General features: G+C 36.8%; 1 protein-coding gene across 2 annotated transcripts; it reads right to left on the bottom strand.

The window, feature by feature from the left end:
* Nucleotides 1-29,658: 29,658 nt before the first annotated feature.
* On the bottom strand, nucleotides 29,659-56,334 carry LOC144450833 (uncharacterized). Of its 2 annotated transcripts, none has more exons than XM_078141571.1 (4): nucleotides 56,180-56,334; nucleotides 36,558-36,838; nucleotides 33,961-34,043; nucleotides 29,659-30,101 (listed from the first exon to the last, which is right to left on the bottom strand). In XM_078141571.1, exons 2-3 carry the CDS (start codon nucleotides 36,830-36,832, stop codon nucleotides 34,001-34,003), a joined length of 318 nt encoding a protein of 105 aa, XP_077997697.1. In that variant the 5' UTR covers nucleotides 36,833-36,838; nucleotides 56,180-56,334; the 3' UTR covers nucleotides 29,659-30,101; nucleotides 33,961-34,000. The 2 variants fall into 2 exon arrangements, with proteins under 2 accessions (XP_077997697.1, XP_077997698.1); XM_078141572.1 differs by lacking the exon at nucleotides 56,180-56,334 and adding an exon at nucleotides 37,283-37,356.
* Between the last annotated feature and the right edge of the window lie 6,166 nt (nucleotides 56,335-62,500).

The raw sequence follows: 62,500 nt of genomic DNA, 5'->3' as shown, positions 1-62,500 counted from the left end.
CTCCTATTGAGACTGAAGCTTGGTTTGAAGTAGTCAATGCCACATTAACATAGCTAACAGCCGATGGTACTGTAAAGAAATAAGGTAGAACCTAGGGTTAGATTTAGAAGTGAAGATAAACGTGTAACTACTGACTGCTAGACTACTTGTGACTGATATGATGAAAAAAAACTAAAGCTGTGCATAAGGTTTGTTATTGTACAGAAAGTTATCTGTATACAAACGGGCTAAACACAACTAGTCACTCTATGTTTAGATGCCAGGGGACAAAGCGACAATCTCTTCCAAAGAATGAACTAACGTTAATAATTACCTGTGCTTATCTTTGTTGTTTTCAAAGCGCTTTATAATTACCTACGATAACAAACACTTACACTTTCTATATCTTTACAATTCCTGAGTTACAAACAAGGACATAATCTATGATGTTTCCCATTGGATTCCCAAGTAGAAAAACATAAAATTAATTAAAAGGTAAAAAAATATATACCAATTTCTCATTCATATGACCATTTCAAGTGACACATCGGTTGCCTTACGTTTACTGTTGCGTCACAAATTGTGTTGTGCCGATTTATACTCACCGTTATTTAAAGTTGTGGCTACTGCTTGCCTCGATTCGCTGTACAAATCGTCTAACTTTGTCTGTACAAGAAATGTATACACTGTTGCTGAAAGCAGATTTGTAATATTTAAGCTTGTGTCATTGGTCTCGAATGGTGATGTCGGTATGGCACCCGCAGTTGTAGGCGAATAGCTGACTTTGTAACTGACATGAAGTCCTGCGAGTGCTGGGGTCCACGATATTGTGGCACTTGTCCTTGTTACCTCGTCGACTGTCACAGGTCCTGGACGAACAGGTACTATGAGAATGCAAATGAAAATATGGTATTCAATAAATGATTATATATCACTTCATTAATCTATATCTCAAAAATATAAAGTTAGTAAATATCCCCTCTCTTTATTCCTCTCTCGTCTCATTTTCCTTTTCTTTCATCATCATCATCATCATCATCATCATCATCATCATCATCATCATCATCATCATCATCATCATCATCATCATCATCATCATCATCTTTCCAAATGGAGCAGTTATTCGTATTTGCCCTAGCTATATACAATGAAGTGGTAAACTGTGTACAAAACTGAGGAAATATGGCTAAATACGAATGAGTTGACTTAGTAAAAGTAATTGTTCTTGATACAATTAAATAAGATGGACTTAGCAACGATGGAGTATATATCAGTATGAAGTACATCGGTATGATTGTGTACATTTTGGATCACCATCTTCACCACCACCACCACCACCACCACCACCACAATAACAACAACAACAACAACTACTACTACTACTACTACTACTACTACTACTACTACTACTACTACTACTACTACCACCACCACCACCACCACCACCACCACACACAGTAGGGCCCTACTGTATTCAACAACTATATGCCATGTGAAAAGGAGTGGTAGTTCGTTATTACTGATTACGTAGGTCGCACGCCATAGTTTGGTTCTATAATATTTTCAATAATAGAAAAGGATATTTACATACCACGCTTTCATCGAAATACTATACTAATACACAGTGAAAGGTTATTACATAACAGAAACTCTTACATGTATTGAAGATGGCTGACACAGCATCACTTATGATCCCAGCACTTTCTGTAGAAACACTAAAAGTGTAATCAGTAGCAGCGGTGAGACCACTGATAAGATACTCTCTTATTTGAACCACTGGACTACCATTGGGAATCTTAACTGGTAAGGTGATTCCTTGGGGTGCAGGTGAATAAGTCAGACGGTAGAAATCGTAATCTCCATCGGTATGTTCCCACTCTATGTTTATTGAATTCTCCGTGGCTGACAACAAACTGATCGCACCGGGAGGACTTGGATCTACAATGAAGAAGATTAGAATGTCATGAATGTCTCACCATGGTAACCGTGATGGGTATAATATATATTTTGTGAACATAACTGTACGACACACCCAGCTATCTTTACACTGTCGAGATCTATCTTAGACTCAAGTATGTATGATACGTCGTGTTGTCCAGCCCTATCGTGGCACTCATGTATGTACAACAAAAGTTTACACAGGACTCGTCGTTTGGTAAAAGGCAAATATGCAACTGAACAGAAACAGAAGCCTTACCGGTACGTTGATAAACTCTGGCAGTAGTACTTGTTACCCGTTGTCCTGCCACGTCAGCGACATTAATGGCCTCTATGCTATATCTTCTACCTGCCACCAGATCGGTTAATGTGTACTCCGTCGTAGTTATGTTCAGAATTATCGGAATGGATTCGGCATCAGTCGGAATATAGGACAGCTCCACATACCCGTGAACAATAAGGCTGTTCACGTTTATTGTAACTGTGATGTTTGTTGTAGAGTACGAGGCAACTTGTAAGAATGGCCGTATGGATTCTGGAAGAAGGTCGTGGTGATTAGTTTTATGTAATATTGACCAAAAGTAATCGAAATAATCCATGATTGTGCGAAATGTATACATATGATTATTCATAAACTTGGAGTTATTATAATAATTCAACCTGATATAGGGAATGTGACTGGTACAGAGAGAAGTACCAAATGACGTTCTTTACAGTTAGTTACAATATTCTAAAATATTGGTGGAAATTCAATAGGGATAACCTAAACATGACATAAATGGTGTATACGCAATATTTTGAACAGACGTAGCCATGTTTCTTTAAAACATACCTGTAATGGTTTGTGCCGACGTTGCTTCACTTCGTACAGCCCCCGATAGTGTTACTATAGTAACCGTGTATTGTGTCATTGGTACAAGTCCTGTGTACAGTAGCTCGTTTTCAGTTGATGATAGAATTGACAGCGGAGCAGTATTACCATCCTCGGGTTCCAATTTGACCTCATATTGGTCGAAATCATCGTCAGGTCGATTCCATCGGACAAGAAACTGTGTGGATGTAACACTTTCTATGTTCAGAACATCTACTGAATTTGGAACTACGGAGAAGATAGTTAAAACATGACAAAAGTTAATATGAAGTCATCGAAATATCGCTATATGGAACAAAATTATAAGAACAATGACACGTAGTTGGTTGTTATAGTGACGCATTGTCTACTTCGGTTAGTTCATATTCGGTGAGGCAGAGAGAGAGAGTGTTTATTTTAGTCGAGCACGAAATATCAGGATAAAATAGTTGTAAGATGCGACTGTTTATTTATACATTATGTAAAATTAAACCAGAAATAAATTAAGACGTGAAAAAAAACAAAGAAAAGAACCAACAAATACACTTATATAAATTGACTTTTTTATACTTACTTGTTCTGATAGTGACTGTGTCTGTGGCGGTATCTTTTCGACTCCCGTCTTCAGCCAGTCCTATTTCTACGGTATATTCTCTCCCCGGTGTTAATCCTTCAAACTCTAAAGATGTCTCGTTTCTTGCAAGAATTATCGGTGACTGTAAATCATTTTCCAAGGGTGAAATTAGGATGAAATAATTGTTGTAATCGCCGTTAGGCTCGTTCCAAGATAAAAGAAACGATGTAGTGTTGATGCTGCTAACTGTAGCACCAAGTACAACCGCTGTGGAGATACGTATGGATAAGTTAGGTTTTTTACTATTTACAATACTTACAAAACAACGTGTTGTTATATTGTCAAATTCTAAGTAGAACAGTCCAAGTGTATAGTGTTATTACAACGGTTGATAAAATGTAATGTATTTTTGTGCATAAAACTGACTTATCAGTCTTGAAAAGTTACAGAAAGTTGTAAACAAAACGAGGCATGATATTGGCATTAAATTGTTTTTTGTCAGTGACGGTTGCTATAGACCAGATACAAGGTTTCTTCCTTGTCTGTCTATAGACAGATTATTGCCACATGTATATACAGATTATTGTTATAGACCAAACTGTTATAATTATATATATATACCAGGGATATTATACTGAAGCTATGATATGAATATTCCTCCCATTACCTTCACAACTAATCTGTACACATCCAGTTAGTACGTCATAACTCGGACTTGCTTCCAGGGTAAAATCAGGAACAGGAGAACTCCCTTTACTCAAAGACACGCAAATGTAACTATAGTCTGAACACAGCAATGATGATGTGTCAAAATCAACTTGAATGCTTGTGATGCTTGCTGTTTCACCTGCAACCAACTGTGTGTTTGCTTGTGCCACGGTCAGACTTGGAGTAACTGGTAAAAGTTTTGGACTTGCGGTGGCGCTATTACTCAAGAATGTCTCGAGTTGCCAACTGCCACTACCAAGTATGCTTGTGCCTAAACTGGATGATGTAATATTTACATCAAGGGAAGTTGTATGTGCACTGTCTCCCTTAGCAACTATTTGTCCATATGTTAAAGTAGGGCTGACATCAGTAATAATTACACCTGTAAGAAAAAGATGGGATATAAAACATATCAACTTTTCATTGCGTTTTCCTAAGTAACTTAAATTTTACAGCAGCCATAATTAAAAAGCTTTGATTGTTTGGTATTTTGGTTGTATCTGCTTTCATTAAAATATGACTTTTTTCATCGAGTTTGATTTCAGGAAATACTTTGTAAAATTTCGAAAGATTAAGAAGTTTTTAAACTTCATAGCTAAAAACTATGTGTGTCCCTACCAGCACAGAAAACTTCAGTGCAGTTTATGAGCTGCGACCTGTCAGATTCCAAAGTGTAAACTGGAACAGTCTCTGGGTTTCTGGACACAATAACACAGACTTTGAAGTGTGGTTGGCAGATTTCCTCGACAGATATCATTGTCTCCACAGCTGCCAACGTCAAATTTCCACCTGCTGCTAGACTTGTATTGTCTTGGTCTCCAGGTATTAATACAGCTCTGCTGTCCAGCAAAGTGCCATCCAAACCAGACACCTCAATCTCAAGACTCCATAAATTTGACCCAGTGATACCTGCTCCGTCTGCTAAAGCTGACATGGTGACGTCAAAAGTTAAGGTCTGGTTCGATGTGTACTCACGAAAATAAAATCCAGGAGGTAGATTTAGTTCTGTCGATGTAACTATGAGTCCTTTGGTAACAAAAGAGAGAGAGAGAGGAGGTAAAGAAATAATATTATGTATTGTCTTTGCTCTTACTCACAAATACTTGGAATATTCGAAAGTTTTCCTTGCTCTTACTCGGAATTACTTGGAAATACAAAAGAAAATGTTTATGAAAGCTTTTTCTTTTATACATGTTACTTATTACCATTCTTTCGAAATACCAGTATCCAACTTCGTAGTGTTTCGCTTAGATATATATTATTCTAAATAAACTGAAACCATCTAACTTCAAGACAGCACTCACATAATCGACCAGTCTGCCGCAGCGATAATAATCATACATCTATGTAAAGCAATACTTTGTGATACTATTATAAAGCTTCGCAAAAACAGTCGAAACATGTTTCTCGTTTTGGGGGGTTTCTGTTCAAAACTACATGTAGATCACCAAATGTCATGGCAACGATAAAGAATTCGTAACCATTGGTAGGCACGCAAAACACTCGACAGTCATCTGACGAGGTACATGAATTTAAAACAGCACAGAATTATAACGCATCTGGCTAGTTTCTGTATTTTTGCAACATTTGTATGTTTGTCCATACCTGTGCAGACAATTTGTTGGCACACAGTGAGGATATTCTGATCAGGAACTCCATTCAATGTGAAATATGGAGTACTAATTGAGTTTCGTGTAACCGAAACACAAATGTAAACCATATCATCACAAGTCAACAATCCAAGGTCCAGGGATGCATCTATTCCGGCTAGAGCCAGAGGTGTACCAGCCGTCAGATCTGCATCTTCAACTGATGATAACAGCGCTGGGGTGGTGCGAAGTTGAGAGTTCTGATAATCGAACTCTATATCTGTAAGAAAAACTTCGACTTCCCACAGACGGGTGCCAGATATGCTAGCTGCTGTTGGATTGGATGAAAGGATGACGTCAAAGGTTATGGGATGGATTCCAGATCTTTCGATGATTGAGTCGCCAACTGTGATACTCAAGCCTGTATTGGTAATTTCGACCCCTGCGGATGAAAAATAGCGAAATATAATTAAGCCAAAGAATAAATAAAGTTGATGTGCTCCTGAATAGTGCCCTAGGAAAATTAGAAAAGATATGCAAATTGAGGTCACTGCGACATTTTATACAGTAACAGTGTTTATATTATGTAAAGAAAGAGAACTAACCTTGACATGTGATTTCGGAACAAGCCTGTAGATTCCCTGATAAAGTGAACTCTGGGTTGGAAGAGTTATCACGTGATACTTCTGCACAGACGTACTTTAACTGTCGACAATCCAAACTCCCAAGATCTAAGGTTACCAGCACATCCTGTATAATTGCATTGCTACCACCAAATAAACTTTGATCTCGCATACTTTGTGATACATCGGCTACTGTTTCTGCATATCTATCGCCTGTAATGTTACCATCTGAACTCACAAAAATTGTAACTTCCCATAAATTCGTTCCTTGAATACTACCAAAGTCATCACTTGAGATAAGAGTGACGTCAAAGCTGAAAGTATGTCCGGGTGAGTGTTCGTTTACTTCCTTACCAGTGCCGAGCGTAAGGATGGTATTAGCAATGTCAACACCTGAAGAAATATACAAATTAGAGATGTATAATACCTTTTCTCTTAGAAATTGATCGCATATCATAACAGTTTCTTAATGTTGAATCTCTGACTCTGATGAGAGACAATAAATGTAGTGAGGACAAAAATTAACACATGTAGGAGTCAAACTCCTGTTCCTTGAATTTTAGTCAGAGAACTTTGTCCTGTTTAACTAACTCATCATGACAACTGATAGATTCCGTGCATTCGTCCTGTGTAACTAAGTTATTCCCTCGTAGGTTAGAGGTCAACTGACTGCCCTTCATATATCGTTATTATCGAGTTTTTGGTACAATAGTCATCAAATGAGCACTCCTACAACGACTTTTAGGGTAGTTTGAAAATTCTCGTTTAAAAAGTGTAACAAAGGAAAGATGAATACCTTTACATTCGATATATGTACAATCCATAGCAGGTTCAATAAACGTAAAGTTTGGCGAAGCCAGATCGTTCTTGTCAACGATGACGCAAAAGTAGGCCGCCTCGTAGCATACCAACCCAGTCAAGTCTACCTCCTTCTCTAGGATGATGGATTCTTGAGTCCCAGCATATAACGAGAGGTCTGATTGGTCACTTGTCAGGGTGTGTGCAGTCTCCTCGATCCTGCTCCCGGACATGTCCTCGGATTGGCTAAAGAAGGTGTTGATAAGCCACAAGTTTTCACCCTCAATACTCCCAGCATTATGTTGTGGATCCAATGTCAATGTAAAATTAAAACTCTGATCGCTGGCACCTTCCAACAGAGTAGTCCCACTGTCAACTTCAAGGGTAGCTGTTAGCTCGACTCCTGTAGACAGAAATGATAGAACTGCTGGATAAACTTTCATTCAATCTGTTACTCATTGATATGTGATAGAAAGAAAGCGTCAAAACATTCTAACTATTTGTCTGTCATCAACAATATAATTATAATATGCAAATGGTGTACTACTAAATAAATCCAATGGCTTGTTATTGATATGGAGAGAACATCTTTACAAATTTACGAGGAAAACAGGAACTTTTGTGGCTCAAGTTTCACCAACAGAGCTTCGACATACATTCAACAGTTGCAACCATTGGGCTGTGCGGCTAGCTATGTATAATATATAGACGTTAGTGTATGACTTACCACGGCAAACCACAGGAACACAGGTTGTTAAATCACCATGAAGAATGAAATCCACATTCCGTCCATCTCCTTTCGTCAACTTCAAACAGAGGTATTTCATTTCTGGACATAACATTCCCGTCAAATTTAAGCTAACAAAACTGTTATTAAAATACAGATCTTCTCCTGGTATTACGTCCTGGTTTTCTTGCTCTTGTGAGATCTGGGCCATGATGGTGTCATTTGTCTCCACGTTTGCTTCATCTGAAACAAATACTAAAACATTCCACAGACCAATGCCATTTAAACTCGACGAGTTTTCATTGATTGAGGCGAACACGTCGAATGCTAGGACAACTGGGTCTGACCATTCGAGATACTCCGAACCAGGTTCCATGACAACAACTAACGAGATGACATCTACACCTGCGAAAAGAGTCACCAATAGTTAAAATTTTATCATGAATTTATCTTAAAAGAAAAGATGACATGATTTTTCTGGAGTTCAAGAATTTTGCTTGTTATATAGTCATGCTGGTTCAATAGTTAGACGGACTGGACTGACTTGTAGTCCGCATATGTCTAGTCTGATCATCACTGTCTCGCACAATTTATATTGACTATCTCTGTGCCCTTGTAAACACTGTACAAATGGGGACCTGGTAAGTTAGAGAATGTCCTGAATGATAGATGGTTATATTATCAGACGAGGGGTTATAAGGATAGTTCTATGTGGTATCAGTATAGGTCTATATCACATATAACACTTGCTCCATGCTTTAGACAATATTTGATTTGTGGCAAGTCATTGTACAAAATGTGTACTGTTATGTATCATAACTAACACTAGTTTATAAATGGCAGTAATTATAAAAGCACGCTTCAGGTTATCCCAATATTTAACAGGTTCATATCAATACATAACTCTCTCAGGGCATTGTATAACTTACTTGGTATTGGTTCTTCTGTTGTGGGGCTCATCGTAGTCAAGGCCTCTGTAGTCTGTCTTGTGCTACCAATCAAAGTACTCATTTCCTGTGTAGAATGAAATGTTATGTCAGTTGTACCAAGTAAAAGGGTACTCCTTTCCCACACAGTGCTTCCCGTTTCAGAGGTTACACTTTGTGTTGTTTCTGAAGTGTCGTGAGAATCTGTTGTCACACCTTGCATAGCTCTTATTGTGCTTCCTGGTTCGGTAGTCACATCTTGTGTAGTTTGCATTGTGCTAGCAGGTTCTGTAGTCCCACCTTGTGTAGTTTGCATTGTGCTAGCAGGTTCTGTAGTCCCACCTTGTGTAGTTTGCATTGTACTAGCAGGTTCTGTAGTCCCACCTTGTGTAGTTTGCATTGTGCTGGCAGGTTCTGTAGTCATAACGTATGTAGTTTGCATTGTGCTAGCAAGTTCTGTAGTCCCACCTTGTGTAGTTTGCATTGTGCTAGCAGGTTCTGTAGTCCCACCTTGTGTAGTTTGCATTGTACTAGCAGGTTCTGTAGTCCCACCTTGTGTAGTTTGCATTGTACTAGCAGGTTCTGTAGTCCCACCTTGTGTAGTTTGCATTGTGCTGGCAGGTTCTGTAGTCATAACGTATGTAGTTTGCATTGTGCTATCAGGTTCTGTACTTATAGAATATGTTGTGTGTGCTGAAAGATGTGTAGTGTGTTCTCTTGTAATTACCTCTGTTGTTGGTTCTTCAGTTGTAACCACTGTGGTAGCTGGCTCTGTTGTTGGTTCTTCAGTTGTAACAACAGTAGTAGCTGGCTTTGTTGTTGGTTCTTCAGTTGTAACAACAGTAGTAGCTGGCTCAGTTGTTGGTTCTTCAGTTGTAACAACTGTGGTAGCTGGCTGTGTTGTTGGTTCTTCAGTTGTGACAACAGTGGTAGCTGGCTGTGTTGTTGGTTCTTCAGTTGTGACAACAGTGGTAGCTGGCTCTGTTGTTGGTTCTTCAGTTGTAACAACAGTGGTAGCTGGCTGTGTTGTTGGTTCTTCAGTTGTGACAACAGTGGTAGCTGCCTCTGTTGTTGGTTCTTCAGTTGTAACAACAGTAGTAGCTGGCTCTGTTGTTGGTTCTTCAGTTGTGACAACAGTGGTAGCTGGCAGTGTTGTTGGTTCTTCAGTTTTAACCACTGTGGTAGCTGGCTCTGTTGTTGGTTCTTCAGTTGTAACAACAGTAGTAGCTGGCTCTGTTGTTGGTTCTTCAGTTGTGACAACAGTAGTAGCTGGCTCTGTTGTTGGTTCTTCAGTTGTAACAACTGTGGTAGCTGGCTGTGTTGTTGGTTCTTCAGTTGTAACAACAGTAGTAGCTGGCTCTGTTGTTGGTTCTTCAGTTGTAACAACTGTAGTAGCTGGTTTTGTTGTTGGTTCTTCAGTTGTAACAACTGTGGTAGCTGGCTCTGTTGTTGGTTCTTCAGTTGTAACAACTGTGGTAGCTGGCTCTGTTGTTGGTTCTTCTGTTGTAACAACAGTAGTAGCTGGCTGTGTTGTTGGTTCTTCTGTTGTAACAACAGTGGTAGCTGGCTCTGTTGTTGGTTCTTCAGTTGTAACAACAGTAGTAGCTGGCTCTGTTGTTGGTTCTTCAGTTGTAACAACAGTGGTAGCTGGCTCTGTTGTTGGTTCTTCAGTTGTAACAACTGTAGTAGCTGGCTCTGTTGTTGGTTCTTCAGTTGTAACAACTGTAGTAGCTGGCTCTGTTGTTGGTTCTTCAGTTGTGACAACAGTGGTAGCTGGCTCTGTTGTTGGTTCTTCAGTTGTGACAACAGTGGTAGCTGGCTCTGTTGTTGGTTCTTCAGTTGTAACAACTGTAGTAGCTGGCTCTGTTGTTGGTTCTTCAGTTGTAACCACTGTGGTAGCTGGCTCTGTTGTTGGTTCTTCAGTTGTAACAACAGTGGTAACTGGCTCTGTTGTTGGTTCTTCAGTTGTAACAACTGTGGTAGCTGGCTGTGTTGTTGGTTCTTCAGTTGTAACAACAGTAGTAGCTGGCTGTGTTGTTGGTTCTTCTGTTGTGACAACTGTGGTAGCTGGCTCTGTTGTTGGTTCTTCAGTTGTAACAACCGTGGTAGCTGACTCTGTTGTTGGTTCTTCTGTTGTGACAACTGTGGTAGCTGGCTCTGTTGTTGGTTCTTCAGTTGTAACAACAGTGGTAGCTGGCTCTGTTGTTGGTTCTTCAGTTGTAACAACTGTTGTAGCTGGCTCTGTTGTTGGTTCTTCTGTTGTAACAACAGTGGTAGCTGGCTCTGTTGTTGGTTCTTCAGTTGTGACAACTGTGGTAGCTGGCTCTGTTGTTGGTTCTTCTGTTGTAACAACAGTGGTAGCTGGCTCTGTTGTTGGTTCTTCTGTTGTGACAACTGTGGTAGCTGACTCTGTTGTTGGTTCTTCAGTTGTCACAACAGTGGTAGCTGGCTCTGTTGTTGGTTCTACTGTTGTAACAACTGTTGTAGCTGGCTCTGTTGTTGGTTCTTCAGTTGTAACAACTGTAGTAGCTGGCTCTGTTGTTGGTTCTTCAGTTGTAACAAAAGTGGTAGCTGGCTCTGTTGTTGGTTCTACTGTTGTGACAACTGTTGTAGCTGGCTCTGTTGTTGGTTCTTCTGTTGTGACAACAGTAGTAGCTGGCTCTGTTGTTGGTTCTTCAGTTGTAACAACAGTGGTAGCTGGCTCTGTTGTTGGTTCTTCAGTTGTAACAACTGTTGTAGCTGGCTCTGTTGTTGGTTCTTCTGTTGTAACAACAGTGGTAGCTGGCTCTGTTGTTGGTTCTTCAGTTGTGACAACTGTGGTAGCTGGCTCTGTTGTTGGTTCTTCTGTTGTAACAACAGTGGTAGCTGGCTCTGTTGTTGGTTCTTCTGTTGTGACAACTGTGGTAGCTGACTCTGTTGTTGGTTCTTCAGTTGTCACAACAGTGGTAGCTGGCTCTGTTGTTGGTTCTTCTGTTGTGACAACAGTGGTAGCTGGCTCTGTTGTTGGTTCTACTGTTGTAACAACTGTTGTAGCTGGCTCTGTTGTTGGTTCTACTGTTGTAACAACTGTTGTAGCAGGCTCTGTTGTTGGTTCTACTGTTGTAACAACTGTTGTAGCTGGCTCTGTTGTTGGTTCTACTGTTGTAACAACTGTTGTAGCAGGCTCTGTTGTTGGTTCTACTGTTGTAATAACTGTTGTAGCAGGCTCTGTTGTTGGTTCTACTGTTGTGACAACTGTTGTAGCTGGCTCTGTTGTTGGTTCTTCTGTTGTGACAACAGTAGTAGCTGGCTGTGTTGTTGGTTCTTCTGTTGTGACAACTGTAGTAGCTGGCTCTGTTGTTGGTTCTTCAGTTGTGACAACTGTGGTAGCTGGCTCTGTTGTTGGTTCTTCAGTTGTGACAACAGTGGTAGCTGGCTCTGTTGTTGGTTCTTCAGTTGTAACAACAGTGGTAGCTGGCTCTGTTGTTGGTTCTTCAGTTGTAACAACCGTGGTAGCTGGTTCTGTTGTTGGTTCTTCAGTTGTAACAACAGTGGTAGCAGGCTGTGTTGTTGGTTCTTCAGTTGTAACAACCGTGGTAGCTGGTTCTGTTGTTGGTTCTTCAGTTGTAACAACAGTAGTAGCTGGCTGTGTTGTTGGTTCTTCAGTTGTAACAACCGTGGTAGCTGGTTCTGTTGTTGGTTCTTCAGTTGTAACAACAGTGGTAGCTGGCTCTGTTGTTGGTTCTACTGTTGTAACAACTGTTGTAGCAGGCTCTGTTGTTGGTTCTACTGTTGTAACAACTGTTGTAGCTGGCTCTGTTGTTGGTTCTACTGTTGTAACAACTGTTGTAGCAGGCTCTGTTGTTGGTTCTACTGTTGTAATAACTGTTGTAGCAGGCTCTGTTGTTGGTTCTACTGTTGTGACAACTGTTGTAGCTGGCTCTGTTGTTGGTTCTTCTGTTGTGACAACAGTAGTAGCTGGCTGTGTTGTTGGTTCTTCTGTTGTGACAACTGTAGTAGCTGGCTCTGTTGTTGGTTCTTCAGTTGTGACAACTGTGGTAGCTGGCTCTGTTGTTGGTTCTTCAGTTGTGACAACAGTGGTAGCTGGCTCTGTTGTTGGTTCTTCAGTTGTAACAACAGTGGTAGCTGGCTCTGTTGTTGGTTCTTCAGTTGTAACAACCGTGGTAGCTGGTTCTGTTGTTGGTTCTTCAGTTGTAACAACAGTGGTAGCAGGCTGTGTTGTTGGTTCTTCAGTTGTAACAACCGTGGTAGCTGGTTCTGTTGTTGGTTCTTCAGTTGTAACAACAGTAGTAGCTGGCTGTGTTGTTGGTTCTTCAGTTGTAACAACCGTGGTAGCTGGTTCTGTTGTTGGTTCTTCAGTTGTAACAACAGTGGTAGCTGGCTCTGTTGTTGGTTCTTCAGTTGTCACAACAGTAGTAGCAGGCTCTGTTGTTGGTTCTTCAGTTGTGACAACAGTGGTAGCTGGCTCTGTTGTTGGTTCTTCAGTTGTAACAACTGTAGTAGCTGGCTCTGTTGTTGGTTCTTCAGTTGTGACAACAGTGGTAGCTGGCTCTGTTGTTGGTTCTTCTGTTGTAACAACAGTGGTAGCTGGTTCTGTTGTTGGTTCTTCAGTTGTAACAACAGTAGTAGCTGGCTCTGTTGTTGGTTCTTCAGTTGTAACAACTGTTGTAGCTGGCTCAGTTGTTGGTTCTTCAGTTGTAACAACAGTGGTAGCTGGCTCTGTTGTTGGTTCTTCAGTTGTAACAACAGTAGTAGCAGGCTCTGTTGTTGGTTCTTCAGTTGTAACAACTGTAGTAGCTGGCTCTGTTGTTGGTTCTTCAGTTGTAACAACTGTAGTAGCTGGCTCTGTTGTTGGTTCTTCAGTTGTAACAACAGTGGTAGCTGGCTCTGTTGTTGGTTCTTCAGTTGTGACAACAGTAGTAGCTGGCTGTGTTGTTGGTTCTTCAGTTGTAACAACAGTGGTAGCTGGCTGTGTTGTTGGTTCTTCAGTTGTAACAACTGTGGTAGCTGGCTCTGTTGTTGGTTCTTCAGTTGTAACAACAGTAGTAGCAGGCTCTGTTGTTGGTTCTTCAGTTGTGACAACAGTGGTAGCTGGCTCTGTTGTTGGTTCTTCAGTTGTAACAACAGTGGTAGCTGGCTCTGTTGTTGGTTCTTCAGTTGTACCAACAGTAGTAGCTGGCTGTGTTGTTGGTTCTTCAGTTGTAACAACAGTGGTAACTGGCTCTGTTGTTGGTTCTTCTGTTGTGACAACTGTGGTAGCTGACTCTGTTGTTGGTTCTTCAGTTGTAACAACAGTAGTAGCTGGCTGTGTTGTTGGTTCTTCAGTTGTAACAACAGTGGTAACTGGCTCTGTTGTTGGTTCTTCAGTTGTAACAACTGTAGTAGCTGGCTCTGTTGTTGGTTCTTCTGTTGTAACAACTGTGGTAGCTGGCTGTGTTGTTGGTTCTTCAGTTGTAACAACAGTGGTAACTGGCTCTGTTGTTGGTTCTTCTGTTGTGACAACTGTGGTAGCTGACTCTGTTGTTGGTTCTTCAGTTGTAACAACAGTAGTAGCTGGCTGTGTTGTTGGTTCTTCAGTTGTAACAACAGTGGTAGCTGGCTCTGTTGTTGGTTCTTCAGTTGTAACAACTGTAGTAGCTGGCTCTGTTGTTGGTTCTTCTGTTGTAACAACTGTGGTAGCTGGCTCTGTTGTTGGTTCTTCAGTTGTAACAACAGTAGTAGCCGGCTCTGTTGTTGGTTCTTCAGTTGTAACAACAGTGGTAGCTGGCTCTGTTGTTGGTTCTTCAGTTGTAACAACAGTGGTAGCTGACTGTGTTGTTGGTTCTTCAGTTGTAACAACTGTGGTAGCTGGCTGTGTTGTTGGTTCTTCAGTTGTAACAACTGTGGTAGCTGGCTGTGTTGTTGGTTCTTCAGTTGTGACAACAGTGGTAGCTGGCTCTGTTGTTGGTTCTTCAGTTGTCGTCTCGCTTGTGGTAACTTTCGGAGTATCTGTAAGTAATTATACAAAATAATTAATCTTAAACGTTTTGTGATTCAATCATCACTGAAGGTTTACAATATGTGGCTTCAACTGTATATCCATAAGTATTTGCAACAACATGGCTAACTTATTGATTGTGGTGACAGAGATACAATATTTTAGATTATAAGTTAGTATTATAAATTAGGCACAAGTCTTCGATTGTTTAACTGTGACTTGGAAATAAACAAAAATAAACAAAAGTAAACAAAGAAGTGTCCTAACATGAAGTATGTTTTGTTAAATTTCCTTACTTTTTGTTGTTAATTTCGTAGTTACTTTAGTAGTCGGCAAAGTTGTTGTAGGGAGGAGAGTTGTTACAGGTTGTGCGGTGACAGCTAAAGCTGAAAATGAAAAAAAAATGATAGTCAGTGTAATAAATAATCATATCAAATGTGAGAATTCTAAATATTACAAAAATATCTCGACACTTGTCTTCATTGTTTCAGAGGTTGTGATACACACTTAGTGGAAAATACTCATAACCTAAGGGTTTGTCACTACGAGTTTTAAGGCCCCCCTAGGTCACTCGTATTTTCTCAGCTTAATGAAGAAATATCCCGGAAATAATATCTAATTGTCAAACTTATTAATGCCCAATTCTCAACCATATGGCGACTTAAACAGTAGATGTAGACATATCATATTAACACTTACCTGGTCGAGAGCCACAGTCAGTACAATCAGTTCCATAATAACAGAATTTGTTGATAGAAAACTGTCCACCATCATCACAAGTACCATCCGAACTAAATAAACATGTGTCATCGCAAATTACTGAAACAAAGAATGAAGAGATATTTCCAATGACATTGAAGGTCGTTACAAAACACAATAGAGTAGATGAGATGGAAGGAGATGAGATGGGATGGGATGGGATAGGACGAGATGAGATGGGGTGGGGTGAGATGAGATGGGATAGGATGAGATGAGAAGGGATGAGTTAAGATGAGATGAGATGACAAAAGAGTGAGATGAGATGGATGAATGGAATGTTATCATCCCTGCAGAGAAAGATAGAAATATATCTGGTGACTGGATATATATGGTTGTTCAACATGAACAATGTCACAAACACGCATACATACATACATACATACATACATACATACATACACACACACACACACACACATACATACATACATACATACATACATACATACATACATTCACAAATAAATAAGTATAATAAAACAGACTAAAACATACAATTTCATCTCTGGAATGGTGAAAGATAACCAATGAAAGTAAAATTACAATAGTGGTATTCAAATTTTATGTCATCTTGTCTGTGGCAGCAGACAGTGTAATGGGTATTCTAAGTACACAATGTATTATATAGCTTAATTTTCCCCACACAATGGATACCTAATTGAGCTGTGTAATAAACTTTTACAACAACACCACCACCATGTACTATCATCACCCCTCACCCCCACACTGCCACACCACTGACAAAAAACACACACAACAATGGCTGTAATAGTTTGCTAAAAAAAAAGATTGATTCTTACCTCCAAGAGTTGTGAGAGCTGTTTGAATAGTTGTAGGAGCAACAGGTGTTGTTTTTAAAACAGTTGTTAATAAAGCTGATGTTTGAGTTATTGCAATTGTAGTTGGAGTTGTCGTGGTTGGTGCTAGAGTGGTAACTGAAATAAAAAACACACATGTATTAAATATAAATTAAAGTTGTTACAAAGAAACCGATCAGAAGACTACACATATTGTATTGTTTGTTTACCATTGCACATGGAACTTAAGGTATATTTTGCCATCGCAATGTAGTGAAATTTTAAACAATATTTCAGCAACACCAGATATTTAGTCGCATTTACAACCAAAATATATAGTACAGTCATGTCTATACTACAGTCAACTAAACAACATTATGAATGAACCAATTGTCTATTTTCCCTTCAAAAACACCGCGACTCGAGATGACATGTCTATTTGCAACAAAGTCTGCTGTGAACAGACAACTTAACTGTAGCAAACACCGTACGAATACGGTTTAATTTATTCATAGTTTCATAAGTTATTCCTTTTATAATGAAGATCTACTGGAACCATTTATATAATCGATATTGACTTTCAATTCTTGTCAAGCTTGGTAATGAGTACTAACCAACCATTCCTAAATCTCTAATGACACAGAAAGTTGAGATGTACATAAATATGTCACAGAAAATGTACTTGTCTATACACAAGTTGGTGAAACATTTCTGGTAATGAATTAGTTGATAGTTGCTGATATTCAAAAATGCACTTAAGATGTTACATGTAGTTTATTCTCAGAAATAACATGTTTCTCACACTTCAGAATATTTTGATGTCAAACACATGATAGTGTCATGAATTTGTAATTTGTAACAGTGTTTGGGTTCAGAGTATATACACAAGTTGGTGAAACATTTCTGGTAATGAATTAGTTGATAGTTGCTGATATTCAAAAATGCACTTAAGATGTTACATGTAGTTTATTCTCAGAAATAACATGTTTCTCACACTTCAGAATATTTTGATGTCAAAAACAAGATAGTGTCATGAATTTATAATTTGTAACAGTGTTTGGGTTCAGACATGATATGGTTTATATACCAATCATGTTGTAGAAATGACGTCACGAGATACCAGTTCATTAGATTGATAATGATTGATAATGAAAAACTCATTTGTACACGCCTTGCATATGGCTAGGAAACCAGACACGCCGATAGCTATAGGTACTTCACAAGTTTTGTATTGACAATGTGTGAAGTTACCAATATACATGAAACTTGTTGATAGTATGTAGTAAACACAGCTTGAGACAGGCTAAGAGATATAGTTGGTCGAACATTGTTGTACAAGTATTGGGAGATATATTATGTAGATAATACATGGTGAGTAACATGTAAACGCCATCTCTAGTGTTGTAACATCAAATAGTGAGTCGATAATATTGTGTGTATTAATCACAGCCTAGCTACTAGTAACTGGGGGACATTTGTAACAGTTGACTGCACACGTTGTCAGATATCACACTACTAGCAGGGCAATTACGTAACAAAGCTAGTGCGTCGACATGGAACAGTTCAAGCCAGGTTATAACCATATGACTTTACATATTGAATTGTGAACGTAACGTACCTTCAATTTCCCTTACGCCACAGTCCGTGCAGTCTGTTCCCAGGAAACAATATTTATTTTGTGAGTTAGGTCCACCGTCATCACAGTAGCCATCGCTTGGAAATACGCAGGTGTCCAGGCAGACAGACGCTATAACGTGGGAGAAATGTAAGTCACAAGTTAGTAGGAAATCTATGAAGATGATGTTTAAAAGTGCATATGCATGGTCTCTGTGCATTCAAGCACACCACCTGTATTGAAGCACATTCCGTGATAGAGGGACTGTGATTGAAGGGTGAGCCAAGATGCATCATAAAATCCAATGTGAACTAATAGGGTCTTGGTAGCTGTATCACGTCGCTAATGTTTGTCATTTTTGCCAGTAAAATATGCACCAAAGCTTTACGAGCAATGATTCAAGTCAATACAATGTACATGTTGCAGAAAACACAACTGACATTGGGTAAATCACGATAAATGATCAATTCAATACAGCTAGTAGGGCTTTATGCAAATTAAGTTGAACAAATAATTCTTAATAAGAAACTCACAGACTGCCATTCTCAAATTACAGTTGAAACTATATTCAAACGGACTTTTGATCACTACAACTTACGATCAAAAACAGTAAATACATATTCCAGATTATGCGTTCAAATTGCTAAGAATCTGGGGAAAAGTCGATAAACGAAAGAATTTGCTTACCTGATAACGTGATGTCAACTTGATATATCTGAAAATACGAGATTATGTACAGGCATTATGTAACAAGCAATGCATGTAATTATTAGGATATGTTATTTTACAAAAGTTTACGAGTGGAATATAACTTATTTCTTTCCAAAAAAAATGACTCCACCTGATAAATAGTATACTATACTATACTATACTATACTATACTATGTTCTCTCTCTCTCTCTCTCTCTCTCTCTCTCTCTCTCTCTCTCTCTCTCTCTCTCTCTCTCTCTCTCTCTCTCTCTCTCTCTCTCTCTCTCTCTCTCTCTCTCTCTCTCTCTCTCAGCATTACAGGCTTCACAATTGCTCAGTATCCTTGGTAACTATAAGACAAAGCCTCTGGTGTTGGTCGAATCACATCTTAAAATTCCCTTATCAAATGACTATTAAAATGTTCTATTTTTTCCATTTTACAAAAAAAATCAGAGTTCTCTTGCAGTGAATAGTCCGGGAGTTCTTACTCTTGTTTGACGGTTCACACTTTCGATCTTAAATCACAGTGTTAAATCCTGTATATGTTACTCCCATTTTATTCTTCGCTTTGGAACACTGTATTTAAAAGGAATATCGCGTTCTTTATATTTTATTACGAGAAATGCGTTAAGATGTGCCTAACAAAGCTTACATGTAGTCACCAAGTATAATATTAATTGATATCATTTGCAACAATATTTGCGTTGTGTACTATAATTGTCAGAGAACACCACATTTCGGTTATTCAATGAATTATAAGAATTTTACAAGTGATATAATGTGAATCGCCTTGATTGGAAGCTATTCTCGGAACCAACATGTTTTATTAATATCTTTTCAAGTATGAATAGAACAAAACGAGATGATCACTACACGTAAGAGTAGTTATTTGTGGAATGTGCTGTTATAGTTACACCCCTGTTACACATCAGAGATCGTTTACGGGTGTACGTACATTTAGGCCTGACGCTGAATATTTGCTTTACAGTTAGTATGTACAAGTCAAGTCGATAAGTCGGGGTATTATGTCCCAGATACCCCAGTTGATGTTAGACGAACTATCTATAATAATGGCTTGTTATTATTGTCGTAAATCATATCACCCTTTTATGGCACGCTGACACTCCTTCGCCGAATGTTACCTTCTTTTCAAATATATGAGCATAATTTGTAAAACTTTAGAATTTTTTAACGAAAGCTATGCATCCATAACTATAGTGAGATGGACACAGTATAGTAAGACGAATTTTATGTTATTTCCTCGATAATATGAAAGTACGTAAGTGAAAAGTTTAACTCAAGGAGAGAAGACGCGCCTTTGTCAAGGCAAGGGTGTGTTTCATATGGGCTGATTCACGCGGAAGAGACAATGCTAGTATTTGCGTAAGAAAGTAAGATCGAAAAATCCATTGACTTATCTACAATTGGTTTACGTAACACGGTTGTAACGTCTATTGTAATATAGGACTGTACAGGCTTGGGTAAGAAATTGTCAACCATAACTTGATCATAGTGACTACTATACAATAAATACCAGTAAACGACACACTGTTCAAAAACTCCCATCTCAAATTTTGTAACATGATTTATTTTCATAGTAACGTCCGTGTAGAATGCTGTCACATATCTGAGCCTGGGAAGGCAGAGTAACACTAACAGTGTAGTTGGGCTGGGCACAACTGATCCCTCGTTAGTACATACATGTAGTTAACTATGGTGCATCTCAACTTGGACCTATTCACTCACGCACGCACTCACTCACTCTCTCACTCACTCAAACTAGTTGGTGCAAACGCATTGCACTGCAAAATTATAATGACGTGATGTATGCGAACAACTTCAAAGTACGTTGTAAAACCCATTGGTCGCGAATTTCAATCGCCACTAACAAGTGCTGCACTTAGCAAGTAATGCATGTCAGGCAATACCAAAGTCATAACACTCGCAATTAAGTTTCTAATTTATAAGATCACAAGTGAGTCAACCACAGTATTTTTGTAACCCATTGAATACAAATATTATATTAAACAAGGTGAAAATTGAGAATCCATTGCAATACTATACTAGTAGTACTATAGTGTCGCCTCTTATAATCCCTAATTACTGTCACTTCAGTAATGCAAATGAGCATAAGGTACAGGTTCTTGCAACAAGTCAAATACGTTATTTTATATCACTTTACCTGTAAAGATGCCAATATCAATTGGATCTTCCATAGTGTGTAGAATTTCCTCATCTTCCAAATCCAAGGAATATTTCGGCTTACAACCGCGATTTAAGTCCGAACTACCTGGCCAACGCCCATGTTAATTCAAGCAAAGTATCCACAGTGAGGTATTCCAGGGGTCAATGGCGATGTCGGTCGTACTTACAAACCGCTGCGAAGACACGTCTTGACGTTATGAAGTCAGAAAAAAAGTCCAAACAGAAAAAAAGAAATGAAAGGGAATTGTATGTTTGACCCGTGCAAACCTTAACACTGAACTGGATCAGTGATGGCTGACACTGGACATTGGCAAATGTAACCCGAGTCATGTGACCGCGAGGGTGGATCTTTCTATTGTCTTTTTGTTTGGCTCCTAGTTTTTGTCAAGAGTATTATCTTATCAAAGAAGTTTGAACAAAGGAAATGAATCCGATGAATAATCGGGTGAACACAAACTCAGATTGTGATTGTAGCCAGGCGTTTCCGTTTCCGCGTTCATTTTGTTTCCATGACGCGAACTCGTGACTTGTATGCGTCCTCGTAAAACATTGTAATCTTTTTTTTTTAAATTTTCATTTACTCTTAATCAACTTTTAGTTCATTTTGTTTTACACAGTAAGCTTCCTCCTGTACTACCCGTTACGTATAGGTTTACCATTCAGCGAGTCTAAAATCAAGGTACTGTTAATTATAACATATAATTACAAAGTTGAAAATACAGTTAAGTATTATTGAAATTAATTAGTCATTTGCCTTTTATTTCGTTGTAACCTTAAGAGGTTGGCAACGTTTGTGTTGTAATATATACCAGGATTGGTGAAATTACGAGCAAGTTGAAGGATGACTCGTTGTTAATATTAATAGCAAATAATGTATGGAATGTCAATCAACAATCAACAGTTAACATCGTTTTACAATTGGCCTGGGTGAGCAAAGTAGAACAGAACGTAACTGAAATAAATGTTTTGTGTGAAAACCTGCCCTTTAGCAGAGAACTTGAAATAAAAAAAATATATATAAAGTAGGCGTCACTTACACTTTTCGCCAGTGTGCAACAAATTAACGTCTTTACTTTCAACATTCTTTGAATGTCTATATGACTCCAACATTATTTTATTGCACTTTACCTGTCAAGATGCCAATATCAATAGAGAGAAGGAAGGGGATGGAGAGAAAAAGAGGAGAGAGAGAGAGAGAGAGAGAGAGAGAGAGATAGAGAGATAGAGAGAGAGAGAGAGATAGATAGAGAGAGAGGGGTGAGTGAGTGAGTGAGTGAGTGAGTGAGTGAGTGAGTGAGTGAGTGAGTGAGTGAGTGAGTGAGTGAGTGAGTGAGTGAGTGAGTGAGTGAGTGAGTGAGTGAGTGAGTGAGAGGGAGAGAGACAGAATCGAAATAATAGACTTTTGAATCCATTGTTTATAAGATTACATTAAATCCATTCATTACATTCTGTCGATTTTATCTATTGTCTATATCAAGATTTCTCAGTTGTATTACCATCAGAATATTTACTATATCAGTTTTAATAACCTATTAATTCATGGGTAATGCTAATAAACAGAACCACGTAGAATTTATTTCGTCTCCGATAATTTAAAAGGGACTGGTTGCATTTATACTAGTACCCGTTTTTTTTTTAATTTACTAATAACTTTTACAAATAGTTATCCATTGCATTTGCCAAGCAGATATATTAGGCCAAGAAAAATGTTTCTGGTCAGCGCGCATCACTTAAATACCCTCGCGTCGGACTTTTTTTCTCGTGTTTATACTGCCCATGCAGTCTGCAGATCCGAAGGGAAACACAAAAATAACCACCCCTTCTTCAGTGACAGAGCTCAGATTCGTTTTATTATTATTAAATAAAAAGTACAGTAACTGCCATTAGTAGTAGATTGAGAGACAGGTTTGTTGAGAATAAAAAGAAATCGCGTCGTCGCACCACATTAGACAAAATGTCCTGACCAGAAACAATTCCATTGGTTTTTTTTCTTTCTAATGGGTATTTAATATACATGCTATTGTTAGACACTTTCAATAACGACAGTAATTCGAGATTAGTTGAATCATAGAGCCTCCACTGTCTATAGTTGAATTATAGACCCTCCACTGTCTGTAGTTGAATCATAGACCCTACACTGTCTATTTTTACACACTTTCAATAACGACAGTAATTCGAGATTAGTTGAATCATAGACCCTCCACTGTCTATAGTTGAATCATAGACCCTCCACTGTCTGTAGTTGAATCGTAGACCTCCACTGTCTATAGTTGAATCGTAGACCCTCCACTGCCTATAGTTGAATTATAGACCCTCCACTGTATATAGTTGAATCGTAGACCTCCACTGTCTATAGTTGAATCATAGACCCTCCACTGTCTATAGTTGAATTATAGACCCTCCACTGCCTGTAGTTGAATTATAGACCATCCACTGTCTATAGTTGAATTATACACCCTCCACTGTCTATAGTTGAATCATAGACCCTCCACTGTGTATAGTTGAATCATAGACCCTCCACTGTCTATAGTTGAATCATAGACCCTCCACTGTCTATAGTTGAATCATACACCCTCCATTGTCTATAGTTGAATCGTAGACCTCCACTGTCTATAGTTGAATCATAGACCCTCCACTGTCTATAGTTGAATCATAGACCCTCCACAGTCTATAGTTGAATCGTAGACCCTCCACTGTCTATAGTTGAATCATAGACCCTTCACTGCCTGTAGTTGAATTATAGACCCTCTACTGTTTATAGTTGAATCATAGACCCTCCACTGTCTATAGTTGAATCATAGACCTCCACTGTCTATAGTTGAATCATAGACCCTCCACTGTCTATAGTTGAATCATAAACCCTCCATTGTCTATTGTTGAATCGTAGACCTCCAGTGTCTATAGTTGAATCATAGACCCTCCACTGTCTATAGTTGAATCATAGACCCTCCACTGTCTATAGTGAATCGTAGACCCTCCACTGCCTATAATTGAATCATAGACCCTTCACTGCCTGTAGTTGAATTATAGACCCTCCACTGTTTATAGTTGAATCATAGACCCTCCACTGTCTATAGTTGAATCATAGACCTCCACTGTCTATAGTTGAATTGAATTGAATTGAACTTTATTTCACCAGAAAAATGAGAACATAACTAAATATATATATTAGCTAATGAAATAGTGCCTACAATAAATGAATATGTCAACCCACGTATTTGTTATTTGAGGCCAACTTAAATACAAACACATATCACTGCACTGTTGAAATACAAACAAACTATAAACCACATCACAGTTTTCTAGAATAACACATGATGCCATATTTCATGCCATACTCTATGAAAACGTTGAATAGAAGACACGTTTTGTTATGATTGCAGCGTCAAAGTAAAATTGCTTCATAGATTGACTGCTGCCAATCAGCTACTCAATACAATAGTTTACACAGTAATGTGTGCTGTGCAATTAGGTTTGGCCAGCGATTTCAATGGGTCGTAGAAAATAGTGTAACAGTGCAGTGAGAAGGGTTGTAGCACGTGAATATAGCATGTACCTGCATTGGTAATAATAGTAGATAATTCAAAATCAGTGTTTACCGAGTGCGTGATGTAATCACTGGTATGTGGGTGAGTGAAAGTGGACCAATTAGTCATTTACATGATGTAGATACTTTACCTATTATGTAAGGCCACATTCACGTGCAGGCATGTCGTCGTACGTGGTTATACTATAATATGACTCGTGTTATAACCAAATTTTACCCCTTTTTATCGTTTTAACACAACTTAATTGCACAGTTCAAGAGTGTCATTAGGCATGATACGGTGTACGTGTCTAATGTCAGTGTGTATGTATGTATGTATGTATGTATGTATGCGTCTGTCTGTCTGTCTGTCTGTCTGTCTGTCTGTCTGTCTGTCTGTCTGTCTGTCTGTCTGTGTCTGTTTGTTTGTCTGTCTGTCTTTATGTATGTATGTATGTATGTATGTATGTATGTATGTATGTATGTATGTATGTATGTATGTATGTATGTATGTCAGTACGTACGTACGTACGTATGTACGTAAGTACGTACGTACGCGAACGTACGTACGTAGGTATGTATTATGTATGTAGATAGGTAGGTATGTAGGTAGATATGTAGATAGGTATGCATGTATACAACCATCAAAGAAATTTGGTAGACATTTGACTTGGGTTGTCGGTGATTTCTTACGCAATATGATGCAGCAATGCATCGTAACGATGTGAGGCCAGTGGTCATATTTCAAGCATATATTTGGACAGAAAAAATTCTCTCTCTAGGGGAAAATTCAGGACCCCTTCCCCTTATAACTTCTCAAGGCTAGCTCTGAAATTTAAAAGTGAAAACTCCCTAATACTAGCGCAGAGAATCTCACGAGTGACTATGGTTCTGGCGCCATCAACGTTTCATGTATAGAAAAGCCATTGTTTTTAACATTCATTGGGAGTCATATCAATAATACTATCAACTAAATCCTGATTTAGTGTACATATATACATACACTATGCGTAAAGAAGGCCAGGCCAACCTTCACAAGTACCTCTACCCCCGCCACCCCCACCACCCACCCCCGTAAATGTAAATAATATGAATCAACTGAATTACCTGTCTACTAGTCATTGATGGTACTGTGTACACTGACTTGATGTATGTATGTAAACAGTATGAATCAACTGAATTACCTGTCTACTAGTCATTGATGGTACTTTGTACACTGACTTGATGTCTGTATGTAAACAGTATGAATCAACTGAATTACCTGTCTACTAGTCATTGATGGTACTTTGTACACTGACTTGATGTCTGTGTGTAAACAGTATGAATCAACTGAATTACCTGTCTACTAGTCATTGATGGTACTGTGTACACTGAATTGATGTCTGTATGTAAACAGTATGAATCAACTGAATTACCTGTCTACTAGTCATTGATGGTACTGTGTACACTGACTTGATGTCTGTATGTAAACAGAATGAATCAACTGAATTACCTGTCTACTAGTCATTGATGGTACTGTGTACACTGACTTGATGTCTGTATGTAATGTGTAATATACCATTTGTAACAAAAAACGTTATGCGAGATGTGAAAAAACATCCTCTCGCCTAATCTAAAAATCTATAGTCACTCTAGTTTGGTAGTATCTATCTAGTACTTTATTATTTTACGAACATGACATATATACGGTCAAGCCAGGTTGAGTTCTGTAGCTTAAAACGGTTTATTCATTTTTCTTCTCTCTATCACAAAAAGTATACTTCGGTAAACAATTTTCATTTTTTAAGTCATTCAAATAAAGATAGAATGTTGTCCAAATGTGAAGATGCACTCACTATTTGCAATTTTTTAGTCTCTGAGATCATCTTTGAATTTACATACACAAACTTACTGTTAAGGCGTAAAAATAATTGTGTGGTTCCGATTACATTCATTTTTAGAATAGATGGGGTAGGTAGATGTTTTATTTTATTTTAAGAATTTTTATTTTCATATGTGAGTGTTCGATTAGATAAACATTGATACTCATCGAGTCTTCTATAAGAGAGACATCAAATAACACAAAAGGGACAACAACGATCATTAAGTTCTAATTTATAACCTTCTGGAGCATCGAAATTGAGTCACAGCAAAGAGTGCAATGAAAATGTTCATTATCTTTTATAATTTGACGACAATTAAAGGGGTCTAGAACTGTCATCTCGAAGGATATAGATGGCGACCCACAGAGAAATCACTCACCTGGGGAGCCATTAATTTTTTTCTTGATTAGTTAGGGGCACTGGTCCAGGTAATTCATCACGCTATTGACATGTTTGTGGATAGTGGCTGCAATACTAGTTATCTCCAATTAAGTATTCACTGATCTAAATTGAGTTTTAATTAATATGGACTGTCCCTAAGAGTATATATGCCACATTGAAACAGATCACTGTATGACCAACATATTGTTATCAATATTCAAATTGATATTCAATACACGTTACGAACAATGACCCCAAGTATTAAAGAGATGAAATCCAGTTTACCGATGATCAATTCTTTGGTTTTGAGCATGCGCGATCACTCGATGTACAATTTCACTTTTGTACAAATACATTGGGGACAGTCAGTTGTCTCACCTACAGACACACACAGACAGACAGACACACACACACACACACACGCAGACAAGGATACATACATACATACATACATACATACATACATACATACATACATACATACATACATACATACATACATACATACATACATACACACGCACACATATACAGTTTGCAAATCAAGACAATCCTTACTATCAAGGACATACTGACAGTATGTTCACTCCGGAAAATCCGGAACCAGTATATTTCGCATTGTTGGACGAGTCACTATATTCAATAGAACATATGTACTTCCTCGATCGTTCATTACACGCCCTTCCTCCACCACTTTATTCAAAAATTACATTTCTATATACAGGAATAAATTATTAAGTTATCGCGGAGAAGACATTAATCTGATGATCATGAAATACACATTGACAAGAATCACCTGCGAGAAATGAAAAAAAGACGGAAATGTGACGTATTTTTAGGAAATTTGATAGTGGAATGTGAAAAGGACAAGTATACATGTATCATTAAGATTTCGGAAGGCGTACTTGTATTCTGCATGAATCCTTTCTCCTTTCTTATTCTATTGTAATATCCGAGTCTATCCAGCCTGATAAATGAATCACTAGTACCATTGCCATCAAACATTGCAGTAATTTTAAGGATATCTTTGCTATCAATTATACAGCTGTAAGACAATAAATGATTCAAAGATTGAGTACAATCGATACATAGGCAAAAATATAAAACTGTGAATGCATTGGCGTAATCCTGTTGATATTTTATTTCTCAATTATCTGTCAATCATCTTGTTGTTTCATATGAATTGTAACTACTTCGTTGTATGATTAACTAAACACAATGTAAACTATGGTACTTATCTGCCCTTACTTAACGGAAACGATTCTTTTCTGTTCTGTAATTTGCAATACTCTACTCCAATATAATCCCACACCACTAACCCCTATACGTATATGTGTGTGTGTCTGTCTGTCTGTATGTATGTATGTATGTATGTATGTATGTATGTATGTATGTATGTATGTATGTATGTATGTATGTATGTCTATGTATGTATGTATGTATGTATGTATGTATGTATGTATGTATGTATGTATGTATGTATGTGTATGTATGTATGTAACTATGTATGTATGTTTTGGTAGGTAGTAGGTAGGTAGGTATCGTGTGTGGATGGATGGATGGATGATGGATGGATGGATGGATGGACGTACGTGTGAGCGCGTGTGTGTGTGATTGTGTGTTTGTTTGTTGTTTGTTGTTGGTTGGTTGGTTGGTTTTGTTTGTTTTGTTTGTTTGTTGGTTGGTTTGTGTGTTAGTGTGTGTGTGTGTGTGTGTGTGTGTGTGTGGTTCCATTTCATGCCATCACATTTCTCTGTGAAGCGTACGACAAATGAACACTTCCTTATACAAAAAGCATCAGGTAGACAATAAATCCGGATGGAGATACCTTCGTATTTGTCATGGAGGCATTTATAAACCAAGAGTTTTTAATCCACTGATAATATCATATTCTGATTATAATTGACATATATTGGATTCAGAAGTGGCTCAAATATAATTCCTGAGTTTTTATTAGTTCAAACATTTTTACATTGACCCCGATTTTCTTTCTTGATTTTGATAAACATAGAGTGAGAGTTTCCTAGAGAAAAGTAACAGCAAAAGTTCCAGATCTTTACTGCCGAGGTATATACTGCATTAAATGGCATGTGTCATTCCGTCATCCAGACCAGGCGCTTATTACCGGGGGGGGGGGGGGGCGGTATATGTTGTTCAGTGACCTATCAATCACCTGTTTAGATCAACATGAAAATATAGTAAAATGTATCCTTGGCAACAAAGTAGAGTTCGAATTGTAATTTAGAACAATTGAAATCTTGAATGGACAGATCTAGATTAAAAAATGAACTCATCAAGGATGAAAGGAATGAATGATATTAAACTGTCCTTATACGTTTTCAAATCATCGGATGTCAAAAAAACCTACCTTTCTTGTAATCAACTGGTGTTCGTACTATTACATCAATACGTCCGGCTAATCCAAAGTTCATTCACAATGTTTCATCTCACGTCACATGTATGTATGCATGGGTACGTTATGTGACTTCATCTATCAGGCTGCGGTATGAGTAATCAAAAGAAACGTCTCACACAGTTTCAGTTACCTCCAGCTGAAGTATCACCAAAAACTTGTTTTGTATCACACAACAGTGCCACTAGACACTTATTAGAGTAAAACTAAAATGATGACAAAAATCTCAAGTCAAGGTAAACAAATACTAGACAACTTGAAGAAGGGGCGAAGATCTCATTCTTGTGACAGACTTCAAAATGTCATAGAGACTTTCAGAGCGATAAACAGACAGACAGACAGACAGACAGACAGACAGACAGACAGACAGACAGACAGACAGATGCACAAATGTACATACGTACGTACGTACGTACGTACGAACATACATACATACATACATACATACATACATACATACATACATACATACATACATACATACATCCATCCATCCATCCATCCATCCATCCATGCATGCATGCATGCATGCATGCATGCATGCATGCATACATACATACATACATACATACATACATACATACATACATACATACATACATACATACATAAAATACTGTTTGTAACATATTTTGCCATAGCATCCTGAGTCGTACAAGTGATTCATGGAGCCAAAACACAATAACCAATTTCTAAGTTTGAAAAATTAATATGACTTTATTTTAATGAGATAAACGAACGGTCACACGCTTGAAGTAGAGCAAAATTATTCACAATAACATTAGCATATTAGCTTCGGGTAAAGAATTAAAATATTCACATTGTATGTTGCTACGAAGTGTCCAGCACAAAACGACGAAAGGGGAACAAGTGCAGAAATTACAAATTTCAATTATTGATTTGTTTAATTCCCATTCGAAAAAATCGTAGTTATCTTGACATCGCAGATTTACAGTGGACGGGACACACATTGCGTGATTTGGTCTGATTACGTCATATCCTTTTTTTTCTACGATGGGGAAATGTCCGGAATGTGAGAGATACATAGATATAGATTCCAAATTCGACAAACTGCAGCATTAACGTGAATAAAGTGAACACTCAGACCAGAAATAAACGTGGGTAAAATGCACCATGAAGATGCACTTCTTGTAACATACTTATCTGAAACAAAACAGAGGAGGAAACATGATTACTTTAACAATAGAACACCATTCATATACGGAATAGTCGCCATCAAAAACTAAAAATCCGGCAAAATAAAATCCAACCACACCTGTATAAAACGCAAACAGAAAGAGCCCATCCACTTTGTAATCTTATGCTACTACATACAAATCGTTTACAATTGAAACTGTCTCTCGCTCGCAAAAGGTCTGTATGCATGGCGTAGTGGAAATTCCATTAGAGTTTAAGTTGGGACTAGTCGTGTACGACTGGAGATTACAGAAGTTAAAGAAGGCATATTGTGACACTTTGTCAATCTATCTCAATCTCACTTAAATCACCTGACGGGGTTCAAAATTGAATTATTCATGCTAGAGTGTAAATTTGGCACAAGCAGTACATTAGGTAATCTCTTTGGATATTCTCATGCTTAAAATCGACATTTGATCTCAAGTTGTTACTTTCTTCCACGCTATTAACTCAAGATGTGATCTTAATGGCGAGTTTAACATCTTCCGTGGACTATACCATTTCAATTTGGTAATTGCTGTGTTTGTAACCACAAATACCCTCCAGTTGTTAAAAGTATTGACACTTTTTTTCGTGAATCTTCATTTTCGAAGCATGAAAATAAACTACCGAATGAAAAATATAGCAGAGAGGAAAACGTATAGAATTATTACATCATTCTGACCAGGTCTAGTTGAACTATGTTTAAAGCGATAGGATAGTATAAAGATTTTCTGTCTTTGCAAATTTCAAACTGAAGTCCAATTTCGATTGGGAACCGTTCAATTCGAGTAACACTTATGTTTCTCAACTAGTATTTGTCATTCAGATGCCGTCATGTTGAACGAAAATGACTCAACATCAGTAGTGCATTATATTTTCTCCGTAACAATGTTTCCTTTCCGCACTATTGAAATATTTAAGTCCAATTTGTAAAACCTGGATACGAATATCTTGCCATTCACACATCCCATAATATGAATACATATGACACAATTTTTGACCGCATACACTTTGCACAGAAGCATCGTCTACAAGTACATTGTGTGCCGCTCCCGGGGTACTGCAGAGGGATATGATGCTGAAATAATAGTGGTGAACTATGGAGGCTTTTGCAACAAGATGGAAGACAGTAAAGTCCTTCTTATTCCAGCTGTTTGTATATGAAAAGCCAACAACATACAGTTAGACTCACTAGTACGTTTTACAATTCAAAGAAGACGTTTGGTTCAGCTTTGCCATCATGTTACTGCAATGTCCCACACTAACATAATTCATTGTGACATAGTAATCAGAGATGAATCACACAGACCACGACGTACACGCGTAAAATGTATGCGTTATAGTGTATTGAGGGTATTTGTTCAACAAAAATGTGCAATAATTACTCGCTCAAGACAACATTACACAATAACTTCTACAAACGAATGCAGGTAAAATACAATGTCGGACACAAGCTATCCATGATGTAGGGACTGTACATGTGTGTAAGTATATAGTCCAGTTGTCAGTCGCAATTGAAAATGGCAATATCTTCCAATGATAATTTCACACATGTACATCTGCATGCTGGTCGTCTCACAGTCTAATATCATAACCACCAATCAATCAACCAATCAATCAATCAATCAATCAATCAACCAACCAATCAAAAAGCAGACCCACAATCAAATCCTAATGAGCCAATAGCCAATTGACAGCAATAAACCAGCAAAATATTATAATCATTTGACGAAGAAGTTCTCTCACGGGTTATCCAACTACTGTATGTGTAAAATCATTACGTCGAGGCCATTAGCAAATCGACATAGTCTCTATCCTGGGAGTTTTCCAAAGCAATCAGCAACAGATAGGCCTGCTAAATTGGACTAAAGAGATACAAATCCGTGGTAAAATTACTCTAGTTACTAACTTTGTAACCGCATCTGATAACGAAGACGGATGGTAATTTAGTGTCAGTTATGTATTTACCCAGCGTTTGCTTTCACAGCTTCAGATATAATGGGAAGGACTTTTTGTGAATTGAACACTTGCCTTGCAACGTTACACGGATTAAGTATATCGACGGCGATCTTCTCAATCATTTCCAACGTAAAACTGTCATCACTCTGAATATTATACAGCCAATTTCACCTAATCTTGCCGAAACTGTATGTGTCACACGTGTATATTTATCTTCGTGAACTCATACAAAAAGAACAAGACTCAGACACACCAACTCCTTACGAATTATAGCAAAATATAGATAATTGTAACACATTGTTACCGCTGAAGTTATTCCCAGGAAATGTATACATGTTATAATTTATGCAGTCTACTGCAAATCGGTGCTATCGATATTTTTGTTTTTAATTGTAACGATTCTAAGTCAGTATGTCTGCAGTGTTGTCCCTACTTACAAATATTGTATGAACCTAGATAAACGGTTAGGTGAAATTGGCTGTATCTCTATTCGAACGAATGCTTGTACAGTCATCGACTTAAAATTGTCTCGTTTAGTTGCTTGAATCACGAATACATACAGTGCATTGCATATTACTGTTCACTGGCTCTGTTTGATACAATTAGGCAGAGACCGATAAGAACCTACACATTGTTCACTTTAAGATAGCAAGGTAGCAATGTCTTGCTTTATTAAGTCTGAATATAATAAACTACTTAAAGGACATGCAACTAGGGGCAGACATGTGGGTGTCACGTCTGTCTTTGAAGTCTGCATGGTGGCACGTTAGTTCATTTCATTTTGACAGAATGAAGCAAGAAACTGTATACATTCAGTCTTGATATCTTTAAGTGTAGCATTTGCCGTTTCTTATTTGTGTTTGGGTGGCTGTACGTATCAAACAGCGCCCGTGATCGAACAGTAACCTGCTATGCGCTGTATATTTTTCCTTGTCTGTGCATGGCTCATCAGTGTGATCTATAAAGTGAATGTCCTCCCGTCAATCGTAACACTAGACGCTAAACAAATGCATAGAAGTTTTACGGCTAACAAGTACTGGGTTAACTGGCTTGTCTCCATCGCTTCACGAGAGGCCGATGAAACATTTTTCAACGCGATGAAAAGTTTGATGCATACGTTTAATTAGGTAGTTTATGATCGTTTAAGCTATGGATGTACCATTTACTGAGATTAAAAGCTTCACAACATGATATACAGTGTAGAATGGTATTTCAAAAGGTTTACTAGGCGGCCTGCCAAGACATCAGTCTGATTGATTACGAGGTGCAAATTAAGAAGCAAACAAAGAGATATACGAGGAGTTAATAGCTTCATCAATAACTAATCACACCTAAAGGCAGAACGCGAAGCAACATGAAATATATATACTCGTTTACTTGATATGTGTCACCTTTTTAATACACATAATATCCAATGACACACGACACATCAATACATTTAAATACTTCATCACACAGTGTCTTGTTATTCATCGACAATAGATAATAATACGCAGAATAACACAAACCACTGACAAGGGAGAAGTCTGTGCACAAACTGACGTTAAAAGATAAAGATATGATGACGGAAATGTGATAAAAGCAGAGATTATGACAAATAGGAAATTCATATCACCATGTATACATGATTCTCAGAAAACACATCATCATGATCCTCTCTCTCCCCATCTCCCCCCCTCCCCCCATCTCCCTCTCTCTCTCTCAGTCTCTCTCGCGCTCTCTCTTTCTCTTTCTCTCTCTCAGTCTCTCTCTCTCTCTCTCTCTCTCTCTCTCTCTCTCTCTCTCTCTCTCTCTCTCTCTCTCTCTCTCTCTCTCTCTCTCTCTCTCTCTCTCTCTCTCTAAAATTTCAATAAAATAAAATGTTCTAAATATTACTCCAACTTACCTGGACTGGATATTGCACAACATGTAACAATTAAAACCATTTAAAACTTGTCTGCACCATCAATGTCAAATTGGGGAAGTGTGCTTGAAAGGAAGAAGAAGGTACACAAAATATTAGATTCCCTCACATGAAGATGTTTACATCATAAGAAGCTAACAACACTTTGCAACATTTTGATGTATAATCTCCATCAATCTTATAATCCAACTCATTGGGAAGACATTATATATTTATATAGTAATAAATCATAAACAGTTTATCGTTAGCAAAAGCTGATCAACTCTGACTATATATTTATATTTCATCGTATATTGTCTAATTATTTATATGTTCTTTCATATTTTATTAATACGTTATTTCATGATCTATTGCTTAGGTTAATGTAAACGACCCGGACGTTACTCGTGTCGTTAACAGATAATATCAGAGCGAATGTCATTCTTCTATCGATATTCTCATTGCTGCATTCGTACCGTCTGGTAAACATTGCTACCACAAGCCGGGCTATAAACGCTATCAGCGGTTCGTTGTTTCTAAAAGAAGTTGGCCCAGGAGTAAAAAATAAATATTAAGCGAAATGTTATATATCCTATCTACCGACCCCATCCCACCACAAAAACCAGCCCTGACGAAAGTTCATCATATATGCTATACAGAATTCTAACTTAAGATTGGTTTAAGGTGTTCAATGCTCTGGTCGTTGTATCGATAGTAGGAAGACTATAAAAACTTATGGATTTTGTCGTAATTCAGCACCAGCTGTAACTGGAGGATGGTTTTTTTTCGATCAAACAAGCAATAATATATTTGCTGAAAAATTATAAAAATGCTATTATTAGACATTTTATATGTTGAAATGGTGATCATATGGGGCATTGATTTTACGGTGCGGATCCAAAAATCAATTTGATTGGATATATTTACCATATTATGTGTACAGCTACACAAATACGCGTTTTAACATAAGTGATTTAATACCGTGCAGGGTATATGTGATATTACGAGTCAGCTTAATCCAACAAAACAGTTACAAATTAGTTCAAGATGAAGCTACTACAGCTTTCACTACATTTAGCACGTATCTGATAGGACAGATCAGATAGATTACGGGGTTCTTCAACAGACGTGCTTAGCGTAAGTAGGATGTTGGTCAATATCTTTTAGTTCACAGCTTTGAAAAAAAAAGATTATTTCCGTTTGCTGCGCATTTAGACGACTCAATACATATCCGCTTAACACTGTTCACGTCTTCACTTGGAAATAAAGTGTTAAATGTACCATTTCTGGTTGGGCTAGTTGATAACGTTCGATGTAACATCTCTATAATTACAAGCTTGGTGCTCTATATTTACACAAGATGCGTAGACATAGTGCAAAGACACAAGTCGGAATTTTTCAGAGGTTTCATGCTGAATTTTTCAAAAACAACTCTGTTATGCATATTTAATCATTCATACATAGCATTCATAGATGCTGACAACCATGAATATATTTTAGTGTTGTTCCAAGATGTTCACTCTCAATTTTGACAAATTATAGTTACTTACAGTTAATATCTTACAAGTTTTCTCTATGGTTTTAATGGTGTCTATGGCGGAGATATAAAACCGACAGAACACAGAGACAATCGCATCAAGGGCGAAAACGTTTTGTGTGAAATTTTATGGTTAATACGAGAGCATTCAAGATGAGATGCAACAGAATTTCAGTTTTAAAAACCCCATGGAACTACGCTTTTGGAACTTATATGAATTTCTGAGAAGGTTTCAAAAGTAAGGCTTTCCTAGTTGTTTCTTTGTGATAATAATGACGTCATTCACACGGAACTGACGAAAACTTGGGACTAAAACCTCATAAAACACACAAACTGTCAAGGGAAATGTGAAGTAACGATGACTAAGTGTTTGTCATTTTCGTGCGAGGAATTCTTCTTCTATCGTTCTGCTTCATGATACATGTCAGGTGATAAAGCGATTGAAATGTGTATCAAGTCAACAGGGAAATGATCTAAAGTCACGACGGCTTAGTCTGCAACTTAGAACTCGTGTTATACTAAGTTCCATGTACAGTATATACCTACAAAGAATACATTAACATTTATTTAACAGTAAATCAGCGTTCGCAAAGCGGTGGCTGGGTATACAAAAATATGCCTCTGATAATATTAATTGTGATTTCTTTTTGAATGTTTTTCTCCTTGAAAGATTATATGGTAATACTATTTTTCAATCGTACCCGGAAAAAATGGTAGAAGTACACGAGGATCTAGACATGAATCAACAAGACTTAGAAGTAGGATACCGTAGAAATGTTAAGGATATTCCGATATGAAATTAAAAGAGAATGATCCTCTCCCACTTAAGGAAAAAGGTCATTGGGCAAAGAGTGGGAATGATAACAAGATTGGAACTTAGCCAGTCGTTGTTACGAGAGTAATAATACTAGTTGAGACTCTCAACTGCTACAAAAGTTCTGAAAGGGTTAACAAGTTTGCACAAGAGAATAAAAACATTTACCTTTCATCAAGATAAATATACTATAGACATAATTGAGATTTATTGTCTTGCTAATAATTAACAAACATAAACATGTCTTACTTATCCTCCTCGCTTGACGATGCATCTTCTAACAGCTGGCTGATTTCTTCATTATCCATGTCTTGTACAACATTAGCTGCAGACTTCAAGAGTGCCATGATTGCGTCCACTGCAGTTATTGATTCATCTCCTCGTTTCCCAAGTCGCCTTGAACCTGGTTTGCAGCTTTTCATGCGTCTGCCAGTCTTTGTTTTACAAATATTAACGGCTAAACTCGAATATACACAGACCATGACAGTCAGAAGGATGGCAATAACGGATGTCCTGGAAAACATTTTCGTCTGAAATTTAAAAAAAAAGCGAAATGTGAGTATAAGTATACCTTAAAAGGTTTTAGTGGTTTTGAATTGTTGTCCAAAAAGTTCCGATGACAGAAACCTGTATGAACCTGACATGATTGAGATGAACTCATTAAAAAGAGAACGTAGAACGAGCTCCCATAACTTAAATGTATGAGTAAAACACATTTGTCATCAGCTCTTTCAATAAATAGAAAAAGAGTTTCGATGACTTAAATTTATGGTCAAAAACGTGTTTGCGATTAATCAGTTCAGAAGAATATTATTAGAAAAAGATGAAAAAAAGACCATTAATGATTTGTTATCATAGAACGTCACTCAATGATAGACCATGAACAAAAAAAAAAGGTTAATCTGAAAATCCTAATCTTGGCTCTTCTTGAATCTAAGCGCCTAGATCCTGAAACGAATTTCTAACGTCCTTACCGTACAATCTGTGGGTTAATAATTAACAAGTACACGACTAGTCGTCTTAACGATGTATAGAATGAAGTTTCACTTGATTCTGAGGTGGTCGTTAACGATTCACCTTTATATGTTTTAGTACAGAGGGCGCACTTCATGATTCATATTTCAATAATACTAACCAATGAGAAATAAGGATTTATGACAACTGCTGTAATCATGTCATATGATGCTGGAATCCTTTATAATGCCGCTTAGATTTATGACTGGAATTGAGTGATCACCGTAATAATAGTATTGTTGGCGCTGAATGCAAACAAAACGGTATGGGAAAGACAAATGATAAATGTTTCATAGTATTCAAGCGACCATTTATTAATTTATTTTATACACGCCTATTCTCTAGGAATGTCGTTCTGAAATGAGTTGTATTCAAATGATTTCCCGAGGCGGTAAGTTCTGACTGCGTGCATGTTAAGAATGGCAATAGTGAGGATTATTTAGGAGGGTCTGGTTTTATTAGTGTCCTTTTCTCTAAGTTCATCCGGATTTAGATTTATAAGGTGATGTGACAGGTCACGTGTTATCGTTTAATAAGATTGCATAAATAAATAATGTCAGCATTAATCGCTACTCTTTTTAGCTTCCTCGATTAAGTCCGAATATATCATATTTTTGAATCAGTTAGACAGACAGACAGACCGACTGAGTGACAGACAGACAGACAAACAGACAGACAGACAGACAGACAGACAGACAGACAGACAGACAGACAGACAGACTGACTGACTGACTGACTGACTGACTGACTGACTGACTGACTGACTGACTGACAAATTGGTGATATGCCTCAAACTGACTATTTCACCAATTGTTAGCTACATAGAACAACGTCCCTTCGTACACGGTCATCCACAAGTCGTGATCTAGTCACCGCAATGTATAATATCTTCAAAAGTGGTTTTCATACTCAGTTTACTATCAATGCCAATATTCGATGTTAAATAACGTTCGTTTGAATTATAGAATTTGACGTCATATATCCCAACTCTCCCATTTCAATACAAATCACAAACCTTTCTGCCAAGAATGTACAAAACCGCATTAAATGGAAAAACTACAACTGTCCCTACTAGGCGAAGGAAGCAGTAACCTATTTCGATATTGGTTTTATTATAAATAGCAACGTTATCTTAACATCGATAACGCATCGCTAATAGCAATTATCAACACCTTGAAAGGTCGTCTCGCTAATGGTCTCATTATTGTATTACATAAATAGCTTGAATCTTGATTTACTTTTATCCAATGCATTAAATAATCAAAAATGTATGTTTCCATGACTCATTGATATATTTTTAATGATGATGAATTTATCAATTTTGCTATTATTAATATTCGTATATATATGTACAAACAGAAACATATGTGATTATTTCTTTTATTACAGAATTATACTGCATGGAACATATAAGAAAGTCGAGTACTTGGAAATGATGAAATATTGGGATGTAAAGTCAGTAAACGACCTGACAACCATTATTGATGCACTGAGATAAACAGGACTCGTTGCTACCCTCCCCGTCACAAAGTGTATACAAGGTGTATATAATGTATTCCCCTTTTAAGAGTTAAGTGCGACTTTTTACGGTGCAAATATAAACCCTGGAGGAGACGGTTTGCAAAGGTGTGAAGTGTCACTTGTGAGATTCTTAATTATTCGTAGACCGTCTAAAGATTAGGATAAAGGCGCCAATTTTATTGACCAAACTGCAAGCTAATGATTGCCTAGCGTTATTTGAAGAACTTACTATCAACTTACCAAAACATCATAACACTGATTTGGCAAGCCGGTAGTTTTAGTTTCCCAAAAACTCTGTGTTGATCAAAATTGTGGTGTTTTTAAAGACTTTTAGATAAGAGTACAAACTTCAAAAGTATGTGGTGGAGTAATAGCCTACACGTTTCTACCTAGCAGTTGAGCTCAGACTTCCGCATAATGTTGATTTACTCTACAGCTACATGTACAGAGTACGTGGGGATATGTTTGAACTAATTTTGTCCTCAGCGAATAAAGTTGCATGTATGGTAACTCTTCATTCCTTTCAGAATATCACATGGCAAACATGAACCACGTGGTATACTGAGAAAATAATGCAAATTATTGTGATTTCATTTTTGATCAATTAATACACAGCGTATTAGGTTTCCCAACCAAATTTTACCCAAACGTCATCAGTATATGCTTTGAGTCAATCACAGTTGCTACAGAGATTGCAAAAACGTCAATCATTTAATTAAGCGTCCAAATTCCTGGTAAATTAAATCACAAACCATATTTCTTTTCCAGAATTCAGATTACATAAATTATAATAATCTTGTCAATTCAGAATACTCTGAAAGTCACTAGCTGTCTACCACTCTAACTGTTGCTTTTCCTTTTCAAACTTCTACCTCGTTTTAGTTCAGCACTTTCCTTTGTACTGAGTTTTTCGTATCTTAGTTTGTCTTGTCTGTGCCTGTACATATCACACCACTGTTCTCATATTTACTGACCTGACGATGCTCTGTTAATAGGGCGAGAACTAATCAGAATTTCAGAGTTGAGTCTTGTCTCAGACGATCCCGGATTCAGTGGCATTTTGTGTCAATCTGAGCGTTATCTCAGAAGATCTCTGACTGGCGTTTTGTGTTTTGTATGTGGTTTTGTTCACATGAGCTTATCAAGTTTCATTTGCGTTTTTGTATCTTACAAACTATCAATTTGAAATTAACGGGTAAATAAAAAGCGTCAACGTTTAAATGCCCCCAACAGCCCAACGAAATGCATTGCCATGCACTAGCAAAATGAGACCATTAATAGTAGTCGTGTATTCGACATCTGGGCATAAACCAGGTGATAAGGATCAGGCGTAAATATGTCACGTTTGAAAATATATCATTCTTCGACTCTTGCTCTAAAGATACAAGAAATATGAGACGACAGGGAGTAATGGATTTCTACAAATGTGTTTATTAACAGACATGCACATCATAAACACTATTTCATTGATAACATTGTCTCGTCTGTTGTATTCCCTAATAACCCATCTGAATCGTCGTAGTATTCAAACAGTGTAACTACCCTAAGAACACTACATGTAATTTCATTATGAAAGGTGGACTGATAGTTATCAGCTTTTATGTCTAATTTGATCTTCCTTATGAATACTTTCTTTATGTGATTCGGATGAACCAGAATGCACCTTGCGAACAAAACACAGAGTTGAAAGCCTTTTCCATGTTACTATGTATATATTACATCCCATGAGGAATGATCTAGCAGATAAAACATTCTGTATTCATTCCAACCAACGAATAAAGCGAACAAATAGAGTAAAAAAAGGTACTTTCATATCTAAGAGAATCTCAGGAAGTGACGTGAAATTCAGAAATTTATGACCGGCGAAATATGTGAACTTCAACTAGGACATAGAAATGTCATGTCTTTATTGATAATAGTTTTGGTATTACATCAAGGATGTATTGATAAGAAAACAAAGACGATAAAAATATTAGACGTATTTTTGGTGCTAATACCACGGACTTTAGTGACGCATTTGCATATTGCGACTAGATGACGTCATTTGGTAGGAACATTCTGAATGAGGTGAGCACACCTATGTACACGTCAACTCAAGCAACAGATTGGGTGACCAAAGTACAGATTTCAACCTCACCACTTCTCAATGTAGACTGTGAAGTACGTCTTGTTGTTCAGCCCTACATCAAATTTTTCAACTACTACATGATACCATGGTACGATACATCGTATCTTATGCATGTACTTATAGTTGCCGCAGATATACACTCTACCGTGTACCCTATAGTTTATTCTCTGTATCCCTTTACGACATTATTTTGGATTTTTTTTATTGAGGCGAATTATGGATAATATCACAGACAAGTAACAAACAAAAGCTATCCTTAAATTTACAACCTTTTCCTCACAAAATGGTGTAACACAAACATTTGGCTTACATATTACAGTCGCTCGGTCACCCTGGGCCCCCACCTACGGTTTCAATCAATCAATCAGTCAATCAATCAATCAATCGAATTTCTATCGCGCCGATCTCCAGAGTTCAAGAATTCTCCGAGACAAGCTTAATGTTGCTCAGACGGTATCTTCCAGGATCGCTTGTAATGGAAACTCTAAACTGGAAGAGAACTAAAGGCAATAATTAACCATGACAAGTTGATGTAATACAACAAAGGATATAGTTTCAAACGACTCTTGTTTGCCATGTTTTTGTGACGATGTTGAATGAATACCTTCTATATCGTCTTACTATCTCTAACTATAACCTGTCATTGTATATGCTCTATATCGTCTTACTACCTCTAACTATAACCTGCCATTGTCTATGCTCTATATCGTCTTACTACCTCTGACTACCTCAATGTCTATGCTCTAACAAGAAACCAACTTACACAATTATTATCTTCTTTGCTTCACTGCGTAATGATAATCAAACTATTTGCCCTCAAACTGAATAAAAGCAACGCGAGTTACCGCTTAGAGGTAAGCAATTGCCGGAGTCTGTTTTGCATAATAGCGCTGATGATGAACGCTATGGTATTTACGCAATGTCAAATAGTAATTGAAAATATACATAACAAAAGTCTGTGTTGTGGTTCACTTGGGGCTAAATTGTACGCTTCAAGTTATAAAATCAAATTTAAAAAATGTTGTTGTTTTTAAAAAAAAAAGACATTGCAAATATGTAAAAATTTTCAAGTATGCTATAATTGAACATATTGCTATCATCGCCACGCTAATGAACTAATTGCATTGATATCGATTATATTATTTGAGAGCTTTCATCATGACACCATCCAGGTATATATTATTGACTCAAACAATACTTTCAAACAATAAGCATTTAAAGCTGCAAGTCACGCTCTGTCTCAAATATCCATTAGTAGGATTAAAATGACACAAAATAAACAAAATTCAATTTTCATAGACATATGCATGTAATTATATTTGCAAACTAAAATGTCACTCGATTCACATCACTTACAACACTGTAAAGATCTATGCAACGGTTAGCACGTCTTGTTTAATTCAAATATATTAATATTCCTATATAGTGTGGTATCGTCGTACATTTTCCGTCTTTTATTTACCCTGTCCACCCGTCGTGTATCTCCAGGACGTATCGGTCTGTCTGTCTCGGTCTGTCTGTCTGTCTGTCTTTTTTTTCATCTTGTATTATTCTAGTTGTTTTCTTTGTCCTGCATGTATCAAGCGGCTATTATGACTAATGATAATGCGTGACTTCACAACGTACAACATTGATCATACACAAGGCTAACTAAAATATCTCTTCGTAACCCATTTTCCATTTTTGCGCCTTTTTTCCCATTCTGCTAGATTTATTTGTAGTATTAAATGAATACATTCCTGTTTGAGTTGTGTCCCCATTAGATCGCCCCTTGCTGTCTTTAACAATGACCAGTTCTAATCATAGCCCCACTGTTGAAACACATCACACATACATCGTATATCTGTATGCTTAAACAGCAGAAACTTTTGTCATTCTCTCTGCCTACCTGCCTACTTGTCTTACTTACAAGTCTGTCTACATACCCACCCATTTGTCTGCCTGGTTTGATGTTTCTGCCTGTGTCTCTCTCTGTCCCTCTCTCACCCGCTCTGTCTCTCTTTGCCTCTGTCTATCTTGTCTTCGTTTCTCACCCTCTCTCTCTCTCTCTCTCTCTCTCTCCCATTCGTCATCTCTCTCGCACGCGTGCGCGCTAATTTGCTTTGGTATTTGGACAATCATGTACTTACGACAAGACTTCCCAAGGGACGATAGTTTTCCCGGGAGTCTGTCCAAGAACTTGTCATTCAGTTGTTAGTATTCCCAATACAATTTAGTGTTATAAATATAGCAATAGCCATGTCAAGTACACCTCTAGCACGTACATCTAAGATACGCTAGAGTACATTATTGATTGCAGAATAGATGATATCTTTGTAAATCAGAGTTTAAGCCTAAAATATTTAGGAGCTCGTTCTTCTTGTTGATTATACCCCGACAACAGTTAATCAAATTCGAGGACTAAATGTACGAGAATTCCGATAAGCACATACATGTAGTTGAATTAGTCATTAATATTTCGTAAGTCTGTGATGAATTGCAAGGGATAGTGTACTAAGGAAAACAAGTTGAAATCTTAGCATTTCCATTTTCTCTCTCTGTTACTTCCCTAGCATGTACAATTCCCTAATATGTAGTATTATCTCTGTGTTCGCCTGGGCTGTTGTTCTGTGTGTCCCCGTTCTAGTATTCTCTCTCTCTCTCTCTCTCTCTCTCTCTCTCTCTCTCTCTCTCTCTCTCTCTCTCTCTCTCTCTCTCTCTCTCTCTCTCTCTCTCTCTCTCTCTCTCTCTCTCTCTCTCTCTCTCTCTCTCTCTCTCTCGTTGGGTGATGAAAAATAACACATCACAATTCGTTCTTAAAACATAATCAATATATAATCCCTTAGAAGTGTCGATACTGAAAAATTACACGACTCGTTCTGAAAAAAAATAATACTTTTCTTAGCGAACTATGTAAACAAGAAGAAAATAAAGGAATGAACATATTTCCTGAAATCTCGGCCTAATCTAGTAAAACAATATGTCTATAGTAAAAATTGTGGGTAGAAAAACAGTGGCATCAATTGGTGTATTAGGGAAACAAACTGTAATGTGTAGTGATGCTGTGATCATTTCAAAGAAGAGTATTATTCGTACTTGAAGTTACTGTTTTGATATCATCAACATTGGAAACACTATGTGTAGATACGACAACGGCAATTCAACTAACAGATAGCTACAGACACAAACTAATCTGTTATTGCAACATGTTGACATGAGCTGGAAACTGGTGTTGGTGTAATTACACGCACAGTAGGGAGAGGCGTCCCCGATAGCAAGGTTTTCTCAAATGTTGTCACATTCAACCTCATTAGTGTCTATACTCAGTTTGATTACAAGATCGTTACATCCTGGGATTATATCCACACAACCAAGACACCACTGTCACTCACTTTGTCAATCTACCACATGCAGCAATACTGGTCTTAATTTGTGTCTATCTTTGTTTGTTTGTCAATAGCTTGTTTTCCGTGGTAGTACTGTAATCAAATATGAATGAAAAAAGAATGTTCGCCAGGAAGTGCGGGGAGACGACAAAACGACGACCATTTATTTCTAACGTTTCAGATATTCAAATTTGAGATGATAAAACAGAGTTTAATTGAGGCAGAATCAAATCAAGACCTGCTTCAATATTGCTCTATTGTGTAATGTACAAGTTTAATCTCTCTTTTTAATCTCTGCAATTTGCGATATTTGTACTGACATGTTCACAGAAAGATGATAATATCAAATCTTAACTCTGACTCACAGTAGGAAAATCAAATCTTTATTTCGAGTAGACAAACTTATATGCGACGTTTCAATTTGGGTGTCACAAGGTGAGTTTTGTAAAGTATACTAGACTGATCCTTAGTCGGTCGATATTCCGTTTATGTAAATTTAATAGGATGGTTGGTGGCTATTATTAGCATATTAGAGTACAGGTGGTTGGTGGTGGATAGGGCACTATACAAATGTCGGAGAACCCGTCCTCGTGAAACGGATCACGTTTGCTTCGCCGGCTGACGACCGAACATCATCTTGGTTGCAGCCTTGCTGATTGCTGTATGGACTCTGAAGTTGTACACTAACTGTGCACTGTAGAACTTCGTGGAATCCTGCTACGGGCTGGCATTCTGAAATGCTAACTGCAACCCTAACAACAGTGTGTGACTGCTTCGGATTCACTCGACGAAAGTAATTCGATAGTACTGAACTTGTAAGTAATTCACGCGAACAACACGTACGAGCACGTGTCGGAAGACAACCTGAACGCTTAGTTGTGATTTTAATTAAGTTGCCACCACCAACCTTTACCTTAACCTTTAACTCATGTTACATGCAATGTACTTGAAATTATTTAATTCTTTAGTCTTACTTGTGACCCCGTGTGTATGCGTGCATTCTTTTCCTTAGAAACGGTTGGTTCCCTACCCTCTAGACTGCAAATACGCCACAAAACCCACTTGGTTATCTTGACATTGGGCTATCAGCCAATTTACAACCAGGTATTGCAGAATGATCATTAGGAGAACATGTCTACCACGGCTTCAAGATTGTGTTGTTTAGGACGCAGACAAAAAAAGGTGGCACCGAAAAAATAGTAAGTTTATCTTTACCAAATTAGAAAAAAATAGGAACGAAGTAGCATACTTTGGTCGGTTGATTAAGATGCTGTGATATAGTATACGCTTCCAGTAATAATCATGGCTGTGACCTTCAGCTTATAATATAACAACCCACACTACATTGAACACGTACCATGACGCATTCCTATAAATCTTTCTAAAATTAAAAAATGTCAGCTCACTTATTTAAAACTAGGTTAATATATGCATTTCAAAATGTAAGCTTGATCTTGTCAAAATCTGTCTTATGTCGACATGACCACGTCATCTGTCAATGGAAACTGCGTGTCACTGTGTGCACCATAGAACGTTTATTCGAAAACATTGTCAGTCTTTTACTGAAATATACCATAGAATACACTCGTTATGCAAAGTTACTTTGCGCCAGGTAGCGAAGACACCTTCATTAATGGCCAGGGTATATACAAACGGAGGTATTCGCTTATTAAGATTTAATCTTTGCATGAATCTATCCATTAGCGAGTCTGGAGAGTCATTCATCGCTCCGCAGTTCGAGTTTTATCATCGAGACGCCAAATATAGCAAATCAGATATCAACTTGGCAGCGCAGACGACTTTTGTTGTGTTCAACATTTACTTCGAAAACCATGTCAATGTACCAAACAATGTTCGAAAATTCGAAACCAAAAGGTCTTAAAACAAGTATTTTGCCTACGTTTAAATTCAATTTACAAACTAAGGTGATGTAAGACTACGCTACATCGACAAAATATTCTACCCACTTTCATTATCGATAAAATTCACTTGGCACCCTAAACTTCGGCAAAAATCAGCTACATATTAAGAAATTCTACTTTTAATGTTCAAACATATTAGAGTAGTTATTCTAAAGCTAGCGACAAATCCGTTATCATTTTTTGTAAAATAAGATGTCAATGAAGATTTATTGTATTCCGTTTGCCGTATTAAATCAGACGAAATACGTTCCGAGTCATCGACCCGAGCCTGGGTTTTTTCCATTGGTTATTTTTTGATCAGTTTAACTATAAATTAAGCATAGAGGATAAACGGCATTTCCCTTCTTTTTTTCGTCATTCATTTGTTTGACATGTAGAATTCATACGTAAACCGTCTTGCTAGCAAATAATTTATATGTCCATAATGATTATTTCTACTGTGTATGCCTGACAACCAATCACGCTTAGAGTCCTATGTCCGTAATGACTATTTCTACTGTACATACCTGACAACCATTCACGTGTACAGTCCTGCTCAGTTTGGTTGTGCAACAAGGCAAGGAGTGTTATTTTAGATGTTCTATAACAGCTTAGAGACTCAAGAAGACCGTGTGATACTGTAAATGTCACATACTGTACAATTCAACAAAACGAAACGTAGATCTGACGTTGTTTTCTGACAAAAAAGTCTTTGTTTTCATGGAACAAATGACACTTTTCATCGATGCCTTTGAGTTAAAACAGGTTAACAAAGACAACATAGTAATGACAAGAAAGAAGCATAATGTCATCTTTGACAACACAACTCTTCAACTGAGATTTCTGGTGAAATCAAGATTTGATCACAATGTACATGTTGAGGGCAGCATAAACAGATAAAAGAACTAGAGCGAAAACACGTTGAAACGTTTACAACGAAACATTAAAGTTATCATAATTGTATCGGCAACAAACAAAACAACTAAATGTCTCCGTGATCTTCATATAACTTTGTAAAATGAATGTGTATGGATATAACATGTCTAAACGAAAATATTTCAAAGTTTCCTGCTTAGAAGGCCATTTACTATACGTTATACTTCACTTTGATCAGGCATCATTAACCAATATTTTCATTCGTTTAACTAAGGAAAATACACGAGTGACATAAGGGGCCTTGTCACTACGAGTTAAAGATGAGTAGTGACAAAACCTTTACGTTACGAGCATTTACCAGGTGAATGAAAATATTGGATATAAAGATAAGTATACCTGTACAAGCTGAATCTAAGAAAGGAAAGTGTAAATTGCAGCAAGTTTCGACTTTTTGACTTACATTCAAATATCTCCAATCCAATGACGTTGACGTGCTGGAATGGCCAGGCTATATATTCCCTATTATCTGCTCGAACTTCAAAATTTTCGGGTTACATTTATTTAGGGTAATCATTGAATTTGTTCATGCGAGAACATTGTGAATTTTATTCGAAGCAATTGATGAATTTTTCAGAATCAATTAACGACATGAAATTACTTTTGTATGCTTAGGGGCAATGATGTGGAAGAGAAATTTGATTTTAATATTTTATATAACCTGTCAGAAATAAGCCTAGATTTTTTTATTAATTCTACCCATGGATACATTCACAACCACAAAGAACATACAGCCCGTTGCAGGATAATCTTTACTGGATCTGTTGATATATCCACAGAAACCAATAACAAACTACACGTGCTAGATTGTAAGGTCGTAATTCGTACTACATTTATCTACTTGAAATAAGCCTTTTAAACGCACTTTAACTAAACGCAGGCATGCGGGCGTAACTCTTGATGTCTGCATGGTGGCAGGTTATTTCAAACAATATTCATTTAACCTTGGTATATTAAAGTGTAGTATGTGCGATTTCTTTTTGAACAGTGAACACTAACTTAAAATGTGCTGTAGTTGTAGTAATATTAGTATAAGAGAAATGAAATACGATCCTGTATAACATTACATCATATAATATTTAATATTCAATTGTGTAGCGTAATTCTAAATACTGTCAGTCATAACACAACAATTATGTATACAATGAACTAATGAACTTTGCATTGACCACCAATCTTCTTTGTCAATATTTATATTTTAAGTTTTAAGTCTGTTGTTTCTTCATTTGCAATATACTCAAGTATGTATGGAAATAAGAAGATTAATTCCATTAAATTATATTATTTCTGTGTTCGAGATAATTCATGTTTTGATATTTTTAAGTTGTATTCTACAGATAACTTGGTGAAAACGTAAACCTATGTATTTTCACTACTACAAAATATTGCGATTTTCAGTCTTCAGCACGTTCTCAAAGACTAATTATTAGCTTACATGAAGGCATTTCAGTCACTACCTATTTTTGCGATTATTTTTTGTGCGAAATATACGCAAGTTAGGCTTTGGTGTCGTAGGTTTACAGTATATTAAAATGATCGTCCATGGAGTATATTTCGATAGCTTATATTTTGGGTTCACATTGTGCCTTTAGCAATAACTAACGTAGTAATGGCGTGTTTGTAATTATTCTTAATTGGCAACTATCCAATATTCTTGATACAATATTATTGGGCCAAAACATGTACAATGATCAATTACTGAAGCTACCAATATATCAATGTAAAGAATTAATCACTGATTATCAACTAGATTAATTAATAACTGGCCAATTATGGTAAATAGTTTTATGATACTAATATAAAGTAGGTTAAAATTATACTTAATAGTTTTACACTTATTTTAGTTTGTTTTTGCTCTATGCTAACTTTGTTTTGTTTGTATTAGTAATTGTACAAAAACAAAAGCAGAAACTCGTACATGGATTTACTGTGTGATGATATTAGTTAGCAAACTTTTTGGGTAAAAAACTGTAATTATGCAAAATTAGTGCGAAAATGAAATAGTTGTGATATAGTTAAACGAACGAATTTCACTTTCTCAACTCATGTGGGCGTACAAGACATGTATCGCCGTGTGTGTAATGTTTTATGGGTCTGTTTTAGATCTATTAGTTTGCTATAAAGTGGTCCACAGTAACATACTGGTAGTCTACCTCTACTTAGAAGATATACGTTTATTATCATATGGTAGTGCATGTTATCTCTCCCCATGTGAAGGCCTCAGATGTAGATGTACCACTAAAGTCAGTCTAATCCGTGATACTTGATTTTTAAGTCTTCCATACTAGGTGTAACCCCTTCAGAGACACCACGAGTACCGTCCTTGTTTAATATAAAGTATTTTCATTCACTGTTCCGTATCGTAGTATTATTTTATTTCAAGCACGATGCGGTTTGCTTAATGTTAATATTCGTCGTGGGTGTTTTTATTCCCAGTTGGACGATTTTTTAAGTTTTAACTTTATCGAATATCACATTACACAGGTGAGCCTGTACGTGCGATATAATGATTACTTTAATGTGGAGATGGAAAATCTAGCTAGGAATGGTGACACAAATTTTAATCAATGTTTTATTTCATTGCTGCAGAATACTGAGTGTCATTCAAATACACCAGGCTGGATAGTAAGCCATACATCTTTAATCGGTTTTAAAATAATTTCACTAGCACAGAATTTAAAATGGTAATATTGACATTCAGATCAATGGTCAGTGTTCATTTTCAGAGTTAATACAGTTTTAATCATTTTTGTGCGTTTTGTGAAGTTCAATTTCGTTCTTTCAACTTATTGAGAAAGATATTATCATCGCGTTATTTCTCGTTTTATTACGCCATATCGTTGTTGAAATTTTGTTTAAACTAGCCCTTTTCAAGAGGTCAGAACGAGAACAGAAATTAAATAGCTATCACACAATAATATGATCTTAAAATAATCATAATTGGTTTAATTATTAAAGTGAAAGGCAGATGTACGTTACAGCTGTTGTTAATGAAAAATGTCAAACTTCTCATTTAAATATGGTGACAACTTGCACTTGTCAATAAAGCCCGTATCCCTAACGTGTGATGCTGATTTGTGATAGCAATGAAGAGCTTCACTTAAAACTAGCTCTCATACTTTGGTTATTAACAGTAAGTAAGAGACAAGTCTCAAGAGCCAACCTCGACTCAATGTAACACTTTCTGCTCTCCAAGTCATATCCAAATGTTCACCTCACGCCTAAGATACGATCAGAGATATATTTAAGTAACTCTTGAAGTTCAGTTCTGTTTGATCTATTCATGTCTCAAACTGACCTTTTGTCTTTCTCTCTGTGTCTCCCATCGACCATCTTTGTGTCAGTCTGTGACTTCCTGCGTCTCTGTTTATCTGACTGTCTGTCTGATCATTTCTGTATTTCAGTGTTTATCACTGTCTGTATGCCTGTTTCCGTCTGTCCGTCTGTCTGTCTGTCTGTCTGTCTGTCTGTCTGGCTGGCTGGCTGGCTGGCTGGCTGGCTGGCTGTCTGGCTGGCTGGTTGTCTGTCTATTACTTCTGTCCCTATCCTGTGTGTCTGCTTCTCTCTCTCTCTCTCTCTCTCTCTCTCTCTCTCTCTCTCTCTCTCTCTCTCTCTCTCTCTCTCTCTCTCTCTCTCTCTCTCTCTCTCTCTCTCTCTCTGTTTGCTAGTCAGTCACAGTATCTCTCTTTCTTTCCTTCTCTCTCTCATACACACGCACTCTCGATAATCATTTCTCTTGTCACGGTACAACTATAAAGTATCATGAGAAGTTCAGCCAGAATATTACCAGTGTACCTAAACATTGAGCTGTAAGGCGTACGTCGTAAGTTCATTGCTCGGTGGACTTGAACGCTAGCTCACCAAATCACTAATTCCCTTTTTAATGCATTCCATGATTCGATCACCTGTTTCGACTTCTGGTGTATTACAAATAAACATACCTTATACACAATTTGGGTTTATTCTTTAAGGATTAACCGTGATTGAGAACAATTCTGAGACCCATATACAATCACTCTTTACAAAAAGCGAGATTTAATATTCCAAACAAATTTAAAGTAATAACTTTCAACCTTTACTTAGGTATAAATTTATGTGATATTATAGGGCCCTTGTACAACATTTCATGGGCTAAGGTGGTTTTAAAGTTGTGTGCTTAGCCCTTGACCCCTAAACTATGCCGTTTTATAATTCTATCCTGATACATACGTTTTGTATTATACAGTTGAATGAGAAATTACAGATACAAAGATTTGTTTTCATTTTATCGAAATGCACTGAACATTAGATAACAGTTGAAAGAGGCGGTCAAGTAATCTCGTATGAGGGCGCCACAAGTAAAAACTCAGTCACATCTCAACGTAGTATACTTCTATATTAAAATATGAATTGTTAATTATTTATACTTTTTTTTTCATTTTCTGAGTTATTACAGTAAGGGCAAGGTCATCGAGTAAAACACGACACCTACGGATAGTTTGTTTCTGAACAGATTGAGGCCAGCAGGAGGGTGACCCCTCATAAACCCATGGACATTATTATACTGTTCGATGGTCTTAAGTGACTAATGGGAATTGGCCAGTAGAATATGAGAAATAGATTAAAGTTATGAAGAATTGCTCATGTACATCCTAACTGAAATGTACAGTACCTGGTGGCAATTAGTCAAACTCCCCAGTGCGCTGTGTGGATGTAGAGTCTAAGTTCGCTTTAATAAGAAGTCGTGTGACGAATTGATAATTAGATACCTTGGACGCATTCATCACACTATCAAACATTCTCCGTGTTAAAGAGTCTTAATTACGTCTATTTAGAAAGTTTTATGGGAGTGGCATATGTTTTTTATTTTAAAAGACATGTAAATTAGCTTGTAAATTCTTTTTAGGTTATTCAAACTTTTATATACTCCCTAATTATGAAAGGGTTAACGTTTTCTGCTCTCGTATTCATGAATAGTAATGAAGCTGGTGCAGCAGCGCGCGTCTGAAGTATGCAATGCAATATTAAACGCCGCTGAAAGCAATCCATTTTAACTTGTGATATCTAAAGTACTATCTCAAATGTTGAACTGAGAGGCTTCCTTTTACATTCTTACGGTATTTTGACTTAAGACACCTATTATTAGGATTTTGTTATTTAATGAGCCGAAAGATGTTAGGAAATTCGTCTTGAAGTACTTCTATGCTTTACGCTGAATTATTCAAGTACTCAAAAACATCAGGATTAGTTTTAAAATTGAAAGTATTTGTGGAGAATTTTCCCCTTCACGCTCTTCAGAACACCATCGTTTGAGTAATATATTTTAAACGAATAAAATATGATAACATGACGTTTATAAACCTATTCGGAAAACTGATAATTTGAGACTTTGCCATTCCTACTTTTGACTCCTTTGTGTGACGTACGTGTACAACGGAAATGAGTGTCGTATTATCAGAGATAATACGCCTTGCATATGAAAGTGTATGTTCGTGCTTTGTTTGTATAAACAAAACATGCTATAATGACTAATTTGGTTCATAAAATATTCATTGAATAATTATCACAGGATTTTTAGACTATATATGGAGTACTTTAACTATTTATTGTTAGGGACAACTATTGAAAGATAACAACATTAGACTTAAATTAGTTCAATCTCTAGTGTTAGTTTGTTCGTGAAAGCATGCACTTTCCTACACTTTCAGCAGTGTGAGGATTTAGCTTTTAGAACAGATACCCCCAAAATGCTAGCTATTTTAACTTTGTTGGACGGAGTGACGATTTAGCTCTTAGAATGGTTACTTCCGAAACATCAGATGTTTGTAACTTTGTTGGCCGGTGGAAATTTCATCTTAACAAGTTTTTATAGAGTTACGAAGATCCGATTCTACGATTTCACAGTTTAACTTTCATCTTTCTCCTTCAATCGTTCTGTTTTTTATTGAAACGTAATTATGTGAACTGCAATTTTGACAATGATGTAGGAATACTATTCCAAAGAGGTATTTGGAAAATTCAGTATTCTCATACTGGTACTATGCACTGTAAATGTCAACTTAGTATGTACACTGATGTACGTAGAATTGCTTTGGGCTTTACTCCCAACGAAACATGGTCTCTTTTTTTACAGAATGCTTTGCATATAATTTCCTACATATGATGTGACAAATTGAGCCATAGAAGCAACAGTCTATTAAATAACATGGCATTCAGCTACACGTTGAACAGAATTTTGAAGTAAAAATCAGGCACGCAAATTATGCGATGTTTTCTTAGCACTCTTTCAGTAAAAAAGGGGTAAAGGCAATTGAAAAAAATATTCAGCTCCTCAAATATCCGATGCTGTCGAGATTCATGTTTCTAATGATGTACCACAATATGGACTTAAGCAAAGGAATGCTTATAATAGAAAGAAAAGATCCGTAATCAATTCAAAGCGATTTCCTGATAAAGAAGAATAGATGTTTTGCAATACTGATTCGGTTGTCGATAGTCACAACACCCCTCTTTGATGGCCATTGGTAAAATTGACTAAATATCCATCATTATGTAACTTGTGAGAAAGTTAAACATGTTTTCAACTCTGTAAATCACAGATCGATACAAAAAATCGACACTGTAATACACTGAATAATAAAAGGTACAGCTGAATGCCATGTCTCCATGTAAAAGTCTCATTAAAAGCTTTGGAAATAGTTAGATGGGTATCAGGATGTGTTTGGATTATTAACCATTCATTCACATTCATTAATAACCAGAGCCGCAATTACAAATATCTTAGAAAGAACGTATTTGCAGTATATTAATTTCTACTAATACTGTCAAAATGTAATATTTATGAGAACCATAATTCATGTTTTAATATTCTTCTTAAAATAGTTCAACGATTTGAATTAAAAAGTGTATGACAAGCACATCATTATGTACCTCCTATGTATAATGAATCACGTTCGAACTGCATACACACGTACGCAAAGACAACAGTGTGTTTGTAAGTTCCTTATCCGCCGTCAGTTTTTAATCTGCACATCGCTCACAGACGCTGGTTTAATTCCCAAGACGTGCGGAGTCAGTGTCTCGAGTTTGAACTCAAATCTCCTGTGACGAACACACGTGTTGTCGTGATAGGAATTCAGAGAACTCACCCAACGTCAAACATCGCCGACAGATACACTTTACCCGCTACCTATACCGCCCAGGGGGATGAACGAAAAGGTTTTGTCATCGCACGTCATTAGTACTCGGTAGGGTGCTTTGACAGCATGTGATAGTATTTGCTGTGCTCTGTATAAAAAAGTACATTCTTGTTTTCTTTCTTTGCTTGTTGTAAGCCCCATCAAGTCTACATTGTAAATATTAGTATTTGACTGACTGAATCCGTAACTGTGTCATTTGAAAGCCGTACTAATGTGAGTATGTCCGCAGAATTCCTTAGAGCATACTGTGAACTGATCGTGAGTTTCTGAACGAACTATACATACAAGACTTTCATTGTTTAGCAGTTGAATTTAAGAGATCTCCATTTGTGCCATCGTGACGGGTCCATGTATGCTCCAAATTTGTCCTAATCTAATGTATGCATGGATGTGTTTTTTCTATCTTTAGACAGAATGAAAGTGATTTAGTTGGTCATTACAGCTACTTTGGAAGTCGAATTAACAGTTAGTTTGATCAACAGTAGATTGTAATAGTGCACAGTATACTTAGTAACGAAAATCGAAACCGAGCTTTAGGGTTACTAAGATAGACACAAACTAAAATAATTGAGGTGACACAAGTAGGTGATAGTGTTACCTCTGTTGTGGAGATATAATCACCCTGTAATCAAGATAGTGTAAACATTAGAAGTACCAAAAATTGAACATTTAAGATCATCAGGAAACACCGCCCTATCGTCAGTGTCAGTATAAATAAACCAATGGTCATTCAATAACTTAATATAACAACATATCGCATCAAACGTTTTAGTTTGTGTCTACCTTAGTTAGTTGAAGGCTTGGTTTCCGCTTTCGTATTTTCACTCTAGAGTAAGAAATTATTGTCATTTGTTCAAGTTCTAAGTACCGGTCGATCTGTTCAGTTAATACCTGGTGCGTTGCGATTGAGCAAATTGAAGAAAAAAAGTGTTGATTTTTAAAGATGGTGTGTATTTTACAGATCATTATAAAATGAAGTATGTAGCAATGATAAAAAATATTTCATGTTATCCTTTTTTAACAACCTACAGGGTGGAAATGTTGTGTGGAATACTTGTCTGTACCATATACATTTGAAAGGCAAGTCCCGTTATGAATCCAGAAACATTTTTAGTGAAACATTCGAACTGCTCCAGGTCACAGACCAATATATTGTTTCAAGTTCATGTCTCGTCATAAACAAAAAATATCATGAATTCTAGAGATATCACTTTGAGGATCTGAATGATTCTGGAGTCGCTAACAGAAATGGAAGAGTGGTTTTAAATGTAACTAGTATAACATATAGACGTTTTCAAAATACAGTTATCTCTAATCTCACACCTAAATCGTATCAGTGACGTATAAGTAGTTTGCCTAACCAACAAAAATTCACACAATTTCATGAACCTCAAAGTAAAATATCAGTTATTGTTTTCAGTCTAGATATTGTAAGTTCTTACTCTTAATCAAAGATAGTATCGTACATAAGATCAATTGTATGGACATAATTATGTCCTTCAGAAACTAAGATCGTGCAATATTCTGCCTACACACTACATAAGATGACTAGAAAAGTAACATAAAGTGAATAAAACCTAAGCTTCGCAAATTATATCAAAATAAAAAATTCGTGTACTTTTTCCAAAATACCAAAAAACGATCAACTTACTTTGAGTGATTGAGAAACTTCAAATCCAGATAAAAAAACAAATATTAATGACAATATAAAGACAAATAAAACACAGTTATATTCATGAAAGATGAATTTTCCCATTCCAATAGTTGAAAACATATACCAAAATAAAGTTTTCTTTTTTAAAGGATGAAGGGACTGTTATATAAAACCAACCTGTTCTCTGATTTAGTGCACGGGAGATGAAATCCGCAAGTATCGGTCCAAGTCTTGGCAATGTGACTGTAGGAAGTTACTCGGTTACTATCTCCTCTCAGCGGCGCAGCAGCTAATAAGTGAAGTGGGGTTCTCATCAACAATTTTATGCTTGTTCCCCCTACACATGTGGGAAGTACTCAATAGTCTGCGCATCTCATTACTTAACGATCAAGGCGATTCCATTGATAAGTGGGAGTTTTCATTTATCGCCCACTGTATGAAATCTTAATGCATTTCCCAATACGTTCATCACTCAAGCGAATATGACAAACGATTATGAAGAGTCAAGGCTCACCACCCACCTTGTTATTCATTTGATAAAAAATACAAAACACAAATGATGAAGTTTTGATTGTATTTTCCTGTCTATTGTCAATTTTACTATTTTACAAAATATAAAACTTGTTAGCTGAAATATACACTTTTCAGAATTACTTTTAATTTATAGCCCTTGCCAAATGTTGAGAAAAAAAATCATTATTGAAGTTCGACCTTCACTTTGTTCTATTGCTACATCATATAACTCCATATGTACACTGCAATTTCGGCCGGAAACACAATTAGACAACATTCGCTAGATATGAATGGTTCCAATGGATGCTGCAAAATAGTTTATGGTGTATTTCAAAGGGAGGGAGTTTGTCACTCCATCTTCCGTGTGATAGTTATATTGCAATTTTTCATCTCCTAATAACAATATATTCAATGAGCAAATAAAACCTTTTGCATTTTATCTGAAAATGATATGTCTTTTCTCAGACAGACAGACAGACAGACAGACAGACAGACAGACAGACAGACAGACAGACAGACAACTTACAGGCAATGCCGTAAATACTTTTTTTTTAAATTATTCAAAATCTATCTAAATAAACTACGCTCAGAATTTTGTTCACAATATTCCCAAATGGGACAACAGAACAGTGTCACTTTTACCAAGCAAAACCTTACTGTTGTAATCCGGAAATGGAATTGCGAAAACGCAACAGACGAATACCTTTACTCGTTTGATCAAAGTTTATAGCACCTGAGTACACCTACTTACTGTCCACATAATTTCTTTTTTAAAGACGTTTATAGTAGTGTGAGTCATTATTATAGAGGTTTAAATAATAGTTATTGTGATTCGTACCCATACTTACTTTACGCATACTTCAGGATTTTTTTCCGAATTTCGAACGCCAATAATAGAATTTCAGTTTGTATGATTCGGCATTGGAGCAGATCACTGAATACGAGAGAGATAGAACGGGGAGATAGACAAAAATCATATAAAGAGATAGATGGACAGAAGTAAAGAGTGGGGAAGGGAAGGAGACAGACAGATAGACATATGTGCGTGTGTGTATATGTTGTCGTTGTGTGTATATATGTATGTGTATATGTATGTGTGCATGTGTTTGTGTAAGTATTCAAAGTATACACACTCAATGTATACGCATACTCAGAACGTGAGTATCTCGAGCTAATCTACAGGTAGCGTAGTCATGCTGGGAAGGACATGTACAAAAGAAATATGGCGTAACTTTGCTAGAGCATTGACTTAGGGGAAAATAATACTCATTCGAACATGTTATTAAAATTACTATCGTGGATAAAGTATAATACTAACTGTAATAAGAGTAAAGTCGTTATACTAGGCAGGAGTATATTACAACAAAAATCAATATCTTTTGCAAATCCGCTAGAAAATGAACAGAATCAAAGGATCTGAATATGACCTGTGGATAGTAATCGATTTTAGCATAAGGTCTTTGACCCGAGATTCAATACTCTGTGTAGTTAACATCACATTTAACTATTGAGAACAAGATATGCGCAGAAAGTGTTATCAAAGAGTAATTCTTTTAATTATTAAATATTGCTTTTCAAAGACACGAGTAATGAAGTATAGTGAAGTGAAAGTAGTGATGTAAGATGACTTTTTAAATATTTTAGTAGTATACTATATTTTATAGTATGAGACACTCCATTACGATATACTGATCGGCAAAATGTTTTCGATGTCTTTAATGTGCACTCAATCTGATCAAAATCTGATGTAGTGAACTGGGCACGATTTGCTTTATTAACCTCCTACTTTTATTGTCATTTGTGTTTAGTTTATGTGAGCGTCTTGTATCTACATCTGACTGACTGACTGACTGACTGACAGGCAGACAGACAGACAGACAGACAGACAGACAGACAGACAGACAGACAGACAGACACGAAAGGTTTCGCTAACAATGCTGGCCCTTGTCTTTGAGGCTAAATACGTACCTGGGAAAATAGTAATAACAGTAACGGATATCAATTATCGTAGGAAAAACACTGAATTACTCAGAATATCAAAAAAGGGTTAATACTTCACATGTTTTAACTTATTCATCTGGGTATATTTTATAACGCATTTAGATTTCGATAAATCGTGCTCCGATTCTTCATCTCGAAAATTTACTGCAGGGAAACATTGAAATTAAAGTCATCTACAATTGGGACCTTTACCTGGTGATATATATATCATTTTATTATTTTATTACCTTGATTTATATACCTACAAAATACCGCGTCAGCGTAGCTCTGTCATCTCTCCTTGACGATAACTTTATGTTATTGTACATTAATGAACCTAGTGTAAAAAAAAAGAAATTAATTTTCTAAATGACTCAGCAATGTGTGTACCAAATTACATGATTATGAAGATTGCATTCCTAAGATATTGACCAATTACCGCGTCATTAACTGTGCTTTATGTCATTGAAATTGTAAGTCACAACAACTAACTTTATAACACAGATTTACTGTGTTATCATCAACGTATAGACCAAATTGCATGATACTTGAAGAATGCGTTCTTAAGAATTGCCTAATTACCGGATATCATTAACTATGCAAATGAGTATCTATAATTACAAGCCGTAAACTTTAAAAGGCACACCAGCCAGCCAGCAAGCCAGCCAGACAGACAGACAGAAAGACAGACTAACAGACTGACTGACTGACTGACCGACTGACTGACAGATTGACTGGCGTATAACATAAGCCTTCCTTAAGGGAGGTAAAATATGTCATTTTGACACTTAGTAAAATATCTGCACATGCGTTTCAACCTCAACGTTTCATGGAAGATGGCGGGAGTTTCATGGACATAGCGCTCTAAAAGCTCATAGTTTACGTAGAAATGCCGAGAAATCGATGATTGAAGGCAAATATTTTCCAAGAACATTACCTGTGAATAACGTATTCAGCCACGTCAACCTCTTCACATTCCCTATCCTTGAGATATGCCCACAAGGTGATGGCATTCCATGGCAAAATCCCCAAGTAATTGTAAAGTATGGCGTCCTTGACCACGTGAGAATACAGGGTAAGGTAGAGTTGTTGCTAATCTAGTGGCCAGGGGGGAACTTATCCCTGATCTTTCGAACTTTGTAAAGGAAACGAGCCGTATCGAAATGACCTTTGGTCCTCACATGATATACATCAATATCAATACTAACAGGAAGGCAAGAGTGAATGTACTTTTATAATTGTATTTAGAGAACTGACAAATTTTATGATTTCATATTTGGTATTACGAACAGTAGATGTAAGTTATAATTACTACGATACCTTCTTAAGCTGCATGTATTACAGTATTATATACAGTATTCAAAAAACGAAATGTGAATTACAAAATGTGCCACTAGAAATATTTAAATACAAATGTTGCGATTGTTGTAGTAACTTTTAACTAGGTCAAGCAATACCCAAGTTTGGATATGACGTCAGAATATAATTTATGTATATACTCAGAGCATGGTTACTGCAAACAACTTACTAAGGTGACTTCTGTCTACCGTAACAAAAAAGTCTACCTCCACAACTTCCGTCCAACTTCCCAAGTAGTGCTGCATTCAGTGGGGGCCATAGTTGATTTTGTCGTAAAACTATAGCATTAACATACTAACGATAACTATTGTATTTAAGGGCAGACTTATTCCTAAACACCTCAAATTAATATGAATTACTATTTCTGTTCGGGGAAATTTCTATATCACTAGAGAAATTTATTGGAAGACATATTTAAAGGAACATGGGTCGCTGGTTGACATACCAACTACTAACTTATATATATATATAGGTTGAATTGTACATAATTGTAATCTAACAAATGTATTTCAAGATTGAGCCAGTCTGTTTTAAGCTCTGTGGCAGGGCAAAAGTAGGATGCATAGGAGTTTGCCATAGAACAAGTAACAAAGTGTCGTCTGCACTCACGTTCTTTTCACTCAATCGCGGTAAGTGCAAAATACATATCAGAGTTTCAAAGCAAACCATTGATGGTGTTCCTTGTGGAATATAAATAACACTTGAATTGTACGCCAAATATTACCTTAAAATCATTAATCTTATCCGTATTGTGGAGATGTTTGAATAGAAATAGGATTGACGGGTGACAATACAATGGAGTGACTTTGATGGATGTAAAAGTCATACACAAGTTGTTAATTATTCATAGAACAAGAACAATCATGTGACAGTTTTATGGTTAGATGTATCATTATCACCCTAAACGTTATTTGCATTGTATGAACTACTTCAGAAAATTCATGAAGACGAGTAAATTAATTTATATTTACAAGGTAAAAGTTCATAGATTAACCATATGCATGTCTTGTCACTACTAATTATTCAAAAGTACTAGTGGAGTAAACCTAGGTTTAAAGAGCTGGTGTTATGTTAAGCATTTACGAGTTTCAGTTATCAGTAGTTCTTAGAAAACAGCATTCTCTAGAGTGTGTTCATCTTTAAATATTTCAGAAAGTCTATCGTTGTTTCCTCCTGCACGTCATTTAGTATCATAGTGATAAATCTCACGCCATGGTACACAGATGACGAGGGAATTGATAATAGACTAAAACATGCGATATATTGACTGTGATGTAAATAAAATATGTAAATGACCCACTAAATGGGAAATTGTGAACGAAATTGCTGAAAGTTTAATAAGTACAGCCTAATACACTTACTAAACTATGCCTAATATTGATTCTGTTCTTACGTAAAAGATTGTGTAATTTCCAAGACAGTCAGTGGACTTTAGTGATTATCGTTCTTTATCAAGTATTAATGTATTTTTGTAAATATTACATAGACGAAAATTGCGTTGAAAGCAGCTTAAACACTAAACATACTAAAGGTATCCAGAGCGTTCGGTGGACCGAAAAAACTGGACATGGATGGATATATTCAATTGAAATACATAAATACAAGCATGGTTCTTTCGCATTGAACCTTTCATGTGGTGTGGCTGATGTCTGGTATCGCGTCGGTTCCTTAACCCTTTATTCCAGTAGACGATGTAGACTGATCCAATTAAAAATTAGTAAAAGTCAAACTAATTTAGCCTAATTCAAAAACTGCCAACAAATATAATACGTAAATGAACGTATTTGATAGCAGAACATACTGGTTCAGGAGTGGTATTTGTTAGAGTGCGATCCACACACAACTATTAAATAATCAGATTGTTAATGAAACACGTGTGACGTTCTTTTTTTACAACAATGAGTAGCTGCTGCACTGTGAGAGAAAGCAGAAACCCAACCAGTGGCCATTATTTATTCATATAAAGAAAGGTCCAAAGAATAAACATGTGCTACAATAGGTGGATAAATAACATATTTTTGGCAAAAGAAATACCAACTTTCAGCAATATATGACCGACGTTACAGTTTCTTTCGCAAATGAACACAATAGCCATTTTGAACCTGCCAATCGATACAGTCTTCTGGTGACAACGTGTCAGTACTTAATGTACAAACAAGAAAAACTTAAAATTGAATATTTTATTCCTAAACTAGTTGACAATGTAGTGCAACCACTTTCAGAAGAGATATCAATTAGGTGTGACCCACGACTACGAATTCCTACTTTCTGTTTGAATCTATTATCTCATAAAACGATATCCTCGTGGGAATTAAAGAAAACAAATTCAAGTCAGGTAGATGAGATATTCTATTGATGTTAAGCTGGGATGAGGTTGTAAAAATCACTTAAAACCATGGCCATTGACAAGAGCTACATTTAGATGAGATTAGTATACTTGCAATCTAAAAACGTTATCATATAATGCTTTGGAGATATCTATGCAATGCTTCATATCGCTTATGGGTCAGATGTATGGCCATTGCAAAACACAGTAGTCAAGGCAATAACCTACACTGTAATATCTGTTGTTATTAATATTACTATCATATTAATTGTATCAACTGAACACGGCTTTCGTTGTCTGTGTTTGTGCATGTAAATATG

The sequence above is a fragment of the Glandiceps talaboti genome, chromosome 20, assembly GCF_964340395.1.
Source record: "Glandiceps talaboti chromosome 20, keGlaTala1.1, whole genome shotgun sequence".
Classification (NCBI taxonomy): Eukaryota; Metazoa; Hemichordata; class Enteropneusta; family Spengelidae; genus Glandiceps; species Glandiceps talaboti.
The sequence above is the reverse complement of the archived record's forward strand: the minus strand, read 5'-3'. Positions and strand labels throughout refer to the sequence as shown.

Coding starts and splice junctions, on each gene's coding strand:
- LOC144450833 (XM_078141571.1), bottom strand. CDS start 36,832: ATGTTTTCCAGGACATCCGTTATTGCCATCCTTCTGACTGTCATGGTC. Junction 34,044..36,557: donor TCGTCAAGCGAGGAGGATAA/GTAAGACATGTT, acceptor CTTCCTTTCAAG/CACACTTCCCCAATTTGACA.